At 41.1% G+C, this 72,089-nt stretch overlaps 1 protein-coding gene and 1 long non-coding RNA gene across 2 annotated transcripts; both read right to left on the bottom strand.

Annotated features, from left to right (window-relative positions):
• Positions 1-53,071: 53,071 nt before the first annotated feature.
• LOC128732740 (uncharacterized) lies at positions 53,072-53,949 on the bottom strand. Its single transcript, XR_008411837.1, has 4 exons — positions 53,896-53,949; positions 53,488-53,830; positions 53,245-53,296; positions 53,072-53,159 (listed from the first exon to the last, which is right to left on the bottom strand). It is a non-coding gene; the product is annotated as an uncharacterized LOC128732740 (long non-coding RNA).
• Positions 53,950-65,701: 11,752 nt separating this feature from the next.
• On the bottom strand, positions 65,702-66,413 carry LOC128737294 (general odorant-binding protein 99a-like). The gene is made up of 2 exons (XM_053831904.1): positions 66,312-66,413; positions 65,702-66,235 (listed from the first exon to the last, which is right to left on the bottom strand). Exons 1-2 carry the CDS (start codon positions 66,348-66,350, stop codon positions 65,858-65,860), a joined length of 417 nt encoding a protein of 138 aa, XP_053687879.1. The 5' UTR covers positions 66,351-66,413; the 3' UTR covers positions 65,702-65,857.
• Positions 66,414-72,089: the final 5,676 nt, after the last annotated feature.

Here is a 72,089-nt window from a genome sequence, read left to right as displayed (position 1 = left end):
AAACTAGGGATGCCCATACTAAAGAAGGTTCTCAAGAATATTTCCCAAGGTCCTTTTAAAACTTGTAATTCTTATCGATATCTATTTATAGTGATTTTCAAGAGTCGCTTAAAACTAAAAGAAAACCACCAGAAGTTTTGATGATTTTATGGTTGTCTTCTCAAAGAACACTTGCAAGACAACATACACTTTTCACAGCCTTGAATTTTTTAAAGTGACTAAGAGCTATAACAGAAACAAGCATTCACATATATTGCTTTTCCAAAATGGAAATAAATAATAAAAATGGTAATAAAAGCAGCTGCTAGGTTACCCATAAATGAGATTTTTTTTCGTGCCACGCACAGTTTGTCGATGTTTTGTGACATGAAAGTTACAAAATTTTAATGCGCTGGTTATTTTTGCTGGATTATTGAAAAATTTAATCAATAAAAAAATTCTATAATATCATGAAGAAGTTGATAACTACCAAATTTTTAACAAATTGCAGCAAAAAGTCTTTTACATGTCCAAAAATTTATTTAACACTTACGGAATTGTACAAAACCATATTCATAAACACCCATATGCAATTGGTTACAATTTCAGAAGTAATCAAAACAGCCCTGCACGCTATGTCCGAAGGTACTTATTATTTAACTTACATGCACCTCAGATTTCTCTTCACAGAATGTTAGTATTAATCAAAACAATTAATTTAGAGAAGGTCTTAAAATATTCTATCTTGGGTTTTTTGAAAAATTCAATTTTGAAGGTTATTTAAGGGTCATCCCCTCTCAAGTGATCATATCCGTTGTATTCGATCACTTCCGATTTCATCCAAATTTGGTATAATTGCTCATTCCGACCCCACATTCATTTTCCCAAAGTTTTGTACGTATCAATCCCCCTTGCAGTGACATGCAGTGAAAAGTGAGTATTTTCGAAAAACTGAGAAAAATGGAGAAGCGTCACTGCAAGGGGGATTGATCAATCTCTACAAAACTTTGGGAAAATGAATGTGGGATCGGAATGAGCAATTATACCAAATTTGGTTGAAATTGGAGGTGGTCGAATACAACGGATATGATCACTTTAGAGGGGATGACCCTTAAATAACCTTGAAAACTGAATTTTTCAAAAAACCCAAGATAAAATATTTTAAGACCTTCTCTAAATTAAATGTTTTGATTAATACTAACATCCTATGAAGAGAAATCTGAGGTGCATGTAAGTTAAATAATAAGTGCCTTCGGACATAGCGTGCAGGGCTGTTTTGATTACTTCTGAAATTGTAACCAATTCGCCATTTTTTCTATGGTTTTATCTAAATCAACCAGAAAGCGCTTATTAGACTAACATTTCTTGCACAAGACAAAGAAAATTTATCCAAGAGGCTGATGAGTTCATCTATACTTATTGCATTCTTGAAGAAGACAAGTTACGCTTGAATAAGAATTGTTTGAATTACTTCAGGGCACCAAGTTTTTTGCAAGATTACCATTCTAGTATAAACAAAGAAAACGTCAAAGAAGTGTCGATGTAACGTGTTGTTTGTGCTGGAGATTCATATACTTGCATTGAGTTCAATATTTTTAAAGTATAGCAGTCATGTTGATTATCAATATAAATTGATTTCAAAAATTAAAAGACGACTCCACGACAATGCGTCCATGCGTAAAGTTTAATCTACAGAATTTTTAATGTACTTTATCTTTACTATCGCTTTTAGAGAATATGCCTCGTCTGCTTCAACCCCTCCAAGCATTTTCCAAACAAAAACACTGGCTAATAAAGTTTAAAAAATACTGGAGGAAACCCGCACCGCCGACGGCAAAACACAATTGAACCAAATTTATCCAATTCATACAAATCTACTAGTGCATCATCACCGGCACCGTCCTTCCCTAGCTTACCCTAATTAACACACCAGTCAGTTGTTCCTGATATCTTCATTGTTTTGTGACTTCGTTGATCGTTCATATGAAACAGTTTTCAAAACGTTGGACAAATTTTTGTTTAATTCTCGTTTAAAAGATCCATATTTTTCCAATTTACTCTAGATTCAAACGCCCATTTTGACAGATTAGTTGTTTACACTAGAATGTTCTTTCTTAAGAGTATGATTTCTCTTTCAAGAATATACGGTTTTAAGAGAATTTCATGGCAGCATTGTTAAGATAAACCAATCTTACAGAAGAATGCCTTAAATTTTTGTCAAAACTATTGGTAAGTTTTAAGGGGCGTCGTTTTTGGGCAGAAATCAAATTTCTTCTAAAACCACTTATAAGGTAAATTACACTTATCTATAATGCAGTTTTATGGGTGTTTCTTCAAGTCTCCTGCAGTCATTCTTCAGAAATGTTAATCAAATAAGATAAAATTCACTTGAGGAAATACATTATAAAACCTGATAGACTTGGCGATGCTCTGATAAAACTACTATAAGGAATGAATAAGACCAATTTGCTATTGGAATGTTACTTGGGTATGGTGATAGAGAACATCATAGAGACATCATAGGTGATAGAGGATAGCATCAATCAAAGTGAAGCGATGTACGATGGGAGTCTCGCCAAACAATGCCTCTATTTTGTAGGTCGTGATTTGTACGCCTTCGCTACTCTCCGCTTTCAGTTTGTACTCCGCCAAATGGGGATCAAATAAAATCCAGCCGTGCACCTAGCACCTAGGACTGCACTTCAGCCGAAATGTTGAAAGCGGACCCAGTTTTGTCAGCGCAAGTGCTGCATCAGCTCTTCAACAATATCTGCCAAAACCGCGACATATTCAGTGAATTGCATTCATCTTGGTGAAGGCTCCCGATAGCGATTATTCAATGTGGGAACTGGCGAGCGGCATCATGTTGCTTTGTATCACTCTCGATGTACTTTGCACTGCATAGGGATCCTTAATCGGATCTAGAAGAAAATCGGCGCAACACTTCGGCAGTAGAAAGCTAGGTTCCGTGCTAGACAATCATCCCTGGACCCTTTCACGACGTACTATATTTGCATTTTATTGGCGTTCAGGAGGCCTTGATAGGTTAGCAATCTAATAGAGGCTACTACGGCGTCTTGTTGGACCCTGTAAGGGCCACTCCTAGAATGAGACAAGGCTGCTGCTACTTTCATCGCTGCTGATTCACGTCATTATGGACAAGCTATTAATTGGAGCCATTGGTAAATCATCAAACCAAGGATTACAATAGAGCAATTGAATAACCTCAACTTAGCTGATGATACTTTACTGATACTAATGATCTCTCCGATAGCTCCAAGGCAGTAAGTCTCATAATTAACGTAGCAAAAAGGAGCGAACCAGCCGCAGTCCCGGGTGCGATCAGGAGACAGATAAATTGCACGTCGTTTTCGATGACGGAAGCCTACAACTGGCGATGGACCGCGGTCAGGGCCAATCCTCGTAATTGTGTCCAATCTGTCGAAAGTGCATGCTATGAGAAACACTCGAGTTCATACCATCAGCGTTCTGGTAATAACGGGTGGCAACTAAAATTTTGGATTTATTTTTGCGGCCTTTATACTCAAAGACAAATGGGCTCAGAGAGAAATGAGAGTATGTATGTGTTAGCTCTCTCTCTCCTCTTTTTGTTAATATTTTTTGTTTTGTTTATGCTTGCCCAGTTTTGCTAAAAACGGCGTCGAAACAAGAAGCATTTCGGGAGCGCGTTGTACACTTCTACGAACTGCAACAGAAATCTCGGCAAAAAGTATACGGTACAAAATTTAAAAAGCAAATTTGTTGCGGCTTCGATTGTTTACCATATCCTAAGATGCTCAACAACTATACACAAGCAAGGTAGTGGAAGACCAGCCAAAATTATGGACGCAGAAGAACATCGTTCTCTTTCTCGTTTCTTCTACAACAAGCCCTCTGGTTTGACTATCAATTAAGATGTGCCAGACGAATGTTTGAAGAAAATTTTGATCCCGTTTCTACAAAAACATCATGCAGATAGACAATGCGTGTTTTGGGCGGATAGAGCATCATCGCATTGCGCCAAAAAAACACAATTGTTCCTGAATACCCATTCGATCCCATTTTTACCCAAAAACCACGACCCGAAAAATCTGTCTCAGTGCGCCCAATCGAAGATTTCTTCAGGATTTTGAGTTCCTTGGTGTACAAAAATAACTGGAGAGCCACGAATTGCAAACAGTTGATTGGTAGAATCAAGAGATGCATTCGCAAAGTTGACATGACGGCCGTACAACGCTCCTGTTTCGTCGTCAAACGAAAGCTTCGCCAAACAGCCGAAGACGGACCGTTTTCAAATGTACACTATTTTTTTTCAACAATGGATAATGTATCTTTAATTTCACTCCCGCGCTCCCAGTAGCCGTGGATACTAGCTTTTAATAGTGTTGAGTTATTTGTAAACAGTTCTACTCGGTATATTTTTTCGCAGTTTTCGCAGAGAACAGACATCCATTCAGGAACAATTTTTCCGGGAATTCTTGGATAAAATTTAAAATTAAAATTTAAATTTAAATTAAAATTAAAAGTTTAGTGTAGAATTTTATGCGCCTTTAGTGACATCATTATTATAGTTTCGCAACTAATTTGACATAACTTTTATCCACGTGGGGACCTTTCGCTTGGATGTCTGTTCTCTGTGGTTTAAAGGTACCGTGGTTCCGGATATTCATCATGCAGGAGAAGAAATGAAACTCATTATGTGCGGTCATCTGCAGAATCCAGTATCGGGTCGGGAGCTGGCGGAACAGACGAATTATCCTAAAAGAGCTGTAGTGTGAGCAATTGTGGGGTGCAAGGAAACTTTCAAGGCTGGCGGCAAGGCGCAGGACAGACGTTGGAGTTGAACTCTCGATTATCTGCGGTCGAGGGACATTCGGGAAATCAAGGCTGATCTCAGCAAATTCTTCATGCTCTGGCTCGCGGTAGGATTTTTAGCAGATTCGACATTGGTTTTGGGGATTGGTTCATGATAAAAGGTCATGACTTGCCAAGGGATCTGTTCCTTCGGCATCGGTGTGAAAACCAGTGTTTAGTGACGGATAAGATTTCGGAGATACACTGGGGTAGGTACCTTACCAGGCAGGAATTCGAGGTGCCGGCTGGCCGGGACAGTGACTGGGGAAGGTGTGCACCGGCTGACGAACGGTGTCAGCAGCAGGTTTTTTCATGCAATTTTATGCAGTTTCATAATTTCCCATGTATCATCCTTAGAGACTGTTCCGAATAAAAAATAATCAATGCGGGACACTTTCCGGGACGCTTAGTAATCCGGGACAAGCCATCCAAATCCGGGACAGTCCTGCATAATCCGGGACGTCTGGTCAGCCTATCCTAGAAGCAGATGAAGATCCGGCGACAGAATTGTTAGGACCAGCTACTAGAGTACAGGGGGAATTGGACATTGGCTTTGCAGGCCCCCTTCAGAAATTTTCGCAAATTGGAATTTAAAAACCGAACAAAAATTCAGGACAATTCCCACTCCATAGATGTATTTTTTATTCACTAGGCATCGGAAACGCGTAGTTGTCGTCGTCATCAGTAGCCAACAGTAGCCTAGTAGCCACACCGGCTTATCCTTTCAAACAGTCGTCTCCTTTCAACTCTATCTTGGGTCACTCGTCGGCAATTTTCCAACCGTTTCAGAAGTTGTAACTCACTTTCAACCCGGTTGAACTATCTTATACGTTGTACGTGAGAGACACGCGTTTGTTTCCTTCGAGCCTCCTTCTGTCATGTATTTGGTCGTCGACGCATTTATATTTAGCCCAATCCTTCTAGACTCCGCTTTCGTCGGATCACCACCTCCAGAGCGATGTTGAATAGCATGCAAGATAAGCCGCCACCTTGTCTCAACCCTTGCCGTGTCTCAAAGAAACTCGAAAGTATCCCCGAGATGCGCACAATACACATCCAATGTAGCTTTGATCAGTTGCGTCAGTTTATCCGGAAATCTGTGTTTGTGCATTATCTGCTACAGATGGTCGCGCTCGACTGCATCGTATGCTGCTTTGAAATCAATAAAGATTTCATGCGAGGGCAAGTAGTACTCCCGATATTTGTGCAAGATCTGTCGGATGGTAAACATCGTGTCCATAGTTGCGCGGGCCCCCACGAAAACCCGCATGATAATTTCTCTGTGCTATCGGTGACAACCGGTGCAACAGGATTATAATGATTTTTTTAAGGTGCAACCCCTAGGCCCCTCCAGGGAATTTCCTGGCTATGCCAATAGAATTGGGGCAGAGGACGTCAGCCATACCGCTGAGCTAGGTCGAGCAATCTCGAATTCCCAAAATGCTAAGTATCAGGGTTCAAGGCCGCGATTCAAAACGCCACTACTAGCATTTCGTGATTCACGAAAGGTCTGGTTTCGGTAACCGGGTTTTTCTGAATCTCCAAATCACCGCGGCGGCATTTTGTAGGACGAACGCGATCAGCTATTCACTTGGCAGTTGCGGCAATAACTTTGTCGGCAAGTTTGGGGGCTATTCCTGTCGATTTCTTTCTTTAACTCCGGTATACCTTGCTGCTGATTCTCGATGAAAGTGTCTATCGAACTCCCGAGGGACGACACAACACTTTTGAACGGAGTGAATTTCATTAATTTGACGTACTCGTCGCACATCCAGATAACGTTGTTTTTTCCCCGGATGACTGTCAGAAACGGAACATTCATGCCGGAACATCGAGTGTAGCAAATTTGATCGCTAAAGTCCACGCATTTCAGAAGATCGTACTTCAGGAACTGATCTGCATAGTAGGGATAGTGTCTCGTAACGCTGGAATGTGTCTTGTGCAGTTTGCCCTGATGCACCGGTCCACATACGTCAGTATGAACAAGTTTTAGGATGTCATGTGATTTCCTTTCAACCGATTCTTAACGCCGAGTAGTACATCTACGATCCAGTCATAAGATGTTTTGTTTAGCATCTCACCTAGAGCTTCAGGATCACGATGTCCAAATCTTCTATGCCACACATGCTGGCAATCATCGTCGCTTCCTGACATTGAAAATTCACTGATCGTTTCACCCTAAAATACCAAAAATATCAGCTGTCCTAAGTCCAGGAACGATTTAAAATGGTGCTATACCTCAAGGCACGTTAGAGCTTATCTGTAAAATAGCCGAAACAATAGATTGTTGCTGACGTCACGAATGAATGCGACTCATCCATTGGACAGTTAGGGAAGGTTCCTTTAGGTAGATGTTTTCTCCGCTTATCGAACTGCAACTTGAAAAAATTATTTTTTATTGATGTTAAAATAAATATTTCTCTTCAAATGAATAGTCCCTTCACAGCGGTAACCTCTGGAACCAACGGTGACGCCAAAGTAATTTCCCGAGCGAAATAAAACCTCCTCCACGTGCCAATGAGAACGAGGAATGAAAATTGCCCGGCAGAAGTGACCAGCACAAGTCTTGCGTCCTGAGAAGTGCATTCTGCTAACACGCTATCGGCAAAGAATGCAGGCAAACTCGTAAAAATACTTGCGATAAATCTTAGTAATGGAAGGTCATAATCATTTACCAGCGCATTTATTAACGTCTGATGGGAATGAAAATGTTAAAACTGTCCTAACGAGCCGAAGGCAGCCGGAAAAAATCTCACAATGAAAATGGCAATAAAAAAATATTAATTTCCAGACTACGGATTGTCATTTCGAGATCCTCTGTGAGGGGAGATGGAAAGCGACAAAGTCACCCGCTGACAGCGGCTTTGTCTTAGCCGCACATTGTCACATCCAAGGCAAGCCCATGGATCGGGGAAGAATTTTTGCTTTATCTTTCCGAGTTACGGGACGATTGAAGGGAAACAAATTAGAACCGATAATCCCGGTCATTTGGACATAATTAAGCAATGTCCAACTAGCCTATAACATGGTGAACGTGAGAAAATTCGTCTTTCCGGATACCTATGTTCGACGATGCCAAGATCCACCGTGGAAAGGATTTTCCAATCTATAGCTGTTATACATTTGGATCAAAAAATGTTATCAAATATGTACATCATTTTCAAGTTAAATTCAAGTTCAAGTTCCACCAGGTTTCACACTCTTCACAATCACATTCACAATCGTCTGAAATCCGGTGACTCCAAAGTGCTAAGAAGCATTTTCGTGACCTTTGCTGCAACCCACGGATGCTGGAAGCTGGCAAATTAGGTGAAACAATCAAACTGTATATCATCACATAAATTAACTCTTTTGTTCGCAGTTTATTGTATTTTATCTACCCACACACTTCCGCCCGCCCCAGCCCCGCGGAGGGCACGTGTCCGGAATCACCCGCACTACCAGCTGGATGCGTCGTGTCATGGCAACAGCCCTTAGAGATGAAACAATGAACCCCATTCATTGTACAGCCAGGACTGGGCGACGGTCTACGTATACGTACAGTCGTTGAACACCATCCACGGTCACCCCTTTTGCGAGTTATCGCCTGACGCGTCGTCCTGGTCTTTGCTGCTCTGCCGGAATCGCTCGGTTTCAGGGCGCGCTGAAAGTGTTGCAACTGTCACCGGCAGACATTTTCGAATAAATTTCATTCCAATAGAAATATTACAGTTCAATGCAAATAACAATCTTCCCTATTTGCGAGCGAAGTACGCAGGGGATCTTCGGGTGGAATTTTCATCTCTATCCGGGAATCGTCATAACTGTTTGCCAATGCTGCCGATAGAACAATGCTAGATGTTGATAATTGTGTTCCAAGCAAATGCACCCGAGAAGCAGCAGCAGCATAAAACAACCGACGACGATGACGACGGTTGTCTGTTCCAGCTTCCAGCATCTCAAACGGGAGCTTATCGGAGATCTCGATACACTCACTGCAGTAGTCGGATCGGTTGCATTGCAATATACGGGGAGGCAGCGGGCTCGTAAAACCGAAAGGAATTTAATTTTCGGCTGCTTTCAAAAAGTACCTACCATAGTCCCTCAGCAGTGTGGCCGTTGGTTTGCCGCCTTGGCGCCTGTTACCGGTAGTTGCCTTTGAAAGTTTGGAAGATTTTTACTTTGAAACAGTAAAGTCAGATGATAAACTTGAAGCGTGAGTTATTATCATGATAATTTTTACGGAGAAATGGAATAACTTCGACATGATGTTAATTTTAAAATTGTTGAACTTGTTAACTTCAGTTTAAGTTCATTATTGAACTAAATTTTTGTTTGTTTTTTTCTCATACCTATTTGCATAACATCAGGAAAGTTGTGGAACATCTTTTGCTAATTTTTTTTGACATATCACATACTAACTCTGTGTTGTGCCCGGATAATCAGAAAAGGCGAAATTGAAAAATAGCGTTATGTGATAAAATTGTTTATTATTTTAAATTGCTGTACAGAGGTGTAGTTCCAACGGCTGTTTCCATAACGGACCTGGAGCCAAAACCAACCGGTTGGGCCGGGAGATGGATATCGTAATTTCGGTGTCATATTTATGCCATTATTAAATTATCCGGTCATAAACACCATAACAGTCGCCACCGCCGCAGGGCATTAACGACTCACGCACGACGACGAAATTGTCCTGCTCCTGAAGGGGGATGAAAGGACACACAGCACAGTAGAAGTAGAAGGGAAACATTTTCGAAACATTATTCACAGCGCAGTCTATTAGTATTACCACGCCCGAGCAGCGGGGAGGGGAAGGCCGGAATAAATCGAAACCGGGTCATAAATTGTAACAGGATAATAGCAGGTTTCAAGTGTCAAAATCACAAGTATCTTTTGCATTGAAGTTTGTTTTTCTTTTATTTTTTTTCGCTGCGGATCGTAATGTGATTTTAATTTTGCGACGCTTGCCAAAGCAGCGGGACCAGGTTTCTGGTAGAGGAGCGGCGAAATAAAAAGCGGCCTTGCTTGAAACATTTCGACAGAAGGGGATTAGTTGTAATCGGAACGCTCTCCTTTTGAGTGTTTGAGTTGATAGCATCTGTGATCGGTGTTTGTTGTGATTCTTATTTCAAATGGCAATTCTACATTTTTTGTCAACAAAGATTTCGGTAACTGTAAACGGTTCACTAGGAAACGCTGGAAAATGTGAGCGAAGTAGTTGATGCTGAACACCTTATTGCGGCATTTACAAACGCATTTAGGAAGGAAGTATCTTGCTATCTGGTATTGACATATGAGGATAAGCAGATATCGATTGCTGGTGCGTATCTGAGAGACCAAAATTTATGAGCTCAAAACCCATTGTTTATCTTCATAAATTGCTGAAATCATTAGGGTTCCTACAAAATCGGAATCACATAAGCTTAGCTCAATTATTATGAGTGACACAAGGTATAATTAAATTTTTAGTATCTTACGATGATCATATTTACGCAAATAAAATAATTAGACTGTGTTTGCCTGAAAATTTTACTATCACAGGAAAAAAGCTAGTTAGCTTAGCTGCGGCATTTTACTAGCTACAAAGCTTGTAATTGGTCCTGTCAGTACACTCAATGTGCTAAGAAGCTAGTTTGTTTCCTTACGATTATTTATTGGTCGTTGCAGGCAAAATTTACATTTAAAGTAACCAATCACAATTATTGAGTAAGTATACTTTTTAGGCCTTGAAGTACGAATTGGATTTCTTCAACGTAGCACGAGATAAATGTAGATCAAATACTTTCTAACACTGTCTTACACTTTCTTACGACTTTCTTACGAAAGTTAAATATGCGATATACACTTACTGATGCTTGGGTTAAGAGCAACGTTATACAAACTTAATAAGCGTTCCTTCAATGACCCTCCCTTATCTAATTTTCCATTCTTTTCCATTCAAACCTTAGGTCGTATGAATAAAACAGTTTGCTTTGCTTTTCCCGTGAAAATCTAATGAAAAAAGTAAAGCTAACTCTTTTATTTATATGCCTTTTATCTCCCCTGAGATACTGTCAACAGCTTTGTTTCATTACTTTCTTCTACCGTTCACTCCGTTGATTATAAAAATTTTTATAAAGAACTTTATTGACGGTTCGTGGTGGCTGTAGTTTGTTTATTTGTTTATTAATTAAAAGTCAACAGATTTTTCTATCCTACTGACTACTTAAAAACTAATAGCAAGAGCTCTAAATCGGGTTTTCAACACGTTGCGGCTGACGTTAAAGTCGAAGTAGGACACAAAACGGTTGAAGTTCCGTTGTAAGCCGGTTATAGTACCGGAAGTACTGTAGTTAGTTCGCCGATGCGGTATATGCAAGAAAGAATTGTTCCGCGTTAATCGAGACCGAGTTAAGATGTCTAGTCTTCGTAGAATCCAAGGACAGTCAATCCGGGATGTCAGAACATCTGATACGAAGACGGCTCTAGTTACGTCCCGACGTGTTTGCAGGGTGTCCAAGTTGATTAATCTGCAGCGCTGTTCGTAGCTTGGTAGCTGGAACGGATCATTCCATGGTAACCTACGGAGGGCAAAGCGGATGAACCTCAGTTGCACCGACTCTATTCGACTGACGCCGTTTTGGTAATACAGGCTCCATACGGGTGCGCAATACTCGAGGTTGGAGCGAACCAACGCACAGAAGAGTGATTTCAAACAATAAATATCGTTGAAGTTTTTGGCGATACGCATGATGAATCCCAGGTTTCTGCAGACCTTGTCGACAACGAATGAAACATGCTGTTTGGAAGTCAATTTAGAGTCCAGCAGTACCCCAAGATCCTTGACGCAATCTACACGGCGTAAGGGTACGCTTGATAGTCGGTAATCGAATATTATAGGATTCAGCTTTCTCGAGAACGTTATCACTACACATTTGTCGGGGTTTAGTACCAAGCGATTGTTTTTGCACCATTCAGCGAATATCAATAGTTGCTCCTGGAGTGCGAGAGTGTCCGATGAATCGTTAACTTTCGAAAACAGTTTCAGGTCGTCGGTGAACACAAGCCGAGGACTTTTGAGCATTAAGTTGACGCCGTTGAAATAAATAAGAAAGATTAATGGTCCGAGATGGCAACCTTGTGGGGCTCCATAAAAAGCGGTGAAAGCCGGTGAGGTGAAGCCATTGATAGACACGTTGATAGGACGGTTCGTCAGATACGATTTAAACCACTGAAGCAGCGGCCCTCCAATGCCCAGTTTGTCCAGTTTTGCAACAGCGATTTGATGATTTAGTTTGTCGAAGGCGGCGGAGAGGTCAGTGTAGATAACGTCCGTCTGGGATCGGTCGTCAAAGTAATCCGTTACATACGCAAAGGACGAGCGTTAGTAGATTGGTAGACGTTGAGCGCTTCGGCATGAATCCGTGTTGCTCATCAGCGATGTATTGCTGAACGAACGAGAAAAATGGCACGATCACAACAAGCTCGAAGAGTTTCGATAATGCACATAAGGCAGAGATACCTCTGTAGTTGTCTATGTTTCTTTTGTTCCCCTTCTTATGAACTGGAAACATGTAAGCGGATTTCCAAGCAGAAGGAAATATGCCTGAGCTAATCGAGGAGTTAAATAGACGTCGGATTAGACGTCGTTCTTTAAAAATATTGAAGGTACGCCATCCGGTCCACTGGAAGTTGAGCTTTTCAACTTCAAGGCGACCTGCTTGATCATAGAATCATCAATAGACAGGTTAGTGACAGAATCGCTGAGATTTGGAACGCTGACTAAAGCAGTCGATACTTCTGTTTCGGACAGCCTTTCAAAGGCGGACAATGACGCTGGAGAATTTCCGCGAGAACAGTTGACAAACCATATCCAATTTAGTCGCAGTGTTGCTTCCAAGGAACATGGCTGATGGAAGACCGTCGTCTTTCCGTTGTGCACTAACATATTTCCAGAACGACTGGGGGTTACGCTTCAGTCTACGCTCAACGTTGTTTAAGTATTTGCGGAAGCAGTATCGGCTTAACTTTTTGTAGCGCTTGTTGAGAGCCTGATAGTGGTTTCGCAGAGATTGGGTTTTATACCTTGAAAACCGCCTCAAGGCAGCCTTTCTTTTAGATTTAAGGCGACGTAGCGTGGCGTTTATCCAAGGCAGGTGCGGCTCTATGCGTATCGTCTTTTTCGGCTCGTGGCGGTCGATGATATAATTCAAAATATGCTAGAAGGTCAAGGCGGCAGCATTTACGTTGTTCTCTTCCAAGGCTGCGTTCCAGTCGATACTGTTTAGTATACCTTGGATCGCATCAAAATCGGCACATTTGAAATCGTAATAGACAGACAGCGGTGAGTCGGTCGTTTTGCATGGTGTATGTTGATAAATCGGAACTAACAGCGGTGGATGATGGAGAACATCTTTAACGAGTGGAGCAGTCGCCTACATACATTCTGGAGCCTGACTGCAAACACTAGCGAAGCAGAGATCCAAGCAGCGTCCGTTTTCATTGGTGATTTTGTTAATTTGCTGCACAGTGGCTGTACTCGGAACAACTCGGTGGTGATCGGGAGAGGAGTTACAGAACTGAAGTCGACGAACAGATAGCCGTTGCCGCGTTCACGCCAATTAATCCCGGGAAGGTAAAAATCTCCCAGAATTAGCAAATCATCAGAGGCGGAGGCTGCCGAAGAAATTGTAGAGACCGATGCCATATGAGCCTTGAGGAGTACGGCGTCCCTTACTCGATCCGGTGGGAAATAGACAGCGCACAGGTATAGAGAGCGATCGGATAAATTTATAGACACCCAAACTTGCTCAACAGGTAACCAGTCGTTGTATTCTAAGACAGAGGCCTTGAGTTGGCGATGAACCGCTACTAAAACGCCGCCGCCCGTTGATTTTCGGCTGTTGTGCGCACTTCGGTCACAACGGAAGACTTCGTAGTTCGGTCCTAAGATTTGTGTGGAGGAGGTTCGTTCGTCAAGCCAGGTTTCGGTTAAAACGATTATATCGTACGTATTATTTGTACGAGAACAATGGACGGAAAGCAAATTATAGCGACGTAAATTTCCAGGCACTGCATTAAAATCAAGACGGTGAAGTAGATCAGAGCAGGCAATGTCTGAGTAAATTAGTTTGGCTACAAAGACAGCCTTGACGTATACAAATAGGGAAGGAGGTACTCATGCGAATGCTAAATGTCAGCACGAGGAGTAGTCTTGCCCACCTTGAGCGTCTGTCTCCATATCAAAGTCAGTTCTTGACGGCTCTACATTCCGTAATCTAGTGAGCACTTGTAGTCCACGTTAGCAGCCGCTCAGGACAGTGCCTTATTCGGTACAGGCGGAATGGAAACTCGTTAGGTGGAACTGTAGATCGCTGAATTTCATAAGGCGACCGGGTGCTATTCAAACAGTTCGAACCCCGCAAATTGGGCATTGTAGCTCTGTAAAAAATCTGTTGTAAAGCAGAGAAGCCGGTGATACCGTCACCAACGAACTGAAAACGGGCGTTTTAGTGTCGGGCGAAATGCAGCATTGCGTGATAGTTTAGTAGACAATCAACGAGAGGATAGAGAATATCTATTGAATGTACAATCAACCAGATTAACCTCGTTCTCATAGACGGCCGGTTCTTCCCTAACATTGCGAACATACATTCCCAACGGGGTACGGAAGGTGTTTCTGACCATCATCTAGTAGCGATATACGTGCGCTCAAAACTGTCAACCTTATACCAACCACATCAAAAACCGTCCTCCACAACTGAAAATTAGGCAGCTAGATAACCTGCAATATACGCACGAGAACTATGCAGCACGAATGCTAGATACGGGACTGCCTTCTTCCGAGGAGTTAGGTGCATCAACCCTCGAAGATGGTTGGAGCAGAATACGCTCGGCCATCGGAGAGGCTGCTTCCGCAGTACTAGGTGAGGGACCCCGGACGGTACAAAATGATTGGTTTGATGGGGAATGCCAACCAGTGTAGTGGTGGAGAGAACTTGACCAAGTATTGTCGAGTACGGAGGAGGAGAACGTGCTGCTCAAGCCACAAGTACTGATTGTCGAGTAAAGAACCGGTTGACCATGATCCTGAGGAATAACAAGCGCCAAAACGAAGACATAGATCGTGAGGAATTCGACCTAATGACACGTGCAAGAGTTACGAGAAGGTGAACCAATCTCGTATGAGTTACCCGCAGAAACCAGATATGTGTAGTGATTCTTAATACACACGAGCGCGAAGTGAACGACAGGTGGAACAATTCCTCGATGAACACCTTGCTGAAGGAGGCGGAACGGAAATAAATCTCTGATTTCCTAGAAGTCATACGAAAAATCGAAGATGAAGATCGATAAAGCCGCTAAGTACTGCCTACCACCAGAGCTTTAGAAACATGGCCGTGAAACGCACGAAACAGATAAATACTGGGTTATTTTCAAGATTTAGGACGAAGAGAACGTACCAGAAGAATGAATGCAAAGGAATGGGTTGTCACTTCTAAAAAAGAGTGTAAGGAACAATCAGGCGAGCTTCATGGGAGCTCACACCACATCGCTTTGAAGTTACAGCTCATCACATCTTTATTGACTTCAAAGCAGCATACGATACAGTCGATCGAGACCGGCTATGGCAGATATTGCACGAACACGGTTTTCCGGACAATCTGATGTGATTGATCAGAGCTACATTGGATTGAGCGATGTGTTTCATGCGCATTTCGGGGACACTCTCGATTCCTTATGAGACCCGATGAGGATTGATACAAGGTAACGATTTTCAGTAAAAGTAGCCAATTCCGGCTTCGCAGTTTACTTTGACATGTAAGTTATCGGTCAGCCTCTGCCACGAACGTTGCTGAGACTCCCTGAACAAGCCTCAGGGTCGGCACGTTTATCCTGTGTTCTTGCGGGAAAGTCGGAAAATGCCTGAATAGCCGATGGAAAACTCGACGTTTAGCTTTTCGCAAATTTATTTGTCACATTGTCTTCTGGCCTTTCTACAACTCACTTTCTTAGTCTATCTAACCTGTCCTTTCCTCGAAGGGGCCTCTTTTTTCGACGCACATACACAGCCTGCACTACCTCCACGTTCTACACCAATCGCTGCCAAATGTGTTCACTCCTTCCGACCTGGATGCACGTAAGAAATGCCCACTAGCAGCCTTGCCGCTCCTTTCACACTGGATGTCAAACAGGACTGGATGTTCCGCACAGGATTAAAGGTTGCCCCGATGTCACTTGATCTTCGATGATCTGCCAAGAGTTTTTGGCTCAACTGATGCTCGTATCGGGTTTCAAACAAACTCTGCGGGGTTTTGGGGAACACATCGGGGCGTTAGTTTACTGGCGAGGGCAATACTTAAAGAAATGGCGTAGGGAATGAATTACCTGTGATCTCAAAAGCCATGCAGTTACTACTATTTAATTAATTTGTTATATAATGGGTCACTTTACGACTTGACCGTTTCGATTTTGACTTATAATAGGTCACTTAACCTGACCGTCCAGGTTGAGGTCCTATTTTCATATGTCCCTTTCGAAATCTGAGTGTTGCTTAGTAAATAAGCGATTAACAGGTCATTGTCCTACGCCAGTGGCCAATGCCCTCGCCAAGTGCACAGAATGAATCTCCCGCCCGATAGTTTACATGTCTCATCTGACATGAGTCCTGTCATTAACGTGGCCCTCATTTTCATTCGTTTGCTCCTTGTAGTGCGATATGGTAGTTGACAGGCTGCGTAATTAAGATTTATTGGGTGATTGTCAGGTACCTATTGGGTGGTGTTGAATGAAAACCATCCACTACGATAAATATTTCCAGTTGTTACATTTTACATAAAATTTAAACGTATATTAATTACACAATATTTCAATAATCTTCTAAGCGGAGGCTACCAACGCTTACAGATATCATAGTCAGGAACTTTGCTATGGCGGAGGTAATCTGCACTAGACTGAAAGCGGAGTCTAGGAGGATTCGCTTAAAATAAATGCGTCGAAGTTCTAGTACATGAAAGAAAGAAGCTCAAAGAAGACAAGCACGCGCCTCCCATGGACAGTAACCGTTGATAGCGAAGAACTAGAAGTGGTAGATGAGTTCGTGTATTTGGTATCGCTGGTGACCCCCGGAATACGAGCAAACTTAGTGGAGATCGGGTAACCAACCCCGGTAGAAACTAAGCAAGGAGGCACTCATGCGTCCGCTGAGTGTTAGCAAAAGGAACAGACTTGCCAGCCATGAGCGCCAGTCTCCAGGGTTAGGGGCAGCTCACGACGGTGAATCCACTGCATAGGTGGCCGCTTCCATACCAAGTATGCGGCTGTATCCCAGGTTAGGGGCGGCATGCAACAGCGACTGATCCGGAACGGGCGGCTGACTTATGAAACGATGTGTCTTGCCAGCTATACCCAAGACGGCAGCCATGTCCGCGAGACTTGCCATCGCAGCCCTAGTAATGCAGCATGCTTAAAAAACCTATGCTAGAAAATTTTCAGAAAATGAACTACAACGAAGTAATTTGTGTGGACTTAGAGAAAAGTAAAATGACAACGATTATTGGAAATTTGTCCAGGAAGTGCGATGGCCGAAGACGGGAGAATGCGAATTCCGCGTAGTAGATCCTACCACAAACGGTAATGGCCTGGGACTCATCAACTTCGCTGCAGCCAGAGGAATGGCTATCTGTAGTACGATGGAACATTTGAAAGCACACCCGGAAACACCCTAATGAAGATGCCTGCTCTTAGATCGACCACATTCTGGTTGATGGCCACCACTTTTTGGATTTCACAGAGGTGCGGTCCTTCCGGGCACCAAACGTTGTTTCGGACCACTATCTCGTAGTCCAACGTATTCAAATCGACACCAACGAAAAAGATACGATTGAACATTCGGCGGTCAATAGTTGAAGGAGTGGAGGTAAATTTACGATACGATCTGTACTACAGCGCCAGAAGCGCCTTTTGCGGATTACGTAGCCAGCTGAGGTCCCGTAGCCTGCAGCTTCGTACAAAACTCGTGTTCTATAAGACGCTAATTCTCCCGGTGGTACTCTACGACCACGAAGCGTGGACGTTGAAAGAGAGCGACCGCCGAGCTCTTGGTGTTTTTGAGCGTAAGATCCTACGATCAATTCTTGGCGGCATATTAGACGAAGAAGTATGGCGCAGGCGCATGAATCTAGAAATATACCAAGTATACAAAGATGCGGATATTGTGAAGCGACTAAAACACGGCAAGCTGCAATGAGTTGGCCACGTAGCCAGAATGCCAGATGAAAGACCAGCGAAAACAATGTTTAGGAGAGAACGCGACAAAGGACGACGATTTCGAGGCAGACCCCATCCCCGTTGGATGAGCGCTGTTGACATGGATGCTGTGGAGCTTCGTCCGCTGGCCGCTGGGAAATCACCCGACACATCAGAACTGCTCGAACCACGACTTACCTCGGCGATGGTTTGCGAAAGAAAGAGGCCGATACACGCAGGATAGAATCCTCGTTCATTTCCGACAGTACGAGTGCATTGGTGAGAGTGAAATCTCGCTAAACTGCCAATTGGCGCCATACATGCAGTGTATATGAGACAAAGGCAACTCATTCAAGTGGTATCCTGCAACATCTAAGGTATGTTCACAACAGACGCGTGCCCCACAGACGACTCATGAATTTGGCATGGCATTTCGATTAGCGGATTGTCGTCGAAAAAGTAAAAGTAAGTAAGTGATCGATATTACCCCGCAGACACGTTTCCATGAAGTATTTTTTACTTACAACTAGATAACATTAAGCACAGCCGAGCAATTTTAGTCTGCAAACCTCTTACGTTCTGATAATACACAGACGACACGCGATCGGTTACAAGCATCTCTGTGACAGGCACTCCAGGGTCCAGGATGCTTTGTGACGCTACTAGCAGTTATACTACAGGTAAAAGGTACATCGCTGTTAGTGAAGGTCGAAGGTAGAGTCAAGAAATGCTACCATGTGAAGTAATATCAGGTATTGAAAGTTCAGAATACCGAATATACTTGCCTGGAGTGGCAGGCTTGAAGACCACGACAGCACTTCAGGAAACATTTATTATCGAACTTTTCAATTATAAGTTTCGGTGCACCAAATGTGCAACAATTTTTTAGTGTCCGATTGAATCGGTAATATTTCGAAAACAGCATTGTAAAGGTAAATGCAAATGATTTGTATTTGTATTTTTGAAATATATTATTTTTCGACACACTCTTTGTTCACGAAATCAATGTTAATCGTGGAATATATTGTTTGTTCCGCTGTACCGTTTGGCCGAAAATTTAACGTTCGACTTACTTACTTACTTTAGTGGCAACGGTCCGTTACCGATCCTGCGCCGAACGAATTATAGTCCTCCAGTACCGTCGGTCCTGGGCTGCCGTTCTCCAATCCCCACGAACACCAGCTGAACGTGCATCGTCTTCGACAGCACACACCCACCGGGTGCGGGGTCTGCCTCGGAGTCTACGGCCTCTTCCTGATTCTCTGCTGAAAATAGTTTTGGCTACTCTTTCATCGGGCATTCTGGCCACGTCTCCAGCCCACCGCAGCCTGCCACATTGCACTACCATCACTATACCAGCATATTTGTATATGCTAACGTTCGACAAAAGTAATAAATTTCCTGTCTCGTGTAAAATGGTCCTCCCTAATACGAGCGCTAGGTTAGTACATCACTGTCAAAGTACACATTTCTACCCGGTAAATATGCTTCCACCGTATAGATGTCGAGTCTCAAGGATGGCTCCTCTCAAATGAGTGCAGGGCATTGCATCGAAAGACACAGAAATTGTGCCGAAAATTTGTAATATCTGTCTAGTGCAACTGCCATCATCAATTTTAGCCTGGAAGAACCGGTTCTCCGTTCTAGGGCTGGGTATCAGAGAAAGCCCATTTGATTAGATGCGATATTGAATTTCGGGTGCGTGTAGACATCATTTAGTGACTGTGAAGTGTTGATAGGAAATCAAACAATCATTCAATTGTGTTTTGCGAACTGCATCAGACTGCAATCTCTTTGAGTTAGCTTGACTTAAAAACTCAGTGACCATTCATTAACGGACATTCGATTTGCAGTTTTAATAAGCGACAGGAAAAAAGTTATTCGAATCAGCGACCCTACAACTATTATGTCGCCAAGCATCGGGTTCACGTTCGGAGCTTAACTGAACCCAATCGCGGTAGAAAAATACGGATGCATTTGACAGCTTCGTCTTGAGCGGAAAAATCGCGATAAGGAAAAAAAATTAATTGAAACTTCCGTAGAATGTTTTTCTATACAATTCAATTTTTCCACCATACTTTCGCGCTCTCCAGCCGGCGGTTATTCTTTGTTACATGGCTTCTGGGTTCGCGAAATGAAAAAAGAAAAACTGCCATTTACCGTAACAGCACGGTTTTCTCCCGTTTTTTGAATTTTTAACTTGTGAACAACAATCGGTAAGTTGAAATCGTGACACTCGACGGTAAAGTGAAAAAATCTCCACCGGAATAAATTATGGTCGCCCAATTGTTCCGCCTGCCTCTTTTCCCCGCCGTACTTTGGCATCGATCCACTTGAGAGACATTCGAGGTTGAATGGTCCGGAAGGATAGCGCAAAGTTACCTCCCACTCGGTAATTTTCAGCAGCGACGCGCGTAATTAGGAAGTGTGGTAACGACAAAAAAAATCGCGTTCCCTTTTTTCCGCGGATCGCACCCACCGTAGAAATACAATTGCATTGTGTCTCGATACACTTGATGTCATATCAATATATGTATTTGTTGTCCCTATCTAAGCTCGCTCTTTGGTCGGGTTCGATCCCCCCGACCAAGAAGGGTGGAAAGCGGGTTTAGAGCGTTGATCAGGGTCTCGGTTGGTAAAGTTGCCGCACCGTGTAGGCGCGAAAATTGGATTCTATTATCATTCTCCATTGATGAGTCATTTGTATTCATGTTGAGAAGGGATCGGAAAGCGCTACGAAGCTGTCTTCGATGAGAGGTATCATTGAGAGATTTCAGTAGAAAATAAACAAGAGTTCAAGGTTTGGAAATTCGAAATGAAGGATTTTTTTACCGACATCAAACGGAAACAGTTGTGTATGTCGGATAGCCAATCGATTTACTCAACATTTTAGTAAATCAACTCAATATTACAACGAAAATAGTTTCGCTTGTACTGGTATTTAAAATTACAGATGAATTATATATACTCACATCAAAATGCTGCTAACACACAAAAGGACCCTTTCTTTTACTACAACCGATGATTGATCCTGTTATTCCAAAACTCTGGGGTCACTTTTCCTTAACATCATCATTTTTGATTTTAGGACACTAAAACAAACTCAATTTTAAAGAATAAAGGTGACATTTGCGACATCCGGACACTGCTCAAGTTATTTTCCCAAAATAGTAAAAACACACAACGCCTACTTGGATTATTTCGATGTTTTAAGGTTGATGCTGTCTGTGATACAGCCCACGAATCTAGTTTTTCGATAACATGCAGTCTTGAATACTTACTAAGTTGCGACTTGCTTAAAAATTTAAAAAATAGTCAAATGTACGCAATGAAAACAATTTTGCAAACACCAAATTAACATTCCACCTACATCTGAAATTTGCATTCGAATTTATTACACATCCAGTTCGGATTGGCCGCAAAGGTGAAGAAGCAAGGGATCGTCGTCCAACCTTTTTTACTTGCAATGAAAAAATACACGCAGAACAGAACACACGTCGCGCTAGGTTAAATGCCGAACAAAAGAAAATTGAAAGCGATCATTTTTGATAAATTTTTATTGTAATAACTACTAACTGAATGAAGGTACACAATGGAAGGAGTTCTCCATTCCGCGCCGCATGCCGCGAGGTTTATACAATTGTCGAAGGCATATTGAGTACCTACCGAGTGAAGAAAAAAAAACCCGAACGAAGCGCAAACATCCGAGAAGAGCAGCATGGGCTCCGGTTGAAAAAATGCGAACAGGCAAAAAGTGGCAGAAAGCATAATAATATTGTATTTTATGTATTATTATAAAAATATCAAAAATGCTGCTCGAATGGCGTGTATCGGGAATAAAGACGAACAAAAAGTAAATAACAATAGCGACCCGAACGTTTGTTAATGCTCATTGCTCGCTTTGCGTGATGATGCCATACTTAGTATAGTGCCCGGGAAGGGAGGTGCCCAGCCCGTTTTTTTTTTGTTATGCTGCGGTCCCGCGATCCTTCATCCGATGTGGCCGCTCCGCGCCGCGTTCAAGGGGAAGCACACTTAAAAACACATAATAGTTATAATGCACATATTTATACGTCATTTCTGACGACGATGATAATAACGATGGCGATGAGGTTGATTGTGGTGACGCTGACGGGCAATCCATTCAAGCTGCCCAGTATGACGGACGAGTCCTGCTTGAGATGGGAGGGTTTGCGATCTTGTTCATGGATCATATAGGTTTGATGCGATGTGAAAATTTAGCATATAAAACAGCTCCGCTTGATTTTGATACGGACTAACGGATACAAATTAAGAAAAACAAAATAAAAAACACGTTTAGTAACCATAAAAACTAGACTACAAATATTGTTTTTACTGAATTAAACCACTCCAGAATTGTATGAACTTATCTCCTCGTCGAGCCACAAGTAGTGTTTTTTCCGAGAATAAACGTTAGGTTTAACAGTTTAACGAGAATGTCAAATTAGTGCTCTGAGCACCACTTGAAAAAAGGATCATTTACTTCACGACGGGACATCAAGTATGGCACGATGATGAAGTTCGAACGCACTGGACCGGTTGCAGGTAGGTATATACCTATACCAGGGGAATGAAATAATGAAAACTGCAATTACCTGAAAGTGCTTTTTCTATTTTACAATGGAAATTGTGTTGCTTGCATACTTCATTTGGCTCACTTGCGCACAATATAATAAGCTGAAGAATCCACTGAATGCACGACGAAAAGTGGGTTGAAACTGAAGTTTAATGTTTAGTCATTTTGCTATATTTTATATTTGTTCAAATTTGATTGAAAACCTTTTTTGAATTCTACTTAATAACAAAACTGCGCTCCAGAAAATGAACGACTACACATTTCTTGAACACAACCCAAAAACTTTTGTGTAATTCGAAAACTGGTTGTGCATTTTAGAACTGTAGTTACACGAGTTCTCACAGACCAGATATTCTGAGAATTCCTATCAAACACAATTGATGCCACGGAATGCATATTACTGCTAAAAGACTTGTTATAACTATCACAACAATCATTCTTACAATCATAGGAATATTTTTACTCGCAGTAAATTTTGTTTATCCTCAAGGCATGGCAGTGAGGCTAGTGCTGCATCATTATTTCGTTCTTTTTTACCTTTCCAGTTTACCGCAAATTTACCGGTGCAATGTGAAAATAATTGTCAACGCCCCAAAAAGTAAATCTTGGAAAGTGTCCAGGAAAGCTTCACAGATAAAACTAACATAGAAAGCACTAACGAAATCGCTTCATTATGTCCGACAACTTCAACCGTTTCTTTCTTCAACAGCGCTAGCGCAGAATTTTCTCAAGTAATTGGGGGTAAAATGTACTATAATTAATGAGACAGTTAGGATAAAATTCCACTTACAGGTAGGCATATTTCCATTATATTAGTAATATACCCCAGTATGTGCCTTATGTGAGCTTAAAACAATTTGAGCTACGAATATGACGTTAGGGACAGCTTACGGTACCAAAGTAATAATGACGAAGGTGTACAGCAACAGAATGCAGCGACACTCCCCCCGGTACTTCGAAGTCAATGATCGAACGTACTTATATCTGCACGGAGTCTCGAGCTTTCGATTAGCGGTTCCTTGGTAGCGTCTCATCCACTATATTTACTATAACAAACAAGTATCAGCATCTTTGGCTCGAGCAGCACGTTCCTCACTATACGGTAACAACGATAGTATAGTGTTTCGATGATTGGTTTGACCGGGGTGAACCATTTCATCCTTCGATCCAGCATTGGCAGGTATTCTGCCATTGAGCGCTTTCAAAACCTGTTTCATAGACTAGCGACATTTTCCAGGTATGCTTCAATACGGCTTAGAACCATCTGAAAATCTAAGAAGGAAACGATTCGGCGCCAGCGGCGATGAGAAGGTGTGTTGTCATCGAGGGGCAATTCAGTCAATGGTGTTAAATTGATAATTAGTTAAATTATCCTTAGTTCTTAGGTTGGTGTACGTGTGAGTTGAAAGTGTTTCATGGCCTTTTTGCCAGATTGTACGAGACGATTCCACGCGCCTCAAAAGTGCGGTGATGCTGGTGGGTTGAATGACCATACGGTGTCCACAGTTACAAAGTGCTCCATCAACTTGCGATTGCGGTCATCGCAATGAATATTTAGAAACATAAAGAAGTTCGCCAATAGTCTTAAAGCGTTGCAGATTATTATCGTAGTACTTGGGATCTGCCACTTTGTAGGAACGATGCGACATTGGGGCAAGTTAACGTTGATACTTAGAGATACTTCAAAGGTAAACTTATCGGTTGTGGTGCACCACCACAATCCAAGAGTTTTCTATGTTCCTATTTGCCTCGACAGGTTTAGGTTTTTGTTATCAGACAGGTTACGCTCGCAGTTCTTGCAGCACTCCCATTGGATTCGATATTCAGTTTCTTATTTTGAACCCAACAAATGGCCCCGAAAATCACCACTATCGTCACATATACTTCCGGGCTCGGATTTATTTCGCCGTTTCACTAAAAAAAAATCTGGCATTGTTGATCATTTCTCTTTTCCATCCTTCGATTGAACATTTCGTGAATATCGCTCGTTACTGCAATCCGAAATTTTCGGAAGCGGCATAGCGCACATAGAAGAGGGACAAGTTGATTTGATCTGTCAAGAAGAAAAGAGAAAAAGAAGTTTCCGTCACCTTTGCTGCCGCATCCCAAACTATGGTTAGTTTTCCTAGCCTGTTGGTATTAATTACGGGAAATATTGGATGGTGCTAGACGCATGCAAATTTTGAACTATGCTAACGGGTTTACTAATTCCACGTGTTGGAATTGTACTCCGGAAAACACGTGTTAACCGGGCGTGCGAAAATTGGGAATTGTCTGTTATTCTGAGGCAACGGTTGCTTGGTAACCTTTGTAACGATTGGATTAGATCGGTTTTGATAAAATCAAGATTAACGCCTTTAATTAGCCTACTATGAAACTAAATAAAGCTTTCGCCCGAATACCCAGATAACCCTCATATACCCATCAGCCCGATCGAAAGCAATTAGCTTCGGGAAATTCGATGCGAATTAGAGTATAGAGAGTTTCAAATGACTTCCAAAGACAAGCGACAAATGAGTTATGATAATAATTAAATGTCGATGATTGGTCTACTCAAGGCCACCCAATATAAAAGATCGGTTTGGGAAATGCGAACAATTAGACGCAGCTTCACTTTTGTTCAAGTGCTGGTCTAGAAAAGTTTAGTCGCGTGATCGCGGATTTTTAACATTTAAAGTTAAGCCGATTTAGCAGTAGTAAAAAACAGATAAAAGTCGCGAGTGTTGAAAAAACCCCGACTATTAATTATTTAGTAAAGGCTAAAAGTGTGCGAAATCGTTAAAATCTGAAGGTAAGAATTACCTTCAATTTGGTAGGTTTTAGACCGCCATTGTAACTACCACGTTTATAGGAACCCATAAACGTGGGTGCTAATCTGGAGTGCGAGGCCGGAAAAGCTAATTCCGGATCAAATTGGACCAGAACGAATACCGATTCATCCGTGAAGCAGCCTAAACTACGCTACTGAAGTTTCCCACCCGCTCGAGAAAAACCAGCCGCTTCGCCGTAAAGCTTCCTGGGTTGCGGTGGCAAGGAACGCGACCCGGTAGAGCACCGGACTATGTGGACATCGTTGGGATACCAACCAGCAGTGGAGACACCCACCGCACAGTGGTCCAAACAGCGAAATACGTGATCGTTTGATATAGCGCCGAAACGTGAAGTTTTTCGCATATAGTGTCTTTAGGAACATTTCTTGGTATAATAAGCCCCTTCTTGTGAGAGAAATCTTTGGGTGATTAATTCCCTTAATAATAAGATACGAAATTTATTTTCTCGTATATTCGAGATACAGGTTTAGTACTTTCGGCAAAGTTGTAGTAAATATTAATACAAACAACATTGTCAAAGACACCATACTTGTATCTCTTCATGGAAATTGTCTATGAAGCGTCATTCATGAACAGGCCCTTCAAAACAGTTTTTAAACCCTGAGTTATTCTGGTCAACTTTTACGTGTTCATAGTGTTCTAGAAAGTTGTTTATTTTGCTAAAATCAACGTTTTTGTAGAACATTATTATACGTGATTTTCTGAAGTTTCGGAGATATTGAGCATTTTTGATGAAAAATAGTACTACTTTGAGCTTAAATATTTCCCAAAGTGGCAAATGGTGGCAGATCAAACAACTCGTACTTAAAAGTACAACAAAAAGATGTGTTGCTTATTTTATTTTTTGTTTGAGTAAAGTTAATTGTTAACTACTTGTCAATTCGTGTTTTCTAATTAAATAGACTAAAAAGTCATTCCGAGAAAATTCGGTCTTCTGTGACTGTTGTTGAAATTCGGTCATTTGGATTTCGGCAATTCGTGATTCGACCATTTGTGTTTCGGCCATTTGGTACCAGCCCATTATGAGTGGGATCTTTTGAAAAGACACCACTCGAAGGTATTGAACAAAATAGACTTAAGTTAGTTGTTTGGAAGCTTTTCTGTTATTAATTGCGTCAAATAATTTTGAGTCTACATTCATTTTCGACTCGAAAATAGGCGAAAAAATTGCTGGTAACTCAACTTGTTAGAAAGAGATTGTCAACATAAACAAAATGGCGTGTATTGCATCCGAAGTACATTTTAATTGTTCGATAAACATGACTGTGAAGGATTTTTAAAACAATTATAACTTTTGAGGATACAAACAGATACAGTCAATTGACATTTGATTGTAAAGGTTTTTTGTTGTACTTTTAAGTAGGAGTTGTTTGGTCTGCCACCATTTGCCACCTTGGGAAATATTTGAGCTCAAAGTAGTACTATTTTTCACCAAAAATGCTCAAAATCTCCGAAACTGCAGAAAATCACTTATAGTAATGTTCTACAAAAACGTTGATTTCAGCAAGATAAACAATTTTCTAGAACACTATGAACACGTAAAAGTTGACCAGAATAAATTAGGGTTTAAAAACTGTTTTGAAGGGTTTGTCCACGAATAACGCATCATAGACAATTTCCATGAAGAGATACAAGTATGGTGTCTTTGACAAAGTTGTTTGCATTGATATTTACTACAACTTTGCCGAAAGTACCAAACCTGTATCTCGAATGTACGAGAAAATAAATTTCTTATCTCACTTTTAAGGGAATTAATCACCCAAAGATTTCTCTCACAAGAAGGGGCTTGTTATACCAAGAAATGTTCCTAAAGATACTATATGCGAGAAACCTCACGTTTAGGCGCAATATCACACGATCACGAATTTCGCTGATTGGACCACTGTGCACCGTGGTGAAACAATACCCGTGTCGGGTTTAAAAATGGAAGAATTGTTATGTGTAGAGGATAAGAAGTGCACTAGAAGCTAAGAAACGAACCAAGGGCGAAAACATTTGTAAACCTTCTGCTAAACAGATTTAACTTTGCGCGTACGATATTCGAGGGCTATTAATAAATGATGATGCGTAAATCAGAGTTTGTACAGAAGTGAAGATCTTTTAATACGTAGGATTGTTCGTCGCGTTTGTTTTAGTACGGTTCAAATTTGTTGAATCTGAAACTTAGTTGTCGGTTAGCTTCGTAGAAGGTCTTTGAGGTTTGAAATACTCGCCCCGAGATAAGAGTCCTCGGTCGGACATCCCTATCCAACTTCCGCAACGGTCTTTCGGATACGAAAGTGGCGCTTAAGCCGTCGTAGGTAAAGGCACCTAAAAACCTTTCTAGTCAGTCCGGGCATAGGGAGAATTGGCATGTAACGCTTTGTTCAGTATCCGTAAAATCGAAAGCGTTACACCTTCCACGTGTTTAGTTGACAACTGTTAAGGCCCAGGCACAATGCATAGGGATTTTACTACGTTGCGGCAATTTGACAGTTTTTCCATAGGTTTTCTGTCAAATTTCCGCAACGTAGTAAAATCCGTATGCATTGTGTCTGGGCCTTTAAGGTGCGTTTAGTATCGCAACATGTGGCATGCAACTTTTTCCAAAATGTTGCCTAGAGTACTAAGAACTGAGCTGTAGTGTGAGAACTACCAAGCGAACGCTATCTTGAATGCCGCTAACAAAGTACTTCCTCAAGTGAGCTACCATCGATTGTCATCAATAGCCAATAGATTCGTGGGAAGTTATCAGGCCGACTCCATGGAGGGTCGGTCTACAACGGATCAAATCTTCACCCTACGGTAGATCCTCCAGCAGTCCCCATGCATCACCTGTTCATTGATTTTGAAGCCGCATATGATAGTGTAAACCGACAAGAGCCATGGAAAATCCTAGACGAAAAAGGTTTTCCGGGAAAGCTTACTAGACTTACCGTAGCTACGATTGGATAAAAATACGAATTGTGTGAGAATTTCAGGTCGATTTTCTGACCCATTGGAATTTCGTAGGGGACTTCGACAAGGAGAGGGTCTTTCCTGTCTGCTATTGAACATTGCGCGTGAAGGAGTGCTAAGACGAGCGACGATAGGCATGTAGATACGTTTTTTATCCAGTCAATTTATCTGCTATGCCGATGACGTGGATGCTATTAGCTAAACATTAGCTAAACGATCTCATCTCATCTGGAATCTCCTAAGGCAATCATTTGGGACCATTAATCTTCCTGCATTGGCAGTGTTGGCAGTACAGGTTCAGTGCACACCAGCGAACCAATGAAATGGGCCTAAGACTTATCGACCTTGCCGCCTCCAAGAATATGGCCGTACGTAGTACCTTTTTACAGCACAAAATCCATCACAAGTACACCTGGAGGTCACCAAACCAGACAGAATCACAAATCGACCACGTTTTGATCGACATTCGGCACTTCTTAGACATTATCGACGTCAGATCCTATCGAAGCGCTAACGTTGACTCGGACCACTACCTAGTGATGGTTAAGATGCGCCCAAGACTCTCCGTTGTGAACAACATTCGGTACCGACGCCAGCCTCGGTTAGATCTCGCGCGGCTGAAGCAGCCAGACGTCGCCGCAAACTACGCGCATTCACTCGAAGCTGCGCTGCAGCAAGAGGAGGAGCTGGACGAAGCCCCTCTCGAGGACTGTTGGAACACTATCAAAACAGCCATCAGCAGTGTAGCGGAGAGCTCCATCGGGCATGTGACCCGGAATCAGCGGAACGATTGGTTTGACGATGAATGTAGGAGGGTGATGGATGAGGAGAACGCTGCGCGGGCGGCCAAGATGCGCAGTGCCACACGTCAGAACGTGGAAAGACACAAACAACAGAAGATGCAGCGAAACCAAATCTTTCGGGAGAAAAAGCGCAACCTAGAAGAGCAGGAATATGCAGAGTTGGAGCGGCTGCATCGTTCTCAGGAAACGCGGAAGTTCTACCAGAAACTGAACGGATCCCGCAAAGGCTTTGTGCCGCGAGCCGAAATGTGTCGGGATAAGACTGGCAGTATTCTGACGGACGATCGTGAGGTGACGGATAGGTGGAAGCAGCACTTCGACGAACACCTGAATGGCGCCCAGGCGGAAAACCATGGCGGCGGGGAAAGCGATTTCGATGGTGCAGCAAACGGGGAAGAGGTGTCAGCCCCAACGATAGGCGAAGTTAAGGAGGCCATCATGCAGCTGAAGAACAACAAGTCAGCTGGAAAAGATGGCATCGGAGCGGAGCTTATTAAAATGGGACCAGAAAAGCTGGCCGTTTGTCTGCACCGACTAATTGTTAGAATTTGGGATACGGAACAGCTACCGGAGGAGTGGAAAGATGGGGCCCGATCTATAAAAAGGGCGACAAGTTGGACTGTGAGAACTATCGAGCGATCACCGTTCTCAATGCCGCTTATAAAGTGCTGTCCCAAATCGTTTTCCGCCGTCTATCACCAATTGCGAATAGATCTGTGGGAACTTACCAAGCCGGCTTCGTCGAAGGTCGTGTAGGAAATATATGTTAATAAATTGAAAAAGGCTTCTGCTATTCTATATTTTACTTTAAAATAAAGTAAGAAGTATTTAATAGTAAGATAATAAAATAAGATTTGACGTGTTTTAAATCGGTTTCAAAAATTCAATAACCTAACTTAGTGATTTCGATTTAGCATGTACATGCCTAGTTTTGAGTTCAAGAAAGAGACAGACAGTGTGTTATAAAAAAAGGGGTGAGGGTAAAGAGAATAAAAAAAAGAGAAAAGTATAGAATTCAGAAATATGAGGGAGAAGCTTCTAGAGCTCTTGAATTCGAATCAGATTTTAGACAGACGTGATAAAGTGCAGTCGCGAGTGCCGAGCTGAAATAAAAAAAAAAATGGAAGGCTCGATGGAAGATTCCGACATTGGCGCAGTTGGAGATAACCGGTCTGCTCCCAGTAAAAGGTAAGTGATTTGGGCAGTTTTTATTGGTTCCGCTGCAGAATAATTGTTGAGTGCGGCAGATGTGTGTAATGAGGTCATTTTTGCAAGGATATTTGAAGGTAGTTGATACAATTGCAATCTTAGCATCTTGGTTCTGATAGAAAACAAAATGGCGTATGGCAGTTCACACAAGTTATGTCTGCTTATGAGAGTTGGATGATCAGTAATTAGTGTTTATATACTAAATTGTGCTGCATAGCTTGTCCATATAGCTGCAGCTTGAAATGACAGTATTCTATTTTTTTTTAAATTTTGATTTACCTTAGTAGGTAATCGAAGTTGTTAGTCTGGGTGACCGACTTCCGTGTTGCGCTTGCGGATTATGTTTTAGTTTTTTTTGTTTCATAATTCACGTTTGCTTTTCTTCTCACAGTGTTTTAATTTTTTTAATTAATGCAAGAATAAAACCTGGAGAGTGGCATATCAGTTCACACCAGTTGTGTTTGCTGTTGAGAATCAACTGAAAAGTAGTTGGTATTTAGGTGCTAATTTGCACAGCATCCAAATTTTTCAAACATTATTTGTCGTTCTTTAAAGTATTATCTACCTATAGTAGTTTTCATGATAGAGTTGGTAACATTTTCACGAGTTATTCGTGAAGTTGTTATAGTTTGATTCTCGATCGGCACGTTTGACGCGCTTGGGTCAGACAAAAAAAGGCCCAAATCGGGATTGGTACGTTCTGTTGAGGACGTTTGGCCCGATTGAGTCAAAAGGAAAATCCATTCCTAGATCGGGATTGGTACGTTCTTTTGTGGACGTTTGACCCGGGTGGGTCAAAAAGGAAAATCCATTCCTAGATCGGGATTGGTGCGTTCTTTTGAGGACGTTCGGCCCGGTTGGGTTAAAGGAAAATCCAATCCTAGATCGGGATTGGTACGTTCTGTTGCGGACGTTTGACCCGGGTGGGTCAAAAAGGAAAATCCATTCCTAGATCGGGATTGGTACGTTCTGTTGCGGACGTTTGACCCGGTTGGGTCAAAGGGAAAATCCATTCCTAGATCGGGATTGGTGCGTTCTGTTGAGGACGTTCGGCCCGGTTGGGTTAAAGGAAAATCCAATCCTAGATCGGGATTGGTACGTTCTGTTGCGGACGTTTGACCCGGGTGGGTCAAAAGGAAAATCCATTCCTAGATCGGGATTGGTACGTTCTGTTGCGGACGTTTGACCCGGTTGGGTCAAAGGGAAAATCCGTTCCTAGATCGGGATTGGTGCGTTCTGTTGAGAACGTTCGGCCCGGTTAGGTCAAAGGAAAATCCATTCCTAGATCGGGATTGGTACGTATTGTCGAGAACGTTCGGCCCGGTAGAGTCGTAGACAAAATCAGTCCTAGATCAGAGTTGGTCGTTCTCCGGCCGGCCGGTGAGTTCCACATAGAACAACCGTTCCGATCGCCTACAGGAACATAAAGTCGAGGAAAAATCTATTGATTAAAAAAAACTGAATATAAAATACGTTATTCTAAGACTATGTACTGAAGATAAGTAAAGAAATCATTAGATATTTAGAATGTACTTATCGATCTGAGAAGGTTTCAAGACAGTGCTAATGTAGATTTATCAATGTTTTTTTATAGGAAGATTACGAGAGCTACGGCTAAGGAAGTAGCCGCGATGGCGAAAAAGCTTGAAGAGGAGAGGAAACTCAACTCAACATTACGAATGAAATTGAAAAAAGCACGTTCAGATAACAAACAGTTGCAGCATTCGTTGGCAGAAGGTAGTTTTGTACGCTTGCATTCTACTATGCATGAAGACAATTCGGCTAGTGAGCAGAATTCCGTGTTGATAGCGTCCATGACTAACCTGTCTTTCGCATCGCTCCAAGTGCCAGAGTGCAAAACAGGCGAAGACGAGGAAGACATAAATCGGAGCACCTACGAACAATGGAAGGATTTGCTTCAAGCATCCATGCAACTGGCAGGTGTATCAGACGAAAACACGAAAATAAACATTTTTAAAATTAAGGCGGGGTTCAAGCTTCTGGAAATTCTCGAAGGCACGGCATCAAACACAGATTCACCGGACGCACGTTCAGCCCCGTATTCTAACGCAATCCATCGACTCGATTCGTTCTTTGGTTCTCGAGATTACCTATTCATGCAACGTCAAAAGCTTAGAGGACTGGAACAGAAAGCAGGAGAGACTGATATTAAATATGTGAAACGGGTAGTCGCAATAGCGAAACTATGCGACTTCGATGAATCTGTCTTAATTGAGCAGGTGTCAGGTACAATTCAAAGCCATGCTTCTAATGAGAAAGTTCGGGAAGTTGCCAGGAAATTTCTACGCAAAGGCGCTCCATTAGGAAAATTACTGGACAAGGTTCGAGAATTGGCAGTAGACCAAACGAACGAAGAAATGTATAAGAGAAATCATCAGCAAGTGTCGCAGCAGGTGGCAGCTGTTACTGCTGATAATTCGAGGAATGAATACTTCAACAGTAATCGGGTTGGCAGCCAGCGTTACCTACGTAATGATCGAGCACGTGTTAGTGGTAATTGGAGAGGTGACATGACAGGAGATGGAAGAGGGAATATACGACGCGGGTACGTCAGAGAGACTACCAGACAGCAAAACAAGTGCTGGAGGTGTTTGAGCAATCGTCATAATGCATCGCAGTGTTGGGCTATTCAGCAGTCGTGCCACAATTGCCAACGGAAGGGACATGCAGCACGAGCTTGTCATCGTAATCCATCGTCGGCTTCAGTAAAGCGACGCAACAGCACCGAGGACAAGGAAGTTACATCGAAAAAAGTTGCTATTGTTAAGCAAGATGACGATGGGGCAGATAATAACGGCGTAAGTTCACAATCATCTCCATAAATTTTGCCTAGTTTTTTGTTTTTCTTTCAATTAAGAACTATTGAATCGATTCTCATATGAACACCAAGTTAGTATATAGCTACAAGTTTTTTTTGATTTGTTACTTAAATGAGTTTGAATAAAAAAAAAAATTAATGAAACAATGTTTGAATCCTATAGCATGAAGTATTGTTATTAATTAAAGCAATATGTTAAGGGTACCAATTTTGCTTTCCAGGAACGGCCGCTCAAGTCTATAGCGGCGGATGGAAAAAGGGAAGGTAAAGTGATGGTTGCAAAGAGAAATAATGAGAGCACCATAATCGAGAAAAGATACACGTTGAACGAACCGGAGAACAGCATCTCGGAAGTGTATAACCCGTTGGGTCGGAACGATACTGGAGTAATAGTTGGTAAAATATCGGGGGTTAATATTAGCTTCTTAATTGACTCAGGCGCAGACGTTAACACAATCGGTAGTGCGACATTTGAGATGTTGTTAGAAAGCAATAAGTCCAAGCCTGGGATATTCTGCGTCAACTATGATACGGACAAACCAATCAAAGCTTATGCGTCATCAGGTCAGATCGAAGTAGTCGCGACTTTTGTGGCAGAGCTGATCCTTAGTGACGATCGGCCTCGGTACATGGAAAAATTTTATGTGATCGATAAAGCACGCGCCTTACTGGGTAGGGACACTGCAATTAGATACAGTGTTCTGCAGCTGGGTTTGAATGTTCCAATTCGAAATCAGGTAGATTTCCCTGGAGAAATTCACTCCCTGAATGCCGTGGAAGAGTTTCCAAGGTTCAACGTCCCACCGGTGATTCTCAGATACGATCACACCATGCCGCCTTCACGTAAGATTTTTACTAGCATTCCACCGGCTTTTAAAGCTGAGACGGAACGGCGCATTAGTGATCTTTTGGCCTCTGGTATTATTGAGAGAGTAACGAATCCGATGGACATATCATATTGTTCATCCCTTTTAGTGGTACCTAAGGGTAAAAATGATATCAGATTAGTGGTGGATCTCAGAGGTCCAAATCAAGCAATCATCCGGACACCATTCAAGATGCCAACGTTGGAGTCCATTCTATCCGGTCTACCGGATTGTAAATGGTTCTCTACGATCGACTTAACTAGCGCTTTCTTCCATGTAGTTTTACATGAGAATTCGCGCCATCTGACTAATTTCTTCGCAGGAGACGCAATGTATCGATTCCAGCGACTTCCGTTTGGTCTGACGAACGTTCCAGATATATTTCAGGAGATTATGCAGACGATAGTTTTAGAAGGGTGTAAAGGAGTACGGAATTACCTTGATGACATTTTAGTATCTGGTAAATCTAAACAAGAGCACGACGAGAATTTAAAAGAAGTAATGCGAAGACTGCGCGAACACAACGTTTCCATAAACAACGAGAAGTGTGTTTTTGGACGTCAATCGGTAAAATTTATTGGATTCCAATTAGGTCATGACGGGTTCAGAGTCGAAGAAGAGAAATTAAAAGCGATTCGAGGATTTCGTAAACCGGAAACACAACAGGAAGTAAAGAGTTTTCTAGGGCTAGTGAATTTTATGGAACGCTTTATTCCTAACAGAGCGGACAAGACCATGAAGCTAAGGGAACTGGCAAAATCGGAAAGTTTTTATTGGAGTGCGGAGGAAGAGGCGGAATTTGTATTTTTAAAAGAGAAGGCATTAGAGACCATATCAAAACTCGGATATTTTAGTGTTAATGATTATACGGAGCTTTATGTTGACGCCTCTCCATTTGGATTGGGTGCAGTACTCGTACAACATAACAAAGAAGGAGTTCCCAGAGTGATTTCTTGTGCGTCCAAGGCTTTAACGGCAGTTGAAATGAGGTATCCTCATACGCAAAAGGAATCTTTGGCGATGGTCTGGGGAATTGAAAGGTTTGCGTTTTATCTCACCGGAAAAAGTTTCATAGTTCGCACTGATTCCGAGGCCAACGAGTTTATTTTTGGAAAAGGATATAAATTGAGCAAGCGAGCAGTATCGCGGGCAGAGTCGTGGGCCTTACGGCTACAAGCTTACGATTTTAAGGTCAAGCGAATACCAGGGGAGTCGAATGTTGCAGATGTTCTATCTCGGCTGATATCTAAATCTCAGGTGGACGAGCCCTTTGAAGAAGAAGACGAGGAGAATTTAGTTTATTCATTGGAAGCTGGCTCAATGAACATAACATGGCAGGATATTGAAATGGAATCGGAGAAAGACCACGTTTTAATTGAAGTACGTAAAGCCATAAAGTCCGGAATTTGGCCGAAGCACTTGGTTAATTACGAAGCACAGTTAAAATATTTACGAGTTTTGGGTCAAATGCTATTCAAGGAGGACAAGGTCGTTCTTCCTTCGAACCTCCATCTGAAGTCCATTGCAGAAGCACACAAGGGACACATAGGATGTCCTGCAATGAAAAGGATCCTTAGAGAATTTTTTTGGTGGCCTGGTTTGAGCGGTGATGTAGAAGAATTCGTAAAGAACTGCAATACCTGCGTCGTCATTTCCAAAAGAAATCCGCCAATCCCACTCTCAAATCGCCAGTTGCCCGAAGGCCCTTGGGAAATATTGCAAGTTGATTTCTTAACTGTTCATGGTTGCGGTTTCGGAGAGTTTATGGTTTTAGTCGATACGTACTCCAGGTTTCTCACAGTTGTTGAAATGAGGTCCACAGAAGCTAGAAGCACCAATGAAGCTCTTCAGAGGATTTTTTTCACCTGGGGTCTTCCGCTTATCCTGCAAAGCGATAACGGACCCCCTTTCCAAAGCAACGAATTTGTACGTTTTTGGGAAGCAAAAGGCGTGAATGTAAGAAAGTCAATTCCACTCAGTCCACAAACAAATGGGGCAGTAGAACGCCAAAATCAGGCTGTTATAAAAGCTTTGGCAGCAGCAAAAGTAGATGGTAAAAATTGGCGAAGTGCGCTGCAGGAGTATGTGCACGTACACAACACACTTAAACACCACGCCAGACTCGGAATAACACCATTCGAGCTTCTTGTGGGGTGGAAGTACAGGGGTACATTTCCTTCTCTCTGGGACTCGAAATCGGCAGATACCCTCGATCGAGCTGATGTTCGTGATATGGAAGCAACGACCAAGCTACAAAGCAAGAAATATGCTGACTCTCGCAGGGGTGCTAAATTCTCCGATATTTCTGCTGGTGACATTGTGCTGATGGCGGTCCCGAAGAAAGGAAAGACAGATCCGTTATTTTCAAATGAGCGATTCACTGTTCTCTCGCGGGACGGAGCTAAGGTAGTAATTAGAAGTGACCGAGGTGTTCAATATACGAGAAGCGTCAATGATCTCAAACGGGCTCCTGTATACAATCGTGAAGAGGAAAATGTTAATCTCGCAGACAAATTCGTTACTGATGACACTGAGGGTCTAAACGAAGAGAACACGGCTGAAGAAGCAAGAAGTCGACCTGCTCGAACTGTCCGTAAACCTGAACGATTTAAAGATATGTGTTTGTATTACATTTTCCAGTAGATACACGGTGCCCGATATTACTTTCATATAATTTTTCGCTCAAATTTGAAAAATGTATAAAATGAAAAAGAACCTAGAAAATAAAACACAAAAAAAAATAAACTTTGAATTCAACACGATTTGTTTAGATAAACTACGTCGTTTCAGGTACAGGTTTTAACGAGCCACGTAAGTTTACTTACAGACCGCAAATTAAATAGAGACAGGAAGCGTTGTTACGGAAGCAGGTAAATCGGCATCCTTCGTCAAAGCAATTCGATGCTAAATTATGTTTTTTTTTCCTTTTTATGAAATTAGGCATTTCGTTAGAAGAAAGTTTTCCAGTGTCAACACTAAAATAAATATAAACATCGATTTTCTTGCTTTATAATTTTGTATGTAGGCAAACTTACTATAAAATTAACTCTGGTATCGTTGCTTACTAAGACGATGTTCGAATCATGCCTACTTGGGTTGGGAATGAAAAGCTCCATATACTGGTTAATTTTTATGATTCCCGCAACATTTACAACCCCCCTAATTGCTGCATGATCATGAAGGGTTCGTAACGGCTGAATGGCCTAGGACAGCTACGGGAGTCGAAAGAAATGCCAAATATAAATCATTTCCGTCGGGTCTGTAAAATAGAATATAGAGAATTTGAAATGTTTTCTTTCAGCAGTGTTAATTGAACTTACCATCCATATGATGCTTCGCAATGATCGAACAATTTATGATGACTACGTTGTTTACCGATTCAAATAAAGTAATTTTTTGCATTATTTAACTAAACTAACATTACAAAGATGGCAAATCTTACGAAATATCCGTGCCATTCAAGCAGACATGCTGAGACAATTTCGGATAAATTTGCGAAATGCAACAAAAAAAAAAGCTTTGAATGACTTGCAAATTAATGCACTTTGCTGCCCTCTTTGCACTATGTGTCAATGCATGTAAGCAGAGATGCCATATTTTCTAAAGAAATGTCTGCAACTGCACGAAAACCGAAAAAATCGAGCAGTTTTCCGGCTACTCGAATTTTCTGGTTTAAAAATAATCTGCGAAAATCTGCACACTTTTTTAGGAAGTCTGTGAAGGTTTAAAGAGCTTCGAACAAAAATCTGCACCAAAACAATAAAAGTCAGAAAAACTGCAAATATCTGCAAATTTATAATGATCTGCAAGACCGTTCCAAAAATCTGGAATTTGCAGACAAATCTGCAAGTCTGGTATCCCTGCATGTAAGAGCAGACATATACGTTACGTTGATTGTTGATGTTGATTTCGAACAGTTCGAGAGCGAATTTCGAAGACAGAAAGCAGGTCAGGGGTGGATCTTGAGCGATGTGCAGTAGTGCAGGTATGGTAGAACGTACGGCTTGTAGTTTCAAAGGCAACCGTTTTCGAAAAAGACATGAGATTCCATGGATCTTATTTTCAGTATGAGAATTCTGATGGTAGAAAATTATAAATCAAGAGATAAATGAATAAATTTCGGGATGCATTCATATATTCAAGTTCTCTAGTCTTGTTCATCGGAAACGTGACACAAAATCCTGCAGTAATTTTGTAAATGCATGTACGCTACGAACATCGGTTGTCGACTTTATTTGCTTACACAATAAAGTACAGTACGGTGCTCTGAGAGTAGGGGAGGAAAGGAATGTAGGAAATATATGTTAATAAATTGAAAAAGGCTTCTGCTATTCTATATTTTACTTTAAAATAAAGTAAGAAGTATTTAATAGTAAGATAATAAAATAAGATTTGACGTGTTTTAAATCGGTTTCAAAAATTCAATAACCTAACTTAGTGATTTCGATTTAGCATGTACATGCCTAGTTTTGAGTTCAAGAAAGAGACAGACAGTGTGTTATAAAAAAAGGGGTGAGGGTAAAGAGAATAAAAAAAAGAGAAAAGTATAGAATTCAGAAATATGAGGGAGAAGCTTCTAGAGCTCTTGAATTCGAATCAGATTTTAGACAGACGTGATAAAGTGCAGTCGCGAGTGCCGAGCTGAAATAAAAAAAAAAATGGAAGGCTCGATGGAAGATTCCGACAGGTCGGTCTACAACGGATCAAATATTTACACTGCGGCAAATCCTCCAAAAGGGCCGTGAATACAGAGTTCCCACGCATCATTTATTCGTTGACTTCAAAGCCGCATATGATACCATCGACCGGAAAGAGCTATGGAAAATCATGGACGAGAACAGCTTCCCCAGAAAGCTCATCAAACTGATTAAATCTACGATTGATGGTACACAGTGCTGTATTCGGATTTCGGATGGATTGCCAAGTTCATTCGAATCACGCAGAGGGCTTCGTCAAGGTGATGGTCTTTCATGCCTGCTGTTCAACATAGCGCTACAAGGTGTTATGAACCGAGCGGATGTCAACACGCGGGGCACAATATTCAACAAATCTAGTCAATTCGTCTGCTTTGCCGATGACATGGATATTATCGGCAGAACATCTGTGGCGGTGACCGAACAGTACACCAGACTAAAGCGTGAAGCAGAAAAGATTGGGTTAAAGGTAAATACGTCTAAAACAAAGTACATGCTGGCCTGCGGAACCGAGGTCGAACGACACCGCTTGGGCAGTAGTATATTGATCGACGGCGATGAGTTTGAGGTAGTCGATGAATTTGTCTACCTTGGCTCACTGGTAACGGCGGACAATGATACCAGCCGTGAGATTCGGAGGCGTATTATCAGCAGAAGTCGAGCTTACTATGTGCTCCACAAGCAATTGCGGTCGAGCAGACTAAGTCCCCGTACAAAGTGCACCCTGTACAAGACGCTTATTAGACCGGTTGTTCTCTACGGGCATGAAACATGGACAATGCTCGAGGAGGACCTGCGAGTGCTCGGAGTTTTCGAACGACGAGTGCTCAGAACGATCTTCGGCGGCGTACAGGAGAACGGAGTATGGAGGCGGAGGATGAACCATGAACTCGCACAGCTCTATGGCGAACCCAGTATCCAGAAGGTGGCTAAAGCTGGACGGATACGATGGGCAGGGCATGTTGCAAGAATGCCGGACAACTACCCTGCAAAGATGGTGTTCGCCTCAAATCCGGTAGGAACAAGACGACCAGGAGCGCAGCGAGCAAGATGGTTAGACCAGGTGGAGCGAGATCTGGCCGAGAGTACTCGGTGTCCGAGGAATTGGAGACCGGTAGCCCTCAACCGAGTTACATGGAGAAACTTTATTCAACAGGCTTTGTCTTAGGACGGCAGGCCACCTAAGTAAGTAAGTAATCTTCCTGCATTACTTCAACGATGTTAATCACGTTCTTAAAGGCGCTCGTTTATCCTACGTCGACGATCTGAGTTATCTTCGACGGCTTATTTCCTACATTGTGAACAAAGCATTGAGAACTTTAAGATTCGTCTCCCGCATCGCTGAAGGCTTCACCAACGTTAACTGTCTGAAACCATAATACTGCTCACTCTTCGACTCTCGAATACGGTTCCATTGTCTGATATCCGAGTTACCAAAATGGGATGGCTAGGATTGAGTCGCCGCTTCTAACGCTTTGCGCTCCATCATCTACATTGGCGAGATCCATTCCGATTGCCCAGTTAGGAGAATCGATGCCGATTGATTCATTTAGAGACACTTCAGGTGCGAAGGAACGTCGCAAGAGCTTTGTTTGCTTCTGATATGTTGCAGGGAAAAATCGATTGTCCTACTATTTTGGTAACGATTTATCTGAACGTATACGTTTCAGGGTACTGTCTACTGTGGAATGACGCAATGTTGCGAGTTCCATTTCAACGCACCAACTACGAACGAAACATTGCTATGACCGGAGTACAGCGGGTTTTCAATAGAGTTGCCTTTGTCTTTGATTTTGATCTGTCACGTAAAACAATCCGTCGTAACTTTTCTGTGTTCTTCTCTATGACGTATAAGAAAATTAGTGTATATTTGTAATCTATGATTTTGGTGATGTTGACTTAATAAATAAGCAAATAAACTCATTTAAGAGTATACAATAAGTAACCCTTCTTTCGTACGGTTTACTTTTACGCGCAATTCAGACCATATTTTCTGCTAGGAAAACACATTTCCCAAAATAAAATCTCCAAACAATTACCCTGCTCTTCCCTGTGGGGGCTGTTTTACCCGCCCGAACTCTTTTGTTCATCCTCGCGAGGACGCGATGACACGACGACACGGTTAAGATTCAGAGGCAGAGTTTCGTGAACCGTGTTTCTTTCTCTGGTACCATTTCTTTTGTTCCGATTGCGCGGTAAGCCCGAAAAAAAGAACACACAGCCGATTGTTTATTTCAATAGAACAAACAGAGACAAACGAGAGACACTTTGCTTTTTGTTGTTTAAGTACAATTGTGTACTGATGACGACCGTATGGAGCCGGGGAGGCATAGGAGACAACGAACGAAATGAACATTAAAGTTGATGCGACAAAGACTTGAGAATGTAATCGAGCGAAGCCGAAGCAAAGGGTTTCTCGCTCGGGGAGGAGGTTTTCCAGCGTCCCACGGCAAGGATGCTCGGAATTGTTTTCATGTATTGTTCTGAGATGGTTTGATTTACAGTATCGTGATTTTTTTCTCTGGTGGTTCCCACCCTATAATATAAATTGATGTGAAATTCGAAACGAAAATTGAATGTTCGATATTGTTCAATCGTTGATGTAATTGAATTAAAACGATGGAAAGATATATTTTTGATTTCCTCTTCATAACAAAAAAAAACACAAAACCAAACAAATATGCAATCAACCGAATCCATCCAACGGCGTTGATTACGCGTTAAAACCGCAAGCAAAGCATGAAAGTAATTTGATACTTTTTTGGTAGCCGTTTTTTTGTGTTTTTGTTTCCAGCTTCCCATTCAGATCCTTGGAAACGAAAAGAAAATTTTTTCAATTAGGCACAAGCCAGTGACAATAATTTCAACAATAGATTAATTGAATTTAAACTGTCTATCAATGGAAAGTTGACGACAGTTTGCGACATGGTTGACCACAATAAGGTCTAATACGGACACATAATTGACACTGAAATGTCATCCCCCTGCACGTGTCACGTTACATGGTGGCATAAACTCGGGGATGTTGGCAGAAGTTTTGTATTTATTGGGCAATTTCATGGCAACAAAGAATTTTATCTAACATGCTTTTTGTTCGAAAGTTCAAGCATTATAATTTAACAAGTAAAAATCATTTGAACAAAGCCACTTTCGTTGGATATTTCATCCTTGCGCGGATGGGATGCACTGAACGTACATAATCTATACACACACACACCTCAACCGCTTAGTTCTGAGGGCCATGGCATTGTTCGTGATACAATAAAATTAATAACCAAACTATAACTTTCCACTCTCGCTAAACTGCAATTAAGTTCCAACCACACAATGGCCAAGAGGCCTGCCAACGAGTGGGCTTTCATACTGGCAAGTACAATTCATCATATATGAATGTTACCCCTCCGTACCGCTGTGCTCGCTCTGGTGCAAGGAACTCAGTTCCTTCGTCGTCTTCTTTCGCTGGTGAGCCCAGCCAGGCAAAAACTATTAATTGAAGTGCGGCGGGAAATCCGTGTCGGTCCGGGGACCCGAAATATACTGTTCCCGTTCCGATGTATTCATTAGTTGTGGAACTTATTCAATACGTACAATTAAATGGACGAGATCTCGAGCGAGCGGTTCAGTATGGATTTCAACAGGCAACCAACCTTACAGCCAGCAACCAACCGGAAACAATGGCGAACTGTGCGTGGTGCGATACTGATGCTGATGCTTAACAAATGGCGCAGCCACCAGCCACCACCTCGAAGAAGAATGTTCCTCGAGTGGAGGCACGCTGGCTGGCTGTTGGCAGTTTCGGTTCGTACACTTCATCCATCGGCGTGCATTCCGGGAAGGGATCCAATCAAGCGCCTCGTTCAAGATTCTGATTGAGAGTATCCTTGTTATTGTTGTGCCGGTTATTTGGGGTACGGTTGCTATTATTTGCTTTCGATGAAGAGAAAAAAAAAAGAAATATAATAGTAATAACTCTACAGAAGCTGGCTTTCATTGGCAGTAGTTGAGACGTTCGATATCGTTAAGGACTGAACTATTTGCAGGCAATCAATTTTATTCGAACTTCTCGATTGAGCCTTTTCGGGATTGGGCAAAAGTTGATGATTGATTGGCATGTTTTGTTATCTACAAATATTTGGTTATTTATTTTATTTATTTTATTTAGACCACATTATCCGGTAAGTAAGTCGGTAAATATCTTCGGCTTAAATAAATCGCAAACCAATTTCTACTGATCGTCACGGAATTAGTTACACAACAAGACCATTACGATGGAACTAAAACACTTTAACCTATTTCCTTCCAGCGTTACGAAAACGCAACGCACTGTTCACTCGATTCTAGAGAAGGCCCAGTTTATGCTATCAACATCAAGGTTCAATCAATGTTGGAATAATCTCTAATCGATCTATTTTACTCAAAGTTTAGATGTTACTTGTAACATAATTACAGCTGTGACAAAGCAACAGGTTTTACTATTTTTCGGACAGTTAAGGAAAAATGATGGCAGATGGCGCAGCCATTGTGATAAGAGCGTAATAAAATCGTTTAAGTAACTTTGCCTCCGGAATATCTGGAGGAATTGAGTGACAGTAACGACAGTTTCATGGACCAAATTTAATGTTACAACCGTTCCGGAACGTGTTGGTAGGCATTAAATCATCTGCGACGCCATACATTTAGCACTCAAACTGCATACTATGCGCCTTAAGGTTGAATTTTCACTTTAACCGGTAAGCATTTTAATTGTTCGAATGCACCTGGTATCTCCTGGTCATTCTCCTGACAGATCGACTATTTTTATCAATGCATGATCGATTGATCGACGAAACCGATCGTACATTCGGCATGGTAGTACGTTCGTGGTAGTGCCGCGTCAACAGGGGGTCTCGTCGCGACATTCCCCCGCCCGTGAACCTTAGAGGTTGACTGAGTTCTCCAGTTGTTCGTTCCTAGGTTCACCTTTCTGCACGTCGAGCACCGCCAGCTTAACTGCCGCCCTTCGAAGATTACCGGTTGCAGTTCGAACTGTGGCTTGCGCATTCAACCATCTCGTCCAGGACATACTTTCTTCACACGTCGTCTGATCCACTGGTCCCTTGCTGTTACACCCACTACTAACACGAGATCGCCCATTTCCAAATCCTTCACCCCGTCAAACCAATGGCACCGGCGATTGATCAGCGGAAGATATTCTTTAGTCCAACGGTGCCACAATTCAGTTGTGATGTACTGCGCCAATCTCCAATTGCTTCGCAGCGTTGCAGGTTTATCAACTTTCGTGGTGGGAAAGGTCTTTGCACCCGACGAACTTCCCAACAAAAACTGGTTAGGCGTAAGCGCCTTTTAGTCGGCCGACTCCAGTGGTACGTACGTAAGCGGCCTAGAATTAATCATTGCCTCCGCTTCGTAAACAATAGTCGTCTGGTCTCCGAGGAGCATCCAGGGTTGTCCCCATCACCGTTTTCACCGATGGGACAAGCCTTTCCCACACTCCGCCCATATGCGGAGCGGCTGGTGGATTAAATCTCCATTTTGTCAGCGCACTGGTGGACGTTGATGCCGAAGCGTTTTCTCGAGAGACGATCGGTTTTAATTCGTTGCTGGCTCCAACGAAATACGTCCCGTTATCGGATATAAATTCAGCAGGTGTTCCGCGGCGGTGAATAAATCGTTGTATCACCATGATACATTAGTCTGTAGATCAACTATCCACTATTTCCATGTGCACAGCGCGAATTGTGAGGCAGGTAAACAAAGTCACCCACCGCTTCACTTGACTTCGGCCTGTTCGTACTGTAACTGGCCCAAAATAATCTAGTCCAACGGATGTGAATAGTTTCACAAACGGCTGCATCCGATATGCTGGAAGTGGTGCCATTGGAGGTAGTCTCGGTCTCGCTCATATAACACGGCAGCATGCACAGTTCTGCATCACCGTGTAGATTAGCGATCACAGTTGGGCAGTTTCAAATCGTTGGCGCATCTCGTTGAGGACTGTTTCTCGATTGGCGTGGTGGTAACGGCAGTGGCACTAGTCTGTAATGAGAAAGGTTATCAGATGGTTCTTGGGAAGGATTTTTGGGAACTTAGCTTCGGACGGTGCAAATGGAGCAGCACCGATTCTGCCTCGCATTCGAAGATCCCTTCGTTGTCCATAAAAAGGCCACAATTTGTAAATAGGAATGGTTTTTGCAACTACCGCATGACGTTTCTCTGGTGGCGCCTGTGTTTTCTTCAGCATGTTTATTTCGTCAGCTTCAGCTGTGCGAGTTTCCACAGCATTGCTTCTACATCTTTTAGTTCCGCTTGGTCAAGAGGCTTGAGTTTGAATGCTTCTTTGCGAACCTTTCGTCGTAGATTACCGGTATAGCGGAGTACATAGGATACCGTACTGTGCAGGATACCCCAGCGCCTAAAGCGGGTGAGGTCAATCACCGATGTTGGGATCCAATGAGAGTGACATTTCGAGCGAAGTTTAGGACCCTTTTTCCTCTTCGTGGCCTTGTCTGCAGGATTCAATTTAGTCGGTACCCACCTCCACTCGATTTGATGACTCAGACTAAAGGCTCAGACACAATGTATGCGGATTTCACTACGTTGCGGCAATTTGACAGTTTTTCCATGGGTTTTCTGTCAAATTTCCGCAACGTAGTAAAATCCGTATGTATTGTGTCTGGGCCTTAGAATTTCTTCAATTCGGAAGGCGACGAACTTGTTATATAAATGATGTTCCGACTGAATCCAAGCAAGAAGGGTGTTTGAATCACTCCAGAAATATCGCTGGTGAATTTGCAGGGTATGGTTGCTGGCAATAGATTCTGCAAGGCGAATACCAATAACCGCGGCTTTCAGTTCGAGCCTAGGAACAGTTAACGGTTTTACGGGAACAGATTTAGATTTAGCATCAACCAGAAACACTTCGAATCCAGAAGGAATTACTAATCGGAAATAGGCTACTATGCAGCAGTACGCCACCTCGCTGTCGTCAGCAAATACATGGAGCTGCAGTTGATAATCCGTCGAAAAATGATTGAAGTAGCATCGAGGTATGCGAAAACTACCCAACTGTGGAAACAGGGCCGTCAACGGGTCGTTAAATCGTTGATAATGGCATCATCCCAGTCTGAAGTCCAAATTTGCTGGATGTGGACTTTCCCGTGAATGGTGAAAAACGAGAGGAATCCGAGAGGGTCAAATTGACTCATAACAACCTTTAGGACTTCTCGCTTGGTGGGTACATGGTCCCTCCGGCGAATCGGCAGTAGATCGTTGCGCATTGCACAGGCGTAGGCGAATTCATCGTCTCTCGGAATCCACTTCATCCCGAGAACTGATTCGGAAGATTCGCCTCTTTCAAGCTGGAGGGATTTGGACTCCTTGACGGAGGATTCCCCGATTCCATGCAGAGCTTCTGTAGAGTTGGAAAAGAAGTTTCTTATTTCGAAACCTCCGTGCGAATGAATGCTTTTAACCTGGTTTACGACTGTTATTGCTCCCTCAGTGGTTTAAAAACTATCCAGGTAATCGTCCACATAAAGGTTTTTCTTGATGGATGTTTTGTATTAAACTAGCTTACCCGACAAACTTCGTATTGCCACAAAATAAACTGTGTTGTACATAAATCCTGAATCTCGGATGACCTTTATCATAATCTCGAGTTTTGCAGTTTCATGGGTGTTTTAATATACAAATTTTCCTCACAGTAAAGTAGAAAACAATTCCCCCATTGCTGAGCCTGATAAAATAAGGCGGATAGCATTTAAATATTCGCCATCATTACAAACCATTTCGCCGAATACCATTTCGGGGAACACCAATTCTCGGTTGACCATATCGCGGAATATAGAATTTCGCAGAATACCATTTCGCGAAAAACCTTACGCAAGATGTACCATTTCACGGAAAATCTTTTCGTAGAAAGTACCATTTCGCAGGGGTGACCCAACTGAAGGACTATTACTCAGGTCAGTAGATCTAAGAAAATAAATAAACCTAGACAGAGGTGATCTCTACGGAGGGCTGCCGCCCGCAGTGGCCAGCGCTTCCGACGGCAGGTCGCTGGCAACACTCGCGGCCTGCGGCCGTCTCGCGCTGAATTATCTAATGTTACTATTGATAGTTTTTGGTGGTCTTGTTATTGATTAATGTTTTATGAAAGAGTCCAAAATTTCTCGAGTTCGATTAGTTTTTGAGTTACGCAAAAATTTCTGTTTTATTTGTATGATAGTCCTTATCCCCCTACCACAGGGGTGAGCGGTCTCAAACCATCATTAAAAAAATTCCTGCCTCCAAAACCCCCAACATGCCAAATTTGGTTCCATTTGCTTGATTATTTTTAAAATTATGAGGAAATTTGTATTTCATTTGTATAGGAGCCCCCCCTCCTGAAGCGGGGAGAGGTTTCAATTCACCATAGAAAACATTCTTGTCTCCAAAAACACCCACATGTCAAATTTGGTTCCAGTTGCTTGATTAGTTCTCGAGTTATGAGGAAATTTGTATTTCATGTGTATGGAAGCCCACCCCCCCCCCCTCTTAAAAGGGAGAAGGGTCATTATTCCCTCCTAAAGAGGGGAGGGGTCTTAATTCACCATAGAACAAAATCGCCTGCAAAAACACCCACATGCTAAATTTGATTCCATTTGCTTGATTAGTTCTCGAATCATAAGGAAATTTGTATTTCATTGGTATGGGAGCCCCCTCCCCTCCTAAAAAGGTAAGGAGTCTCAGTTCATCATAGAAAAAATTCATGCTTCCAAAAAATATGGTTCCATTTGATTAATTAGTTTTCGAGTTATGAGGAAATTTGTATTTCATTTGTATAGGATCCCCCCCCTCCTAAAGTGGGGAGGGGTCTCAATTCACCATAGAAAAAATTCTTGTCTCCACAAACACTCATATGTAAAATTTGGTTCCATTTACTTGATTAATTCTCGAGTTATGCAGAAATTTGTGTATCATTTGCATGGGAGCCCCCCCCCTCTTAGTGGGAGAAGGGGTCTCTAACTATCATAAGAACCTTCCCGGGCCTCAAAAGCCCTTATATGTAAATTTTCACGCCGATCGATTCAGTAGCTTTCGATTCTATAAGGAACATTCGGGCAGACAGACAGAAATCCATTTTTATAGGTATAGATTTATATGGGAGCCCCCCTCTTAGTGGGGGGAGGGATCTCTAACCATCATAAGAACCTTTCCTGGCACCAAAAACCCCTATATGCAAATTTTCACTCCGATCGGTTCAATAGTTTTCGATTCTATGAGGAACATAGAGCAGACAGAAAACCATTTTTATAGGTATAGATTTGTATGGGAGCCCTCCCTCTTAGTGGGGGGAGGGGTCTTTTGCCATCGAGAGAACCTTCCGTAGCCCCAAAAACCCCTACATGCAAATTTTCACGCCAATCGGTTCAGTAGTTTTCGATTCTAAAAGGAACATAGGGACAGACAGACAGAAATCCTTGTTTATAGGTATAGATTTTATAAAGAAGGTGGAGCACGTGTCCCAGCCTGGCCACGCCAGTGATCGGGAAGATCAACCATCCCTCATACAAACACGTCTAAAGCGGACCACCCCTTCGCAGAGTTAACCCTCGTTGTGGGTCTCGCTAATCGTGAACCACGCTGGCTGGCTGGCAGTTGTAGTCATCATCGCCAAGTGACATTACAATGCCCGTTCGAAGTGATTCCTTACGGTTTTCCCATTCAACCGCAAGCGTACAGGAAAAATTACCGGTACAATGCAACTGATAATACCGTTAGGAGATCCTGGTGGGGGTTTTGTTTACGATTGTTCGCCCACGGTTCGGCGCACGCCGCCGATGCGAGACAGCATCAGTGGGAAGGAAAACAACAGCTTTCCACATACGAGGAGTGTTCATCGGATCATATTTTGATTGTTTCAGCGCGGTAGGTACTGAACAACTCCGCCATGTAGCAAAACCGTCAAGCAAGCCTACGCCCTGCCAGCAGCGGGAAGCGATTAACCGTTTGCAACGATCAACGAGCGCTGCATGCTCGACGTTTAACCGACTCGTTCTCCCAATTCTATTTAAACGTTTTAAATCTAAACGTTAATTATGTTCAATGACGTCCTGTCGGACAGAACTGACAAAATATTCGAAGCAAAAAAAATTATATACAGACATATATACGACTGTAAAAATCAAAAAACATCTGCACGCGTGTCACATGATTGGAATTAATTTGACACTGCCACATGCTAGGTAAACACGCAGAGGGAGGTAAGGAAACGATGGGAATATTCGCAGTACTACATATCCCGTCCGGTCCCGTCGAAGAGGGTGGGAAAACTGCAAGCTTGCTTAGATCGTCCCTTCGTTTGGCAGCACTCGGCACTCAGCACTGTGGCAGTGAGCAGTGGGGTCGCCCGAAAGCAGCTTGACATTTAATTTTCAGTGGATTATAAAATGAAAAATGTCGCTTACCCTGAGGAGATGGTGTCGGTACCTTTTCCACTAGGTGGCTTACCCGTACCCGTAAGTGGTTGGGTGGGAATTTGAAGTAGATTCAGTTAAATAAGTAATTTTATTAAGCCACACGGACGCGTGCCGTTGCGGTTTGTGAGCTAATCTTGGTCTGTTAGTGACGCTTGGTAATGCTTGTTGTTTGAATTTTAAACTGTTAGCAACTGTTGTACATGTCGCAGAAGAATTAATTTAATGAATAACGATTTATTGTCCTCTGGCAGCCATCTATGTGGAATGACGCAGCGCAACAATTTGCTGCTCATTAGTGCAGCAGCAATTTCAGTTTGTTGTAATCTCTCCATCCCATTAGAAGAGAAAGTAATTTTCACCTTCGGTACCTGGCTTACAAATTCAAATGCGTCCGCGTGAAGCCGAAAGAAAGATGAAAATTCCAATCGTTATACCTATCAGTTCCTTATCGAGTGGAATTCGAAAAGAGAGCCTTTCGCATTTTCCGGTTCTTCCAGCTATACCGGGTCGTTTGAAATGTTTCCGAATGGGGAATGGTTGTCCCCATCCGAGGTTTGATGAATAATTAAATTTCTGGAGTGCTTTGTTAGGCACGCAGCAGGCTTTGCTAATGAGAAATTAACTTTTGCAATCTGTTATCGGTAGGATTTCGATATAAAAGAATGGAAACATGGTTATATAAAGATATTTCTATAACGGTAATTTTGTATTATAATGGCTATGGAAGAAATTGCAAAAGAATATTCATTGAAACGAAGTTTTCTAAAATTCTACGCAGTAAAAAACCTGACAGCCTCATCAGTTGATTTGCCGCATCCATGGCGAAAACAGTCAAGCAACTACTCTCGATGCTTTGTTCGTACTACCAGCTCCACCCCGGAGCTTGGTGTGGGAGGCTCTTTAGCTTCTGCTGTACTTTACGGCTGCGCAGCACCATTGGACGGCCGGGACCAGACTTCAGTTCAACGCCCTCGATTTTTTCACAAGGGAGAGGATGTTCAAAATGCCGAATTGGGCGATATTCGGCGGATACGAGTACCTCACGATGTCCAACTTTCACTGTTTAACATTGCATTGGAAGGTGCTCACGAAGGACTTAATTTGTCTAATTTCATTCTTATTTAACTTCATTCGCAACAAATAAATACCCCTTCTTTGCGAGATTATTGTTGTGCAGAAACATGATATTTGATAAAACTGCAGATGCTGTGAGTTTAGTGTAATATAATTGGAATTGCTTGTATTTAAATTGACGATTTTCTTAATAAAGTCCCGAATAGCATACTTTCAAAGGGATAACAGATACATAGCTCTGTCTTCGCTAGATCGCAACAAGTTCTGGCCATAATCAAGAATGAGTTCAAATCAGCCACCACCTGTTCACCCAATTCCCACAACCCACACGAGACTTATACTGGGTATGTTTATTTTCGTTCACCCTCTAAATAAACAAATTTCTCCGAAGTACTCCAGTTCCCAGGCTACCGAATTAAAAAATAACTCAAGCAAATCAAAACAGAAACCTATCCCGTAGGCAAGATAACGCACCGTGATTGAAGAAAGCCTGCATGGAAAAAATATCATTCATTCAAACAAGTGATTTTACCTACCTACATTGAAATTCTGAAGGAAAGATAAAATGAAACTGAAACAGAAAGAGTACACAATTCGCTATCTAGTTGGGCTGTCGCGGATCTAATTTAACTTACCAAAGAAATAATTATTTCTAAATTCTATCTCTTCGGTGGAAATTAAAGTTTAACACAAAAGAATTAGCTTTTGTCTTTCCATGGAAAGCAGAAAACTTATCTCCTGCCATCCTTGCTGTGCAAACGAAAACTGTATTCTGCTATAATGTTATTTCCGCAGAGTCACTTTGTGCGGAAAACATTGTCTTGACAGCAGGACCGGAACCGGAACCAACCCACGTCACCCGCCTCTGGCGCCTCCCATTTCGAAGATGCTTTGCTCTGTCTTGGCTTTGCCGTGCTTTGCTCATGACTACGAGATGTAAGATTGCGAAGGGAAGACTTCCGATACGGACCACCGGATTTGGCGCGCAGAACAGATACGTCTCCCGGCGAAAGGCGGCGGCGGAAAGAAAACCGTTTCACTGTTGAAAGAAAATATAATTTCACGCCTCGTCGAATGCAAATGGCGTGATTTGTCAGTGTGTTGCTTGCCGGGGCACAGGTCGAGGCGTTTGGTTTGCAAATCGGAGGTCTTACGGTTTGGGTAAAATATGGTTACTGGCTGGATCGTACCAGATAGATAAATCTCAGTTTTGCGAAAACATCAATTCTTGAAGGACAGAATCCAGTTTTGTCAACCCCAAAAGCCAGGAACCCTGGAACCCGTTCGCCATCATTCATCAACCAAATGACCATATCAATTTCTCAATCGATACCGCACCGAGTGTCACAACAAAAGGCACCAACAATGTACCAAACAAATATCCTTACAATTTGCTAGACAGACATATCAAGCACATAAATCAGGGTCTGCTGCATTTAATAGGCCAATATCCTCCAGATAAGATTATGATCTAACCTACTCAATCCCATTCGACTGGTAAACATAAATAAATATCGCCAATGGAATCGGAGATGAATGGCAGACTGCGCATCCCTTCCAACCTGGTGGCTATTTTATATTATATTTTATTTATGTTCCGCTCGATTCGTCACTTATCCCGAGCACAAATCTGCTACCCTTTCGCTTTTTCCCATGTATAAACTAACACTCTAGTTTCGAGCATGACAAAAAAGCCCTAGTCCCAGATATTATTGAGCACTTGGGTATATTAACGAGCAAACACCCGACGCACAAACGGTTCGGTCGGTCGGGGTTGGCTTGTGGAATAGAACCGAAAAAGGATAATTTTTCCTTCCTTCTCTTGCTTGCCGGCGATGACAAGAAGCAGATTTTCCAAAACACTCTGCCTCGCCTGCGGTTCAGCTAGACATCCGTCGAGTTCAAGCACAAAACCGCTTTGTTTGCTCACTCATTGGTTTGGAAGATCAAACAGTTCAAGGAAGATAACAAACTTATCGAGTTGTTCCTTCGGGGGTTTTGCGTAGGTACCTAAAACCCCTTGAGGAGTGAATTTGCCACCACCACCACGGGTGCTGTTGCCGGTGGCATTGGCGCGCATTGCTATACTGCTATGGGAAATTTCGATTCGATTGCCACTTTTAATTTTTTGCGCAATGTAGTGCAATGATTAATCTGCTAATATGGTACGCTTCTTTTGTGTCTCCTCAAATGATAATCTAATGAGTGGGAATTCCATCCCTGCAGCTGCAGTGCGGTAGGGTGGAGTTGAAAGTTTACATGGGATAGTTATATAAAGTTTTTGTAATCGTAAATCCATGCGACTTTACGTATTATATAGTTAATGGTTTGACATTTTTGAGAAATAGTTTCTTATTTCACACTGTTTTTGAAAACAATGTAGGGTAGATGTACCAAATATGGTGAATATATGTCATCTATTACGAAAAATTTACGTATAAATACCCAATTATGACTTAAAACGTAACATACCTATAAATTTTCTAGTTACTTCAGATCAGTAGAAAAGGAATAAGGCTTCAGATTTTTCGATTAAAAGTTTCAAAAATATGATTTGAAAATATCATTGCAATGTACCAAGTAGTAGTAGTGTTTCTGGCATTTGGTTACATGTGTACCAATTATAGAAATATACTGGAACACCAAAGACTAATTTGTAAAAATCAATTAATAATTTAAAATAGATTCAAAATTTTATTGTTAAAAATAATTGGAAACGGTTTGGAAACGGTAGTGTATTATATAAGAAGGAAGTAAAGGTACCTAATATCATTTCGTCATGAGAAAATCTTCCAGAGGAGCATTTCCTAGGGCAGGATGAAGTCAGAAATATTAAAATTGTATCAAGAACGTGATTAATGCACGCTGCTTCATATGGTGTTCGAATATTACCTCTGGTGTGATAGAAAATTCGGGATTGCGAAGCATAATATCATGAAACGTCCTGAAAATGAATAACATACTTAATATGTTTGGATAATGTTTAGGAATTTTTTGGGATCAGAAGAATGATCACGAAAGAATATTGATTAGTCAGAAGTACGACGGTAATACGCGAGCACGGTTTGCTTCACACAATTTTGCAAGGTGTTCTCTCGTGATCCCTACTAGTCCCCTATAAAATTCGTTACTTACAAGTGTATTTCTCTGATTGATTATTCCGGCGTGATCCGCTCATTTGATGTCAGATACTCAATAACTTTAAGCAGAAGTGCATATCGGAAAACAGGAAAACCCAGATCCTGCATACCTTTCAACCAGTCGACAATTTGCTGCTCTTCTTTTTTGATAGCCCAGTTGGTGATCCGGATTACATTTTTCTCTCCAGCTTCTCCTAAAGACAATAGTGAACATTAGAATCCGGAACTGTTTACTGCTTGCGTAAACCGTTATCCCAGTATTAATGGCTTCGATACAATGTGAAATATCCTCTTTGGAGCAATGTTTACGGGAAATTTGCTTTCGCTGTGTAGCCATTCTGTAGAACGTAGATCAAATATTGTATTTATGTGTAAGCAATATGCGACTAATTTTTGTACATACCTTTGGTTTAGTGGTTTAGTGGTGGTTTAGTAACAGAAAAAGCTAATAAAATTAAATTAATTTTCGGTCACACTCGGGAAACAACGCACTGACAGCGATGAAAAATGGAACTTTCGTCCAGGGTTGCCACATGCACAGATTATTCTGTGTTTAACAGATATTTGAGAGAAATCGCCTATACAGAATCTGTATGCATAGAATACAGATTTTCGCAAAATTACACAGATTAAACAGATTTTTGAGCTTTTACATGAGAGTAAAAGAGACGGAAACAGTCAGCAAAATGACACTCTATCTCTTTCACTCTCATGGTTTTGCATTGGACAGATTTTTGCACAGATATTTTTTCTCACCGTACAGATTGTCAGATTTTTCCAACAAAAAACACAGAATTATATGTGACATCCCTGCTTTCGTGTGCTACGATGATAGGGCCAGGGATGCCACATATAACTCTGTGTTTTTTGTTGGAAAAATCTGACAATCTGTACAGCGAGGAAAAATATCTGTGCAAAAATCTGTCCAATGCAAAACAATGAGAGTGAAAGAGATAGAGAGTCATTTTGCTGACTATTTCCGTCTCTTTCACTCTCATGCAAAAGCTGAAAAATCTGTTTAATCTGTGTAATTTGGCGAAAATCTGTATTCTATGCATACAGATTCTGTACAGGCGATTTCTTTCAAATATCTGTTAAACACAGAATAATCTGTGCATGTGGCAACCCTGGATAGGGCATCGGCTACTACGATGTTTGGCGCACCGCACAGTGCGTTGAACGTATGGGACTGCGGGACAAAAATCAAAACTGCTAGTTTTAGACATTTTATCAAGCTAGTGTAATGAAAAAAGTAGTTTGTGATGTCTCAAAATATTTACATAATGACAAAAATGTCCCAAACGCCAAGTTTTTATGCAAGCATTGCAAAAGTTTTTCATCATTATATGGGTTGCCGTCGGCTATATAACTACCAAAGTTGTTTGTGAAAGCGGCATTTGTACTAGAAATACTTTTGTAAATTGGCTAGTGTTAGATTAAGCAGCACTCGAAGATCAACCTTGGCTGCAGTTTCGGTAATCGAAAAGTTTTTCTTCAGTGCATGAAAGCTTAGAAAGCTATGTTTATGGAAGACGTTTGCATTTTAAAGCAAAATATAGCTTCGCACTAACAAATCTATATCTGTGAACAGAACTAGTGTTTAAGTACACACTTAAAAAAATTGCCGAAGTGAGCAAAATTTTACCGAGATTTGGACAGCCGAGCGTTCGGTAAAATTTTTAAATTAAACGATAGTAAAGATACGTAAACGTCGAATTGCAAAACTGAAATTTTCACCGAACGCTCGGCTGTCCAAATCTCGGCAAATTTTGCTGAGTTTTTTGAGTGTGTAATACGTAAGCCTTTTTTACCATTCTCAGCCGTAACGGAAGAGTAAATCATAATTTTCCGTGACATAATTTGAGACAAAGTCTGCAGCTCGACGTTCTGTTTTTGTTGGGAAATTTTTGAAAACCTTTTAATTAGATCCACGAAACGAATTTTCAGCAGGAAAACCGTTATCATTGATAATTCGTCATTATTATCAACTCGTGTTTCTTATTAATTCACAATGTTAAGAAGGTTGTATCTAATTCCCCCATATAATTTTCGTTTCGAAAAATGTAGTTGATAAATCGAAAATATCTTAATTACGATTACATGTACCTTAGCGAATGCCGCTTAGAAACAAGTCTCACAGTGACACGACATTTTTAAACTGTATTTTTTTCACAAAAAAAGCAAGTTTATTGTAAAACTAATTCCATAAATCGGCTCAGGAGAGTGAGTTTTTCTTTAAATATAGATTTCTGAATTAGAAATAGCATGTCATACATGTTAAAATATTAATAAACTCTTTCGTATTACCATGATTGGTGGTTTAACTACATTTGGCACTTCTACCCTAATTTAGATTGTTGCGCTGTCGGTTAGCTTCGAGGTAAGAAGCTGGTCTAATAGTTAATTTTCAGGTTCATTAACGCATTAGTATGCGCGCGAACTACCTTAAATTCACGTCAATAGTGCAGGAAAAGCTGGATGAGAAATATTCACATAACTTTTCCTATAATTTCGATGTGAAAATTATTTTGAGTGTAGAATCGTTACATTAGTCTTGCAATTATCCTGTCCTCGAAGAATCAGCTGTCGAAAAAACAAAGGACACAAGCCCGTATGGTTCAATCACTTTGACTCAATTTTGACGCATTTGACTGTACCGTGTGGACCAAGCAACATTTGAAAATGTTGTAGTATATGAAACATTTACAGAACTAATTATTATCTACAACTTTGCTGTATCAAGCCAGGCTGTATAGTTTGTATTAATAATGCTATACGGCTGCTACTACCTCGGTAGCCAAATGACACATGGCAGGATTGTAGGGCCGTCATTATTATCAACCCGAGAAACGGGAAAAAACGGCTTAATACCGATTAAGTTTATTAATTTTTTTAAAGGAAATATTACTCGCTATATGAAATAAAATCGCTTTGATTTTAATTCACGGTGTTCAAAACACCGTTATTAGAAAATAAAATAGGCCATTTAAACGGAAAATGCCAGTTGGTTTGTTTTGCCATCCTACACCTCTGAGCCAATTTTTAAAAAAATTGATCGACGAATTTTTGAGTTACGCCTTTTTGAAGTTTTAAAGGGCTGTTTGCTCATATAAAGGAAATAAAAATCTTCAATTACACCTCCAAAATAAATGTAAATCACAGTCGTTATTGATTTTGTATGCAACATATGCCCATTGCCGACCATTTTAGGTATTTTACGCTGTATTGGGACTAACCGGAAATGTTCCGGATTAAGTTATCGCTGTCGAAAATAGCCAGTATCGAACATGAATAAATACTTATCATGCGACACCTCAAATTACGCCAGAATTTAAAAACTAGATCACTGACTGTCAGATCAACTACCTAGCGCCACGTTGGTTATATATGGGCAAGATCCGGGAGACTTCCGGGACCACCCGGACAAGTGGCCAATTTCGTCCATGAACAAAAACCTATCGTGCGATACCTTAAATGACACTAGAATTCAATAACTAGATCAATGGAAGCTAAATTTACTATTTAGGGTTAGATTTGGTCATATCTGGGCATATTTGGGGGACCCCGGGAACTCTTGGAAAGTCAATAACACAGTCTGGTACATTCTTGATAATAAAGACATATTCGGAATTGGCCATTGTGATTCTTGGTACTCAATTTGGCTTACTTGGATCTATTTTAAAAGTTGTAGTGTGATTTAAGGTGTCGTATGATCAATTTTTGTTCATGTTCGAAATTGGTCATTTCCTAGGGTTTTCCGGAGTCCCCAAAACATGTCTAGATATGACCAAACCTGAGCCTAGATAGCCAATTTGGCTTTCATTGATCTAGTTATTGAGTTCTAGTGTAATTTAAGGTGCCGCACGATAAGTTTTTGTTTATGGACAAAACTGGCCATTGGTCTGGGTGTTCCCGGAAGTCCCCGGAACTTGTCCATAAATAACCAACGTGACGCTAGATAGTTGATCTGACTGTCAGTGATGTAGTTTGTAATCTGGCGTAATTTGAGGTGTCGCGTGATAAGTATTTGTTAATGTTCGATACTAACCATTTCCCACAGCAATAACTTAATCCGGAACATTTCTGGTTAGTCCCAATACATCGTAAAACTCCTAAAATGGTCGGCAATGGCGATATGTTTCATAAAAATTCAATACCGGCTATGATTTACGTTCATTTTGGAAGTTTCATTGAAGATTTTTATTTATTTATTTGAGCAATCTGCCCTTTAAAACTTCAAAAGGGCGTAACTCAAAAATTCGTCGATCGATTTTTTTAAAAATTGGCTCAGAGACGTAGGATGGCAATACAAACCAACTGGCATTTTCCGTTTAAATGGCCTATTTTGTTTTTTAATAACGGTATTTTGAACACCGTGATTTTGAACAGTAATAGCACAAAGCTTCATAAACAGTGGTTTCATCTAACAGGAATAACATAATATAGTAGAATCAACGGAAATCTGATGGTTTATCAGTGCTTGACGTTGATCTACAAATATTGAAATATCTTGCAGAGTTGCAGGTAGTTGCAGCTAAAACCTGTTCGATCTTATAGAGGATACTTTGAACAATTATTCTGTGTATATTTTAGCTTGGAAGTCGGTGGAACATTTTTTAAATAAGTAATCAAAGTTGGAGTTCTGTTTTTTTGAAGGACAATATCTATGTCGTTTCTATGGGGCGATTTCTTAGGAGTGAGGTCAAAATGAATTCTTTCTATAACCAAAATTTATTCTACTAACCTTGACTGTTATTCTCCATTTTAAAGATTTTGATTACACAAACTATGAAACTTTTACGAGCGCGATGAATAACCTTCAAAAATGAAAGAAAGCAAAATTTATAAGTAAAATCCACTCTGCAACTTGACAGTTTGAACGCTTGTAATAGTAGTTGTGACGCTTTCCCAAGCAAACTAATACTTGTTTATATAGCAGAAGGCATCTATAAACAGTTTTAAATACTTAGTATACCCGATTAAAAAAAGTGAAAAATGACTTTTGTTTATGCCTCAACGCACTGTTGCGAAATTTTACCAATTATGATAATACAGAAAAGTAATCATTCTTGATTAAACTCGTGTTTTTTATTAATTCACAATGTTAAGAAGGTTGTATCTAATTCCCCCATATAATTTTCGTTTCGAAAAATGTAGTTGATAAATCGAAAATATCTTAATTACGATTACATGTACCTTAGCGAATGCCGCTTAGAAACAAGTCTCACAGTGACACGACATTTTTAAACTGTATTTTTTTCACAAAAAAAGCAAGTTTATTGTAAAACTAATTCCATAAATCGGCTCAGGAGAGTGAGTTTTTCTTTAAATATAGATTTCTGAATTAGAAATAGCATGTCATACATGTTAAAATATTAATAAACTCTTTCGTATTACCATGATTGGTGGTTTAACTACATTTGGCACTTCTACCCTAATTTAGATTGTTGCGCTGTCGGTTAGCTTCGAGGTAAGAAGCTGGTCTAATAGTTAATTTTCAGGTTCATTAACGCATTAGTATGCGCGCGAACTACCTTAAATTCACGTCAATAGTGCAGGAAAAGCTGGATGAGAAATATTCACATAACTTTTCCTATAATTTCGATGTGAAAATTATTTTGAGTGTAGAATCGTTACATTAGTCTTGCAATTATCCTGTCCTCGAAGAATCAGCTGTCGAAAAAACAAAGGACACAAGCCCGTATGGTTCAATCACTTTGACTCAATTTTGACGCATTTGACTGTACCGTGTGGACTAAGCAACATTTGAAAATGTTGTAGTATATGAAACATTTACAGAACTAATTATTATCTACAACTTTGCTGTATCAAGCCAGGCTGTATAGTTTGTATTAATAATGCTATACGGCTGCTACTACCTCGGTAGCCAAATGACACATGGCAGGATTGTAGGGCCGTAAATACAAAAGATATAGTAAAGCTTTATATAGCAATATTGTTGATAATAAATAGCCCTGCATGCTCCATACCTAACTTTTTCGAATCAAGTCAAATCTGAGTCGAAGTGATCGTGCCATCCCTGATCATAAGCCTTAACCTTCCGTTACTCGCGCCAACTTTTGTAACACGAATACTCGCGCGTTGTATTTTGTACAACACTTTTTATCTCGGAATCCTGGCTATAAGGAAAGTTACTGTCTTCAGCAAAGTTTATCAGTAGGTTAAGACCTTTCGTTTGGGAAATAGAATTTTATAAGTTTGTCACCAGACGGCGCCAAAACCCGCTGTAAATTGTACATCTTACAATTGCGGCCATATACAAGTTGCTGCATTCGGAAAGATCCTTTTATCGTTCCTAAATGATGTAGCATTCTATCGATTAATTTTTTTTCTAGCAGTTATCATGTTTTCTAAGATATTTTAAACATAACACATCTCATAACATAAAGTATGATAACATTTCTGATGTTGGCATCTATGGCATTTGTGGTTAGAAAGTAGGGATGATGGGTGTTTTGATTTACTTGGGCAGGATGTTTAGAAAGTTTTTTGCACAGTGATGACACATAGTGTGAAAATTGGATACTTCCGTTCATCAGCCTAGCATTTTTGGTCCACTAAAACATTTTCTGGAAACAGGATCTTACAAATAAACAGATTCCGTAGATAGAACACATTCAGAAGACTAGCCCATACACTAGCGCCGTGAAGTCACAAAATTATGGACTTTTGCGCACCTGCGGAATGACCATCAACTGCTGAATAACTTTGCTGTATACATAAATCATTTTCCCTTATGCAGAAATAAGAGAAAATTCCAGTAGGGACCAAGTGCGGTACCCCTCACACGCCGCTTGCATCGTTTCTGCGATTTCAGTTTATGCTCATCTGTTTTGCTAAAAGCATTAATATATTGAATAATTATGTCATTTTGTTCATAAAAAGTTTATTGAAGAATACATCTTGGTTTGAACTTTGAAACAAAATGGCATCCAAAAATCTACAAGCGTTGTACAAAATACAACAGTGCGAGTAACGGAAGGTTAAGAAGATTGAATACAGTTAGAATTTTCGAGAAATCGATTTTCTTTTTGTTTCATGTACGTGGTGTAGGTACATATATTAAAGTATACGTATAGAAAATTTGGTACTAATCCAGCAAATATTTACGGTAACACGCACATTTGTAACGACCGTCGTTAAACGACGTGTTAGAGCGATTGAAGAAGCAATGCGAAACTTTAAATGCGTGTTTTTGAAAACTGTATTTTTAAAGTCAGTGAACAAGATTTCTTGTAAACAGCTGAGCCGATCTAGAACCGATTTACTTTTCGTAACAATCATGAACGAGCTTCCGGAACTATTTCCCGATGTTTACGTCTTAATTTATGCCGACGATGTTAAGATTTTTCTCCCAGTAAAAGAAGGTTTGTCGCATACTTCAAGATAGCGTCGATCGGTTCGTCGGTTTTTGCGAAATGTTCGGTCTCAAAGTGAATACAACGAAGTGCAGCGTGGTTTTGTTCACTCGAAAACCAAACAAATTGTTGTATGGGTATCTACTAAAAGGTGACGTAATTCCTAGAAAGGATTGTGCATGTAATCTTGGAGTAGAAATAGATAGCGAGCTCAACTTTGTTCGCCATGTTGAAAAGATAGTAGCAAAGGCAAATTCACTGTTCGGGTTAATCAAACGCCTTAGTGGAGATCTGAATGACCCGTATACTATCATTACTCTATACAATTCCTTAGTACGCAGTGGTATTGAATACGCGAGCATAATATGGCAACCATGCTATGAAGTGCATAAGAAACGAATCGAGCGAATTCAGAGAAAAATTATACGCAATGCCCTTCGGAATTAAGGATGATATGGAAAGATGCCCAATTATAAGTCGTTATGCATGCTGATTGGAACGGAAAGCTTAGAGAGCAGACGGCGTACCACAGATGCTTTTTTCTTAAAGGATCTACTCAGCGACAGGTATAACTCGCCGTATCCGTTGAGTCAGATAACCGTGTACGATGGACATTCTTCGTTGAAGCGGGTCCGGCCTTTTCAATTGACAAATAGAGTCCAAAATTATGCTAGGAACGAACCAGTGTACGGAATGATGTCCATATTTAATAATCATCGAAATATTGTTAAGGTTCAAAGCAGTAAATGACAAAGCAGTAAATTAAGTGTAGTTTTAGATTGTTTTATGTAAATTTTATGTGATAATTAATTAGTTGTATTAATGACAACGGGCCAAGCCCACAACCAGTTAATCAATAAATAAACATATAAAGATCCTTATTAAGTGTTCCAGGAGATTAACTGAAGCAGCTATAATCTTTCGTCGTAGGACTTCGACTTTGATTTCTATCTTGGGGTGCACACACAACGAAAATGGAACATGTATCATTTGATATCTGTGCTTGGGAAGTACGTCAGAAAAGGTGATAAAGTTCTCTCGTCCTAACAAAATTTCTTAGGACCGCTGTAAACCTAGACCAATTTCACGTCTGTGTTGGGGAAGTGCGACAGGAAAAATGATGTCTCCTCATCCCAGCAAAACTTCTTAGGACCGCGATAAACCTAGTCCAGTCATGATATCACACATGAAAGTGAACAGTTATAAAAAAGTGAACAACTAACCCTATCTTTCGCCCGATTGTATCCATAAATTGAATTTTTTTTTCAAAACTGATGTCTTATATGAAAAAGGGGTTGACGAAATATTAATGCATGAGACGTGATGTAGCAATTTTCAAAGTGACGAAGCGGCTGTCTGATCCGAAAATAGGTTTTTAGGCTTTAATTTGTTGCTTTACTATTAGTTACATGCAATTGTTTACATACTTTCGATTGTATTGCTATCACATGTGAAATAACTGATAAACAGAGTGTCAAAAAGAACATTCAATGTGTAGAGTTACATTAGCTAATTGATGATATTTTAACTGACATAATTTTAACTCGTTGTTTGTATATTAGTTGAATGGCAATCATATTTCAAATCTAGCTGCCACAATAAATGGTGCTAGGGTATGTTGCTACATCGTCGTAATTGCCTATTCCCGTCCTATCCAACACAAATTATTAAAAATATCAGCTTTTTTATGACACACAGTGCAAAACTAGTTATTCCCTAATAATTTACTTTGTTGTCTATCATACGCGATCAATCAAAGTGATCTGAGATCTATTTAAATGGTTTTTATCATTAAAGAAGTCCTACCAGCCAAATTTCCTACGTTTTTTCGAGCGACGAAGAAGACAATGTCGACTAATCGTTTTAATTTCCGTCATTCATAAATGAAAATAACACACGCAAGGCATTGTCGTCATTCTACAGCCAGGAAAACTTGCCTGACCTGCAGAAATTTTGTAGAATAACATTTGTCATGCCGTCCTACACAAATTCATGCGCGTTAGCTTCGTAAACCCTGTTGTGATTTTTAATTCGGACGATGAAAACTTTTGATGGACGGATTTTAGAACGGTACGACGAATTTTAGCAATAAAGTCAGTTGCGTAATTTCAATAATATGCTTTAATAGTCGCTTTTCAGTAATTTCAAAGTTCACGGATCGGAAGGTAAGTATGTTTTAGTCAATTCAGCACAAAAACTTTTAGAGTATTCATTAAATCCATCCAACAAATGATGAAAATTAGAATGGCTTTACTTATTACGACGGGAATTAGAAACAAACCCTATATATAAACTTTTTGCAAGGAAATTGACGAATTTGAACCAGCAGTAAATGATAATCCAGATTATTTGTTCATTTTTTCCGTTCAACCGTAAGTTGTGCGTTCAATGACAAATACTTTGTGTTTTGTGCAAGATCCTTAAATAAGATAACATTCGTTTCAAGCCTAAAGTTGACTAGTGCTCAAGTCACACAAAAATGTTCAAAATGCTATATATTCAAAACGCAAACTCTAAGAAAATGATAAAACTGATATACAGAGCACGGGTATTTAGGAAAGTTAAACTTATCTTCTTGCATCAACCCGCCCAGTTAGCTTCGGGCGCAGAATACTCAGAAATTAGACACTACTTCGATATAGAGTGACTATATACAGAGTGGCGCCAAGTCATCCCAAATTTATGCAATGCGGTTTATCCTAGGTTTTTCTTTCTCGTTCCTGCATACGCGTTGGATAGGTTGTCTGCTCGATTGGAATGACACTGACAGATAATTATCATTCCAATTTTGACATTGTCGCCACTCTGTATATAGTCACTCTACTTCGATAGAATGTTTTTGTTCCCATAGATTTCGCGTAATGATCAACTGAAACTGTAACATGGTTATCTTACCTATATCATGCATGATTACCATTGACTGTTTTCTGTTAATTTCACAAATTCACTAGTCCTTTTGTCCACTTGAATGCGCTAATCGTTATAACCTAACTTTTGATGATCACATTTCAAATTCATTTTATTCCCGTATACTGTAAATATACCACTGACGAAGTATGTAGATACATACCAACATAATGCTTTTGCAATTTTTTCACAATATGCATCGTTTCGAGAAAATTATTATATTAAGAAAATCTAAAAAGGTTATCTTGTTTGTGATTCTTCAGGCGAACTGTCAACTTTCTTATCGTAGTCTAGTTTCAAAATCCACCACTGGTTGCGCAGTGGCGCTGAATTTGAAAAACTGGAAGAATGCATTACCGAGGAGTTCTTCTAGTCTCCGCTTGGGCTGCACAGCGCCGTTGTAGCTTAATTGCTAGTTTCGCTCAGCTCTCGTCGAGAGTTTGGGACGCGTCTTTCGCCAAGCAACGTCCCCTCACGCTTATTAATGGTGTGCTTTGGCTAACCACCACCATTTGGTGACTTTTCTTTATTCGCCTGTTTTCCAAGTGTCCCTTAGATTTACACCACTCGCGTGCAAGGTCCTGCATGCAAAATTGCACTAGATGAGTAAAATGACTAGTAAATGAATTGTACAAATAAGGAAACATTTAATCAAATTTTTAGCAAGGATTTATTAATATCATAACTTTGATTTTTTTTATCATAGTGTTTGTAAAACGTACGTTTTTGTATGAAACTGCCACAATAGCTATGGTTACCACGTTTCAAGTCTGAAGTGTAGGTTTGACTTCAAGTACCGCGGGTAAGAGGGGTTCAGCGTAAGCATTTAAGTTAGGCATTGACTATCGTGCCAGTCGAAGGAAGAAACGTTCAGAGAAATGCTGCGGGTGAGATACATTTTTTTCTAAAACTGGCGAAGTGTTGCTCAAGAAGAACTCTACTAACGAAGAATTACTAAATGTAGTACTTTACAGCTTGAGAATACTCTAAATAAATTTGTCATGAGCTATAAAACTATATTATTGGTATACAGTATGTCACGCATTTATCTAGGGTTTATCTGGTTAAACACAAGGGTTAAATAGTGTTAAACACAAACACAAATCAGCACGTTAGGTGTACGTACTAACAGTCAAATTCTGAGTCGTTTCATTTTAAGTAACACGTGCGGATAAGAAGAAACTCAAAAGTCGCCAGTCAAAAATCATAAATAACTGAAGAATAATCAAAAGATTCTTAAATGAGGAATTTGGAAAATATTCTCTTCAAAAATTATCCATACTTAATAAATATTTACTTTAAAATAAAAGTAAGTAAACAGTTTTGTGTGCTAAATAATATGTGAAGTTAATATTTTGTAAATTTCATATCAGCAAATTCAAATGGAAGAACCTGAAACTAAAAACGGGCCTTTTACTCATAATTTAAGTTTGTGGGGTTTGAGTATATTCTGAGTTCTGTCAATCATCAGCGCTATTCTATATTTCGAACGGATTGGTATTTCGAACGAAAGTTTTTTAGAACGAAATTTCCGCCAGCGAAATCAAATGGGCAAAACATCTCGTTCGAAACAAGTCGAACGAAATAAAGATTCGTTCGAAATACAAAATCGGGGTGTATATAAGTTATAGTGAATTTAACAATTGCTGTGTGGTTTAAACATGTAGGTATGAAAAGGGTACGCAAGTTATCCGTGAACATCAAACCAGAGACGTCGGCTAGATGTCAATTATCGAAAACTGCAAAAAATGTTTCTTGCTTCGGAAATAGTTGAACTCTATCGAAGATGTTACCACAGAAGTTTTGAACAACAATTTTACAGTAACGTCGTAGAACTTTATGTTTTCGAGTAGCTGCAACTGCAACAAGATTGTTCTTCGACGACGATTGTGAGACGAAAAAACACAATTTGTTCAGCGTTAATATCACTTTATTTCAATTCCATCTTTCACCACTTTGGCAGCACAACAACGAACGCAACGACCGAACTCCGTCCGTCCGCTCCAACCAACGGGCAAACCGCGCTCAAAACCATAATCCTATTCATAGTGACACCGAATCGAAGGTGCGATGTTCGAATTAATCCTTCTTGATGCTGGCCTTAATCAGCGACAGATTGTTCTGCTGGAAGCACTTGAAACCGCGGAAGGCCCAGTGGCAGGTGTTTCCATCGGTGTTCTTGTCCACGCACTTCACGATCTCCGCCCGGATCTCGTCGGCATCCCGACCGTGGGCAAGCTGCTGCACCAGGTTGTCCACCAGTGGTCCATCGGTGTCGTCGAACAGTTGCATTTTGTTGAAAATACACTTGATGTAGCACTGGGTGGTGTCATCTTCGGGGAACTGCCATTTCTTGAACTTGGCCACGTGATCCTCCGGCACGCTCAATGCGGTCACACACTCGTTCCGGTAGCGGTGCAGATCCTCCGATGTTTGGACGGTAAATTCGGCGCTTGCCTACCAGGGGTGGAGGGGAGAATGGGAAACACAATTGTATTCCTAGATTGCTTTGATATGATTAATATTGACTCACCACAGCAAGCAGACCAAGCACGGCAACAAACAGCTTCATGATTTCAACGGGAATTTCAACGTTCTCGACGTTCACACACGGGAGCACTTGAGTCGGTTCGGTGAAAAATGGGACTGATGCCTGATCGGTTCGGGACCGGTAGCTTTTATATTGTCTGGATGTGCGGTCAAATGTCGATCCGAACGATTGCCCCGCTTGTGCTTGCCGCTCGTGTGTGGAGCCTGTGCGATGCATTATACATAGGTACCTACCTACCCTATTTCACCTCTCCGAATGCGGTCGCAGCTATTCGTATGTACACACGCAAATGTGAAGCATTGATTATCTGCTCCTAGGGTTCATAAACCTGTCCTGTGCTGGGGATGTTCTCATTATAATGAATTATTTTAAAATATTTTTTGCTGCCATGTATTGCGGAAATGATTGACGGGATGAATGAATAAAATTTATTGTAATGTAAACATCACAAAAAAGCAGCTTATCATAGCAGTTTGACTTTTTGGTTATTAACCTGATTTTTTAAAAATTAAATAGCAGGAAAGATTGCTGCATTGTGTTTAAGAGTTTTCATTCTCGGTCTGATTATAGTTGAAAGAATTTCGATTTTGCATGTTGTGAAATAAGTACAACAATACACCGTTTCCCGGCTTCGAGACGAGAAAACTTCCAGCCTAAAAAATTCGTTGGTCCGATCGGAAATAGAACCCAATGTTACTACCGTGAGAACCAGCCAACCGACGTCTTCTTGTCTTTTGTATGGGTATTATCACTGTGACCAGTATTTTGATCTTTTGTGATTGCGATACTCTCCATTTTGACAGGCGTTTTAGCAACATGCCCTACCCATCGTATCCGTCCAACTTTAGTCACCTTTTGGATACTGTACGCCTGTACGCCGCCGAAGATCGTTCTTAGCATTCGTGTTTCATGCTCGTAGAGAACAACCGGTCTAACAAGCGTCTTGTACAGGGTACACTTTGAACGAGGGCTTAGTCTGCTCGACCGCAACTGCTTGTGAAGCCGATAGTAAGCACAACTTCCGCTGATAATACGCCTCAGATTCTCATGGCTGTTATCATTGTCGCCGTTACCAGTGAGCCAAGGTAGATAAATTCATCGAATACCTCAAACTCATCGCCGTCGATCAATATACTACTATCCTTTATTCCTACTAGCATATATTTCGATGATAAATACGTATTTCGGTCACGACGTGAGGCCTTCTGATAGTTTTGATTAGAATTGACTTTTGATAGAATTGACCACGGGATACTTTTACGGAAACTGTCTCGTCTCGGTGCTTCCCTACAAATGATTAAATGGCTGAATTCATACCTCAGCGGTAGAGTACTACGCGTGAAACTCGGACCCAGTATTTCCTCGATGTTTTCCAATAAATCTGGAGTGCCTCAAGGCCGCAACATGGGGCCTTTGCTTTTTCTACTGTTCTTTAACGATGTGGCGTTACTACTAGAAGCCGGCAGCAAGTTAGTTTACGCCGATGATTGCGTAAACTTGTATAGCGCCCTAGTACGCCCATTGCTGGAGAACTATAATTTAGTTTGGTTTCCCAAGCAGATCACTTGGAATCTACGCATCGAACGTGTGCAAATGAGATTTGTTCGAATGGCTTTGCGACATCTTCCTTGGCATCATCCCGATAACTTGCCACCGTATGCAAACCGGTGCCGTTTAATCGACCTGGACACGCTTGACCACAGATGCAAAATGCATCAGGCGATATTTATGGCTAAACTAATCAATGGTGAAATTGATTCTCCAAAACTGCTGTCCTTGCTGAATTTCCGAGTATCACAACGACCATTACGATCAACGGGCCTACTACAAAGTCCATTTCATCGAACGGCATTTGGATATAACGAACCAATCACGGAATGCATTCGGATTTTTACAAAGGTGGAGGAACTATTTGAGTTCGGCGAACCATCGCACTTGTTTGCACAGAAATTGAGGAGGTGTAATTTGTTATAAGTTTTATTCATTAAGACAATTCTATGTCAGATGAAATACCCCAATAAATGTAAATGTAAATGTAAATGTATCTAACTAACTTAGACATTAGTTTATTTGACAACTGTGCTAGTAGAGTCGGTTCATAACACCTTGACGAAGTCCTCTGTGTGATTCGAATCAACTTGATAATCCACCCGAAATCCGAACACAGCACTGTGTACCATCTATCATAGATTGAATCAGCTTCGTGAGCTTCCTGGGAAAGCTGTTCTCGTCCACGACTTTCCTTAGCTCTCACCAGCCGATGGTATCGTATGCGGCTTTGAAGTCATCGCACAAACGGTGCGTGGGAACTTTGCGTTCACGGCCCTTTTGGAGGATCTACCGCAGTGTAAATATTTGATCCGTTGTGGACCGACCTTTGACGAAGCCGGCTTCATAAGTTCCCATAAATCTGCTCGCAATTGGTGATAGTCGGCGGAAAATGATTTGGGACAGCACTTTGCGGGCGGCATTGAGAACAGGTGTTCATCGAACTGCTGTTTCCACCTTTCGGTCACTTCATGATCGTCCGTCAAAATACTGGCATTCTTATCCCAACATATTTCCTGAGCCGAGCACAAAGCGAATGAGCGCAAAGCCTTTGCAGGATTCGTTTAGTTTCTGGTTCTGGAACCTTCCATTTCCTGAGAACGATCCAGCCGCTCCAACTCTGCGTATTCCTTGTCTTCCACAGGTAGCGCTTTTTCTCCTGGCAGATTTGGTTCCACTGCATCTTCTTCTGTTTATGTCTTTCCACGTTGTGAAGTGTGGCACTGCCCGTCAAACCAATCGTTCCGCTGTTCCCGATGGAACTCTCTGCTACATTGCTAATGGCTTTTTGATAGTGTTCTAACACATCTCGAGAGGGGCTTCATCCAGCTCGTCCTTTTCCGGCAGCGCAGCTTCGAGTCAGTGCGCGTAGTTACGGCGGATACAAAAATCGGGAGCCAAATAAACGTCAAAAGCTAAGCCAAACGTTTTTCAAAATTCGAATTGTGGGACTAATGTTAATAAACACACTTTATTTTCATAGAACTAGTCATTTTTAATACCCACTAGCGATTATTTTCCGTAAAAACCTGCACATTTCTCCATAATTTCAAATTTAATTTAAAAAATCAGCGTTGCCTATTCGCCTGGTTTTCTATCTGCCGAACTATATATATATAGTAACACGTCGAACTTGCGGCTCTTCAATATGTCGGAGAGCACTCGAGTGCTCCCTTGGAAGATGAAAGATCGACAGTTGCACGAGCCGAGTTTCCAATCCATAGTTCTTTTTTGTCGCGAAGGTCTATTACATTATTTCAGTGCTTAATAATTTTTCGTGACGGCGGCTTGGAAAACCCGCAACACCAACCCCCCGTTTCGCCAGAGGACCGACGAAGCTCGAAAGAGCCCTCCTTTCCTGTCAGCAAATGACCTTGGCTTCCACTGGGGTTGGTTACCCGATCTCCACCAAGGTTGCTCGCATCCCGGCTGGTACCACGAGGTAGGTATGCTGAATAAGAGGCTGTGAACCACTGTAGGGTCTATTTTATGTCTACAGGTGCACAATGCACCGACGGCGGTATGAAAGAGGGAAGGCAATGAAGATGCGTCCCACGTTTAGCTCTAGCCATCCTAAGTTCCTACCTAGCACCTCCACGTGGTCATACCCGGTAATGTTCTTTCCTTAAGATTGAGTAGCTTAACTAGGAGGTGCGATGCTGCGTGGATTCCGGTTGCCTGATATCAAAATTGTGGTTTTGGGCAGACGGCCGATCCACTCGGCCCCGTTGATAGGTAAGTCCCAACATATATTCTAATTGAATCGTTTGTTTGAGAAACCCCACAAACGCCATTTTTATTAAAATTGACTTATTAACAGTTTTCGAATCCTTGAGGATATCTACACCTTCCCTCAAAATTCCAGACAAAGTTAGTTCTACGAACCCCTTTTAATTGGGGTTGCAAATATCCGTTTGTTTGAGAAACCCCAAATATCCATGTTTCCGATAATCACCTAGAGCGGCGCTGCGATAAGTACAAAATTATCATTCAATATTTACGTGTAATGTTGTAAGCAGTTTTTGCAACACAATTCAATCGTATAAAAATGTCTTCGGAAGCGAAAAATTATGAGTTGGACACAGTCAAAAAGAAGAAACATAGTGTTCGGCGGACTACAGAATACAAGGCGAAAGTTATTAAAAGTAAAAGAACGGCGTATGAAATCAAAAAGAAAAGAATGTTTTAGGTGAAAAAGTGAGAGCTAATTGCGAATGCAGATAAGCTTGGATTAGTTGGTCGACAAGATAAACGTAAATAAACCATTCTTGTAATCTAGATACAGTAAAAACTGTAGCAATCTCGTTCCGGAAATCGACAGACTAAACTATCCATGCGATTCTCACAAAAGCAATAACCCACTAATTACTATACAATGTTAATAATAGTACAATATATAAATAACATGTTTAATCTTCTATTTATCTCTTTTGCTAGCTCGTTGCTTTTCCTAATGTGAGTAATCCGTCGAGCACTCCCGAGTCACTGTAAAATCAATAGTTTATCCGTTCGAAGTATTTAAGGTGCTGTTCACGTATCTCCATTTCCTTTTGGTATAACGTAATTAGAGAACAGACACTTATTCTCAGATTTTGCTCCATAATCATAGTACGGTTGTTATCCAAGATTTAAAATGCATATTTTCTGGTTATAATATCTTTAACTACAACTAGCAAAGTATCAAGGTATTCTATGCGATGTGAATTCGTGTTATTCTGGTCCATTTATGCAATTCAAAACCCGCCGTTATTCCATTTCGGATAATCTTTCTTATAATCGGAACTTTCAAGGTGAGGGCTATGTACGTTGATGATGTACATGATGAATAACCGGTCCTTGGTTCTCAATCTGCGTATATGTAACCAGTGACCCAAGAATGTAAAGATTTTCGTGTCGCGAAATGCTTAATGTTTGTTAAGAAAATGGATGCCGTCTTGAAACGTTCCAATAATCTGAAAATCCTGAAAGCAAATATCACAAAGGTTGAATACTGTACTAATGCTATACAGCCATAAAGCTTGAGTAAGCAAAAATTAATATAAAGAAAAAAACTAAATGTTGAGATAAAGTTAAGTAGTAGAGAAGAGGGGTGTGCCGGATATTCTGATCGTTCAGATTAAACTTAAGTTGGATTCGAGCTGAAAAAACCTGCATCCCAAACCGTTTGTCCATTTGCTACAATATTGGCAGTTGGTGTAAGCACGTTGGCTACCAACCGGCATAACGACGCAGAAATAAAACGTCTGGGGTGCAGAAGTTGAAATAGAAGACTGCGGAAAGGGAAAGGAACCATGAAGAGGTAATAGAGAAACTAGCAGGATACGTACGTAATAAGTCAATGGGAAATATGAATCGGTAAAGACAAGTCTTCAGTTAATTTTTAGAAAATATTGTTAGAAAACCTGAACTGTTAAAATTTGAAGTGAACCGGTTCAGCCGTTTTCGAGAAATCTTGCTCACCGACTTTAAAAACATAGTTTTGAGAAACGCGTGTTTCGCCTTTCTTTTTCCCTTGCTGTGACACGCCGTTACAAATGTGCATGTAACTTCGTAAATATTGGACGGATTGACATGAAATTTTCTGTATGTAAATTCGAAAATTATAACTCATTTAACTGTCTAATTCTATCACTAGTTTATAAAAATATAGTGTAAAAATTCTGAACATTAGTTTTTTTGGAAATCTAGTTTTAATCGGGAAATAGAAAGAAT

Source organism: Sabethes cyaneus, chromosome 1 (assembly GCF_943734655.1).
Source record: "Sabethes cyaneus chromosome 1, idSabCyanKW18_F2, whole genome shotgun sequence".
NCBI classification, from domain to species: domain Eukaryota; kingdom Metazoa; phylum Arthropoda; class Insecta; order Diptera; family Culicidae; genus Sabethes; species Sabethes cyaneus.
This window is presented reverse-complemented; position numbering and strand designations above follow the sequence as displayed.

What these genes read in the sequence shown, in the direction of transcription:
- LOC128737294 (XM_053831904.1), bottom strand. Translation starts at nt 66,350, where the DNA reads ATGAAGCTGTTTGTTGCCGTGCTTGGTCTGCTTGCTGTG. An exon ending in TGCTTGGTCTGCTTGCTGTG is followed by an intron (nt 66,236 to 66,311) that starts GTGAGTCAATAT and finishes CACCCCTGGTAG; the next exon opens with GCAAGCGCCGAATTTACCGT.